Source organism: Saccoglossus kowalevskii, chromosome 15 (assembly GCF_978046115.1).
Source record: "Saccoglossus kowalevskii chromosome 15, keSacKowa6.1, whole genome shotgun sequence".
NCBI classification, from domain to species: domain Eukaryota; kingdom Metazoa; phylum Hemichordata; class Enteropneusta; family Harrimaniidae; genus Saccoglossus; species Saccoglossus kowalevskii.
The window spans coordinates 35,758,945-35,825,388 of record NC_140655.1 but is presented as its reverse complement, the minus strand read 5'-3'; the positions used below and the strand labels follow the sequence as shown (position 1 = coordinate 35,825,388).

At 36.6% G+C, this 66,444-nt stretch overlaps 2 protein-coding genes and 1 long non-coding RNA gene across 3 annotated transcripts; all 3 read left to right on the top strand.

The window, feature by feature from the left end:
- Window positions 1-21,443: 21,443 nt before the first annotated feature.
- LOC100367322 (nose resistant to fluoxetine protein 6-like) lies at window positions 21,444-35,048 on the top strand. The gene is made up of 10 exons (XM_085508588.1): window positions 21,444-21,799; window positions 24,596-24,756; window positions 25,262-25,331; window positions 25,416-25,506; window positions 25,939-26,069; window positions 28,933-29,100; window positions 30,491-30,584; window positions 31,091-31,361; window positions 32,638-32,772; window positions 34,887-35,048. Exons 1-10 carry the CDS (start codon window positions 21,454-21,456, stop codon window positions 35,046-35,048), a joined length of 1,629 nt encoding a protein of 542 aa, XP_085364714.1. The 5' UTR covers window positions 21,444-21,453.
- A 6,185-nt stretch (window positions 35,049-41,233) lies between these two features.
- Window positions 41,234-44,566, top strand: LOC144358563 (nose resistant to fluoxetine protein 6-like). Its single transcript, XM_085508587.1, has 6 exons — window positions 41,234-41,280; window positions 41,531-41,638; window positions 42,181-42,325; window positions 42,531-42,717; window positions 43,823-43,965; window positions 44,450-44,566. The coding sequence occupies exons 1-6, from the start codon at window positions 41,234-41,236 to the stop codon at window positions 44,564-44,566; spliced, it is 747 nt and encodes a 248-aa protein (XP_085364713.1).
- An 18,241-nt stretch (window positions 44,567-62,807) lies between these two features.
- Window positions 62,808-63,965, top strand: LOC146734343 (uncharacterized). Its single transcript, XR_014931735.1, has 2 exons — window positions 62,808-62,958; window positions 63,451-63,965. It is a non-coding gene; the product is annotated as an uncharacterized LOC146734343 (long non-coding RNA).
- Window positions 63,966-66,444: the final 2,479 nt, after the last annotated feature.

Sequence of the window (66,444 nt, the reverse complement as noted above, 5' to 3'; positions counted from 1 at the left end):
TGAGGGGAAAGTAGTTTCAAACTTTTAGCGAGTCATGTGTTACTTAGGTTCTATGGTTAAATATACACGTGTAATTCGCATGGAGTGATTAAGCATATCGGGAACTCAGATTCAAAACATCACAAGCTGATAACTTGGTTGGTAGGCCCCATAATATTGGTGTTGGATGCTTTCAGTTTCCAGAATATCCACTACATTAATAGTGACGTAGAAAGCAGTATTAGTTTGAATAACGAATGTTTGCAATAGTTAAATACTTATGAGGGTAATATCACGATTTGTGAGGGTAATATCACGATTTGTGAGAGTAATATCACGATTTGTGAGGGTAATATCACGATTTGTTGCCTGCCCAAGGGATGGTGGTCACCAACAGCCCAAGGGCAGACATTAAATCGTGTTATTGCCCGAATAACCATGTATTATTTATTTTATCACATCGAGCAGACATCCACCATGCACAACTCCATCTACCATACAGCACTCACGCCCGTTCTCCCACAAAATAACAACACTTATAATTGAAGTATGCAATATTTCATTTTATGTGAGTTTCACATTACTCAATAACATACAAACATTATTTGCTGAAAAAATGTGAAATACACTCAATCAATGTTATTTTCAGCCACGGATACGCTTTTTAGTAACCGTGTTTCAGCAGTGTGAATCACTCAATTTATCGAGAGTAACATTTTTGAAATGAATTGAAAAATTCTCAAACACGTAAGTTATTTTATCACTCTCCAGAGTCAGAGTGCCATGGAAGTGACTGAAATTACTTTCTCACCAACGTACCACACATTTTATTCAAAAGTCGCACAGCTTTAGAGCGTTTTCGGTTAGCATCGGCGTGGAACGAGTAGAAAATTCTCACAGCGTAGTACGGGTCGCAGCGACCCCGGCTGCGATGTTTCAGTGGCCGCGGCTATGCCGTACATTTTTGCTTCGCATAAAAAATACCCAAGATATCAAAACAGAATATCTTACTTGATACCCATTCTCACACGTTCGCTGTCTATATCGGATGGCTAATATCCCTTCAAACCCTTGAAAGCAAACCCGAAAGCAATAACGGCCGGGCAGTACCAGTGCAGCGAACGACAATTTGTTATGCGCAGTAGTTTCACGGACGTCATCCATGTAATATCCATTTGGCGGGCAATATACCATGAAATATCCAGTTTTATGAGTCTCAACCAATCACATAATGCGTAACAGCAGTGAGATGTAAGAGAACATTAATAACATGCACAAAGTGTATCACACCACGACGTTGGTGAATATGACACTACTGTCAAACTTGAAAGCTGATAGAATTAATATCACATAGCGGTGGATAGTTATCTGTAAAGTGTGATAATTCAATTTTACAGAATAATGATGAATTATAAGTGGAGGGAGGCGTTAACTTCGCAGGGCAATAGTGCATTCAGCGCACATGGTGATATTAAATGGATTTCACAAAGTAATGCAGCTGAAATAATTATACAGTGCAATAATGAGTTGTTAAATTAGCGAATTATTCTCACACGGTAGTATAGATATGTGGGTCTGCAAATACCAATTGTTCATGGCTATTATCGCTATTTGGGCTACATAACCATACATTTATAGATTCAGCATAGCCTTTTGGCTTCTGCGTTTCCGCCCTTGCCTGCCAACACACCGCAAATGTGCATGATTATATGTATCAAAACGTAGCTACCAATGTGTTAATTATATTAATGTATAAAGTGAGCAAATCGCAATTTTAGTCTCTAATTGGTTAATTAGTTTGTATTGCCAAATGTGTGAAGCCAGGGCATTATTAATCATGATCATTCAGGTCTCTTACACGATTCGATCACCATGCATATTTAAATCATTAATTTCATGCTGACGTGTTCTGGTTGATCATATAATGGTATTACTATGATTAGTAAAAAAAACGTGGCAAAGAAAAGAACAATATTTTGTAGTGTTAATTAATTAAATTGTTTCATATAATGTGACGAGTCGGACAATCAGTAGAATTATTGCAATACGTAGACATAAACATACAACATGGTTGTTCAAAAGCAAAAACAATCCATTCACATTAAGTACAATTTTTAGTATAATTACAATTCTTGCAGTTATTAGTATTTATATAGCGCACTACCCTGTGTCTGTATATATGACGTACCTATCGCAATATGATCAATGACGTAGAGATAGCGAATCGCTGAAAATAGACGAGTTAGTGATTACAAAGATATGCTGTTCAGTAAAGTTCAGCTTCATCTCAGAAAACATGGCGTTGCTGTACAAACTGGTGATATTGGTGTTGTAGCTTCCCAGCCACAGTGTCCATGTATCAGCGCGAGCTCGGCAAAATATTTGCACCATTTGCCGCCAAACTATCTCATTCCAGATATTGTCGGGACTGTAGATTCCAATGACTTCGAATACTTGTCATTAGTGTAAGACGTTTGGAGGGCAGTGACCTGCCTCCCCTGTGTACGGAACAGTGAGCCGAGTAACTTGATCCACAGCACAGCGCGGATGAATATATCTGAGCAATGTCGTTGTGATCTGAAAGAATATCACTGCGATCTTGAAGAATGTAAACTATACGCTTTACATAGTATGTATTTTTAAAAGTTCCATCGATATTTAATTTTGTTTTGCTGATTATGGTGAATTTACATTAGCGAGTTTTATTATGACATTAATTATGACGTAACATTTTTGTCATTTGTAATAACATTTGTATACGTCAACGAATGTACACGGCTAGGCAGGTACTAGTAAATGTTCGAGAATAATGTTCAAATTCCTATGAATTCAAGGTTATACATATTTGATAGTGTGCTCCTTTACAATACAAATATTAGTACAGATAGGTAAGTGTCAGCCGACCAGACTTCTAACAAATCGGGCGTAACGACACTGTCGTCTACAAAAAACTTCAATAACCCAGAATATAATTCTTAACTAAAGTTCTGTTAAGGAATTTTTTATGGGTAGTTTACAAGTTGTCGATTTGAATTGTTATTGCAATAAGTAAAACGCATTGTCATTAGGTCAGTTGCATATCATTCGAATCGCCGCACGCTTTATTGGTGCCGACTCCACCAACCCACGCGGGATCAGCCTGGGTGAACGCGTATTTTATGTTAAACAAATAGCCAAGTTAGATTGTATGCGCCTGTTTGAAATGCGCCCAATCAGACGCTGTGTAACATTGCGCGATAAGCTAAAGAATAAAATCTCGGAAATGGCGACGTGTAGCACGGTTACTTCAATTTTTTTAGTAATCGTGCGTGTAGAGTTTATTAAATACACACTGTAGTGGTTTCAATCTGCTAAGGGTTAGTTTGGAGGGATGACCCGTAACAAACGTTTATTGCTTGGCGAAGATGGTGGTTGCACTGTAAACTAGTATTTAAACTGAAGTTCTCAAACATGATATTATTGCCTAGCACAAGTTTGTCTTAGATTAACTGTCCAACAATAGACTCCAAATCAGTTTGGGTCAAGTAAGAAGAACGCTGTATTTTCATAGACCGCACCTCATACAAGGAAGGGCGATACATCACGTGATAGCTTATGTATTGTATATTCTGAAGTTGATATGTCATAGTATGGCATTTTATCATGCAACGTACACATTCAGGTGATTCGTTCTACGTCATGCACAATAAATACCGACCAAACGGGCCCTATGTGTGTCGGTGGGGTAGAATATTCACAAATGGCTGTCGGTGTGGGTGTATTTACAATGTATTTGTTGCCCATTTCAAACACCGCCATAGATCCATCTTCGCCAGCCAAGGTCCATTTATTCGACCGAAGCCTCGACTTTAACCCTAGGCAGATTTCACCACAATTTACTGTATTTCGCACGCTCTCAAGCGATTATAAGATTCACTCGGGCTCATTTGCATTACCCAATAAGAACTCATGATAGAAACCACACATACTTGGTAAATTTAAAATAGTGGAATATAGAAATCAACTAACGATGAACGAGCTTATTGACCACCAAAAGAAAGCCCTTAGTGCTGTATCCGATGTAAATTATGTTTTTGTTCGCAGTTGTTAGTTGTTAGTAACCGTGGTTTGTTGCAACGAAGACAGGATCGGGCAAGTCGATATGTTATCATTTTCGGCAGTTTTGTCAGTTTAATAATTTAAAATACGATTTGCACAAATATTTAGACATTCCATCGTCTTCATTCAATTGCCCACAAACAATGTTCAATAAAACATTTTGGTGTCAACGAATAAGACTTTTCTATTCTTGACTCGCAGTGAAATAGCGCAAAGACTGCATTCCGCCGCCAGACGTTCAAATTTATGATACAGCAACGCTGATTGATGGCGCCAGCTTCTTGGCGCGGCAAATCAAATGACTCAATTTAACTGGAGGGAAATACAGCTTTTCCTAACACGATCACGCACGGTTATGAATGGCCGGCTTTAGCGAAACTGTGCGATTCGGACGATGCCATAAATCTTGCTGAAGTTGAACATGAGTCAAAGACACAAAGCACTCAATACGCATGCGTACGACTGCAATAAACTAATTTGATACCCAGAAATCAAGAATTTAACCAAATTGCGTCAAAGTAGAAGAGCAATTACGATTTTTCATATGTTCAAGCCTGTGTCTTCCCGTATAGCGGTGTTAAGAGTATGCAGCCGACGAAGATTAAATCAAATATCGCCCACTGTGTCAACGCCGTGGATCCAGTGTCAGTATGTTGATTTTTTAGCTGATGTATTTTAATCTGATTATGATCGTAAGAAAATTGAGATGATTTTTTCGTTTTAGTCTCAGTGCTTCTTTTTTCACCTTAAATTCATGGGGTTCAACAAGGTGGATGTGATTTCTAGATTATTTCAAAAATAATTACGGTTGGGGACCGAGGATTGTAATAATTTGTCAATAACAAATAACATCATATAGGGCCAGATGTTACCAAAATCTCAGACCCATCATTTCCCTACGCGTATCATTATATTTTAATATAATACAGTGTTTCTATGAATGTATGGATTTTCGTTTTTGAAAATCTCCGGTCGGCGTTGTTGGAGCGTTTTAAAAAACTGTTCTTCCAGATTTATTTTGTTTTGTTTATCAAAGTATGCATTCTCATGTTTCAAAAGAGCGTTATTATAATGGATTTCATTTATGCATAGTGATATTTTTGGATTGTTATATGCTCATCTGACATCATCTTTAGCAGATGTCCCTGTGTACGCCTGTATTAGTGTTTCATGTACAAATCCATTTAAAATTGCGAATTTACAGAAAAACAAAGAAATTATTTTTGTACACTGCTGATTAATTAGCATAAAAGCACAGTTTCCTTTTCTCACGCTAACATTGTCATCTATTGCATCTTTATGGTCCGGTCGAACTTTTCCTGTTGCGAAATTGAAAATTTAGAAATTGAAAGAAAATTTTATTTCCAGGTTAAACACTTTGCGTTCAATTTATCATCATTCACCGTCATTAAATTTTCAGTGAGTTTTTATAAGTCTGTTCTGAAATCAAACAAACGAATGACCACCAGATGCATAACAAAAGTGTAAAATTATTGTTTTGTGGTAATAAATAAAACAGCAAAATGTTAGTGTTTTAGAAAACATTAAATATTTGGAATTCGAAAGTTTGTTTTAAACTCAAGTTCGTTGACGCATTATACAATATAATAAATGAACGACCACCATATGCCGCGGATTCCACCGTATAGCACGGATACCACCATATGCCACGGATTCTACCGTATAGCACGGATACCACCATACGCACGGATACCACTATATACCACGGATTCCACAATATGCCACGGATACATCTATATGCCACGAATTCCACAATATGTCACGAATTCCACAATATGTCACGTATACCACCATATGCCACGGATTCCACAATATGCCACAAATTCCACAATATGCCACGAATTTCACCATATGCCACGGATTCCACCATATGTCACGAATTCCACCATATGCCACGGATTCCACAATATGCCATGAATTCCACAATATGTCACGAATTCCACAATATGTCACGGATACCACTATATGCCACGAATTCCACCATATGCCACGGGTTCCACCATACACACGGATAACACCATACGCCACGGATTCCACCACATGCCACATATTCCACTATTTGTCACGGATTTCACCATATGCCACGAATTCCACCATATGCCACGGATTCTACCATATGTCACAGATACAACTATATGTCACGGATTCCACCATATGTCACGAATTCCACAATATGGCACGGATACCACTATATGCCACAAATTCCACCATATGCCACGGATTCCACCATATGCCACGGATTCTACCATATGTCACAGATACAACTATATGTCACGGATTCCACCATACACCCGGATAACACTATATACCACGGATTCCACAATATGCCACAGATTCCACAATATGCCACGGATTCCACCATACGCACGGATTCCACCATATGCCACGGATTCCACCATATGTCATGGATACCACTATATGTCAGGGATTCCACCATGCGCACGGATTCCACCATATGCCACGGATTCCACAATTTGTCACGGATTCCACCATATGCCACCAATTCTACCATATGCCACGGATTCTACCATATGTCACAGATACAACTATATGTCATGGATTCCACCATGCACCCGGATTCCACTATATGCCACGGAGTCCACCATATGTCACGGATACCACTATATGCCACGGATTCCACAATATGCCACGGATTCCACCATATGCCACGGATTCCACCATACGCACGGATTCCACTATATGCAAAGGATTCCACCATATGTCACGGATACCACTATATGCCACGGATTCCACCATACGTCACGGATTCCACTATTTGTCACGGATTCCACCATATGCCACGAATTCTACCATATGCCACGGATTCTACCATATGTCACAGATACAACTATATGTCATGGATTCCACCATGCACCCGGATTCAACTATATGCCACGGACTCCACCATATGTCACGGATACCACTATATGCCACGGATTCCACAATATGCCACGTATTCCACCATATGCCACGGATTCAACCATATGCCACGGATTGCACACTATGCCACGAATTCCACAATATGTCACGGATACCACTATATGCCACGGATTCCACCATATGTCACGGATACCAGTATATGTCACGGATTCCACCATACGCACGGATTCAACCATATGCACGGATTCAACCATATGCCACGGATTCCACACTATGCCACGGATTCCACCATATGTCACGGATTCCACTATACGTCACGGATTCCACCATACGCATGGATTCAACCATACGCACGGATTCCACCATATGCCACGAATTCCAGTATGTCACGGACACCACTATATGCCACGGATTCCACCATATGCCGCGGAATCTACCATATGTCACAGATACAACTATATGTCACGGATTCCACCATGTGTCACGGATACCACTATATGCCACGGATTCCACCATACGCACGGATTCTACCATATGTCAGGGATTCCACTAGTAGAAAGTATACATGTCAAAACGCACAAAGTACGTAACAAAATATACACATCGGTGCCGTTCCATGGCAAAGTTCAAGACTCTCAGATTTTTTTGAGAGACAAATCAGTTAAGGCAAGTCCACGAAAAGTATTAAAGCGAATTTGACATTCCCATATTATGTAAACTGTTTATTAATAATATTATTATTTATTAATTAGCATTAATCATTGTAATTATATACTACAATGATCAAACCGAAATTAAACAGGTACTAATAAGGAATAGAAATTGGATGTGTCGAAACAAAAATTATAAATAATTACAAAAAAATATTGTAAGCTGAAAGTTATTACATATAGTGTTGGTCAAGCTATTTGTGGTGTTGGAGTATTATGGTTGGTATTACATTTGTGGTTAAGAATTTATTACACTTTTGGTTGGTAATACATTATATTACATTTATGGATGATTCAGTTTCACTTCACCAAAACAGCAGTAATTTTTACAAGTTATACCCTTCCCTCAGATTGAAAGTGATACATGTGGATAGTGGATAGTCCAAGTTACAATCCCAATATTGTCACATTATTCTCGCTCTTTGTATAGTGAGGTAAATCGGAGCGAGATGCCTTTTTTCACCTAATGTAATAAGTTGTCAATAATAGAAAAAAATTAAGACCGATTCTGTAAATGATACTTTTTACTTGGAGAACATTCAATTTGCTACCGGTAATGTGTCACGTTTCGCAGTTGCTGGGTTAACATTCTCAGCAAAGTATGCTATGTTAATGTTGCTATATGTTTTTCTACATCGACTAACGTCTGATATGAGATACATATACATTAGGGCAAAATCGTATTACATGTATTTTGATAAGGACGCATTATACCAATTTTGAAAGATAACGTTCACACAAAACGTAACATTACCATTCTGAAATATAATGTGGATGCAATTTCTAAATATCATGAGGATATATATTAGTAATATTCGTGCTATTAAAGAAAAGCTGGACATATCATGCAATACTGAGATAACTGCCCGTGTTAGTAACGGATCAGATAGAATGGATAGTCAATATGATGGTTTGATTGTAAATTCGATAGCACCTGGCATTGAAGCTCATAACACAAATACTGTGATTCCAGTCAATTATGGTGATCGTATTGCTTATGTAAGCATGAATGACAATAACAGTACGAGTGGTGGTTATATAACACAACGCAGCCGTCGACAAAGACGAAGACGTCGTAGTTATGCCGAGGCGCTAGTTAATGGATCGACAAATGAGCTGGTGGCGTCCAAGCAAACAAAATCACACTGTACTCTGTTTATCATCAACATGACCATAATACGGACAGCAACCGTCGTCTTCACGTTGTTTATGGCACCTGCAAACTTCCTGGGAATATGTCTATTATTCATAAGCGTGCGAGCATTTTTATCAGTAGATTTGGTCCTGATAGTGCATCGGACATGATTGAAGCTTATGTTCAGGCAAACTTGAATGAAGTCAATGTTTAATGTGCAAAATTGGTTACTAAATATGAACCATACTCCTCATTCTGTTTATCTACTACAATAACTGACTGTATTAAACTTATGAACCTCGAATAGTGGCCGAGGTGGGCGATCGTGCGTAGACTGTATAACCGTCGTAACTAGCTCACTCTCCATGGCAGATCGCCTCAGAACTGTCACCTACAATTGTACATCTATTAAATCGAGTAGGTCAACTGTCAATAAGATGTGCGAGGATCATGATATCTCTCTTTTTCACACTGGCTGGTAAATGATAAATTGGATTATTTATCTTCGACTTTTATTCTCTCGCTTTATCAGTTGTTGACATAAAGACTGAAATTTGTGTTTGGCCACCATATGGAGGTGTATGAACTCGGTTATGGTTATAACGTAAAATGGTTCGATGTTGATTGGGGCTGAAATTAGGAATGATAATAGCGTGTTTTTTCTTCTATGTGTGTACTAGAAACTCATACGACAACTTAGAAGAATATATTAATTATCTCGGTAAAATTAACGTTATCGTCCAAGCTTTTGACACACCCAACGTTCGTATGTAGGGAACTGGAATGCTGACCATGCGATTCGTGTAAATACGGGTCTTATTATTTCGGACTCTGAGGTTATTAGTGAAAGCACAGATAGCATTTCGTATGTTAGTGAGTCACATTCCATTACCTCATGGTTAGACCATTGTATTTCTGTTGTACATCGCTTTATTACAGATAACCATAATATTTATGACTGTTGCATCCGATCATTTGCCAATGTCGATTGTGTCCAAAAGGTTGATTCACACCAACTGCCAATTCTCGAACCAGGCTCAACCACGTAACATACACATTAATTGGACTAAAGCAAAACCACACAATAAAATGATAAAATATACAAAGCATACTAAACTATACTTGAAAACCATTGCTATTCCAGAGGAAGCCATTTGCTGCTCATATATTATTTATGAAGCTAGTTGTAACTGTAGTGACATTAATCAGCTCCACAAAGATATTGTGATTGTACTGAAAAAGCAGAACATTTATCGTTTAAAGTTACATCCACGGTCAGTTTTGTTCCAGTTCCGGGCAGGTGTTATTAAAGACGCCCATGATTTCATTTACTATATGATGCAATCATCAAGATCAAAATTCAAGCCTGCACTTCGTAGTTGCAGTAAGAATGAAACACCAGAACCAGAAATTGTGGATATGTGCCAAGTGGCCGATCGTTTTGTAGCTATTTTGAATTCCGTGAAAAATAATCAATATAAAGCGAAAGTTCAAAATTATGTATCTAATGCAGATATTGTGAACATTACCGGTAAGCTACCAACTCAAATGTTACGTGGCTGATGGTCTGGGCGCCGAGAATCTTAAGTATGCTAACGCATGTGTTAATGTGCCTTTGTCTATATGCATCTCATCCATGTTTTTCCACGGATATATCCCTCCTAAGATGTCAAACGTTATCATTCTTCCTCTATTGAAAAATAAAAATGGAGATGTAACCAGCACGAACAACTGTCGTCCCATTGCTATTAGATGTGAACTGTATCTCTCAATCAATTTGGTTTTAACAATTTCAGTTTTTCGTTTGAAAAGAGCTTAATCGTCATAACTCTTTTGGTAGTAATGTCTTTGTTTTTCTTAATGCGTCAGAAGCTTTTGACCGAATAAACTACTGGACACTGTTTAGCAAACTAGTAGACCGTCTGGTTCCACCATACATCGTTCTATTTCTTGTGAACTGGTATTCCTCGCAATACTACTCGCGACTATTTTCTGTATTCAGTGTGTATGTGGATAACTTGAAAATCAAACTCAATAATACCATGTGCGGGTGCCTAGTTGCCAAAACCTTATTTATACAGATGACATGTGCGTGATCGCGCCCTCTATCAAGGGTTTGAGAAAACTTCTACATGTTTGTGAAATCTATGCGATCCATCATGATATTAAATATAATTATACCAAACAAAATGCACTCACTTTTCAGGATGTCTTAAACTTACCACGTTCCCTTTAATTACTATATACGGTCATGACATTAGCTTTGTTGAGAACTGTATTTATCTCGGTCACGTATTGACAACGTGTGTAAATGACAGAAGGGATATTGACAACCAGAGACGGTCGTTCTGCATAAGAGCTAATAGTCTTTTACGTGGATTCGCCAAATGCAGTTATCGTGTGAAATGTATTTTATTTAAAACTTTTTGTTCCAGATTTCATTGAAGCCAATTGTGGTGCACGTACCGTAAAGATAACATGAACGCTCTTAAAGTATGTTATATATGCGCTCTGCAGACGGTTTGGTTATCCAAGTGACTGTAGCGCTAGTACTATGTTCGTCACAAAGCGAATTAATTTGTTTTTGTGTATTTATCGTAACCTCATTTTGAGTCTGTATATTTCTGACATACTGTGGAAGTCAGCATTTTTCTAACACTGGACAAATCAGCTGTAGTAACTTTCACAATTGCTTTTTTTAATCCTGTTCTGCTATGGATCTTATGATTTGAATTAAAGCAATAATAATATATTCAACAGCATTTTCAAAAGTTAAGATCAAGTACGGTCCGAGCGATTTTTTTTCACATACTAAACAGTTCTTTTCCGATGACCGTTTATCGTATGACTATCGTTCGTGAAGCGTCCCAAATGGACGTTTTTTTTTCCATTACCGTAGATGCCTCTATTGAACGGGCCCGCAGCTACACTAAGTTACAGACGTAAAAGCAAAAAAATAGCTTCTATTTTGTTCACTGTTTTCTGCAAATGGAGTTACCTTTAGACTTCATGGTTACGGGAAACACCAAATCACTTGGAACGTTCAGTCAGTGTGAAGCAGTCAAGGATACCCCTACTGAGTCGTCGTTTGATGCGAATTACTGCCTAGTTACTGTTTATGCATTGATACTACCAGTAAGAAAACTGTGCTTTCATATATGCATATGTACAACAAGATAAATCAATCTTTTCACATACATTTCATCGACAAACGACCACAGATCAAAACAATATTGACGTCTCCAACGGCATTCCAGAATACCATACGTATAATTAAAAGGACTAAACAAATACAAATATAATAATTGTGCACGAATACACATGTTCTGTCAAAGACGGAAAGGAAACGATTTACGCTAAACCCTCTCTATATTAACTATATAATCTTAGACACTAAACTTGGCATAGTCAATTTGGTTTCAAATAATTGTTACATGCGTGTTATCAATTATGTCAATATTATTATTAATGTAGTCAATTATAAAAGCCTTTAAATTTACAGCGTTAATATGAATGGAGAAATTCAAATTTTCAGTCAATACACTTACAGTAATTCACTGTTTATGGTACAAATAAATTATTAGTAAAACTTTTGGCCATAAACTGCTTTATTTTATTATTCATAATTTAATTTCAATGCACTACACCATGTCTCAACTAATTAAGGTTGTCTTAGTCGTTTAAATTAGGATATTGTGTTCCTAAGTCATGTGGAAACGAAGATGTTGTCACAATAGTGGAAACACACAATTATAGAAGAAAATAACAACGATTATGATCTGGATGCGGGGGCCATAGTTACAATGTAGGTACAGGTCCAAGGTTTTGTCGTTTTATATCAGAAAAACTACAGTCTTAATTATTTACCTGTAGAATTTGAAATAACCGTATCTTGAAATAAAAATTGTCATAGTTGTAATTTGGCAATAAAAGACAGGTCATAAAGTATGCTAGTGTCCGGGGATACATTAGTGTTGCATCATTATCAAATCCGTTGTTCACAATCTTTTGAATTTGAAATCATGGCATAATTACAATGACACTTCCAAAGCACTACAAGGAACGGACACACTTCCTGTTCCCGGTTGCACGTGACCAGTTACTGACAATAATGTAGGCGGGACATCACTTGAATCATTCTACCGATAGACTTGCTGGTTTTCCATTTGACAACACGATCTCTCGCGTATTGTTTTATTCCAGATGTTTCTGTGTCATATTTTGTGTTTTGGTTTTCGTCGGTACAATATATGATATATACATAAAAATTAAACGGTGTAATCATGAAAAAGAGTCTTTTCGCAGTAATGCTGGCGACAGAACTATACATCAAGGTAGGTTTTGAACTGGGACGATATATGCAAACATCATGATCAGAATAATTTGTATAATGTAGAAATAATGATCCATGGATTCTATGATTTGATAAGCACATATATTACTAATCTTCTTCTGGTGTGCTTTTTATAAGGGTATATCCATCAGTTCATCGTGGCGTGTTCGTTCCTGGAAAATGGTCGTAAGATTCTGTCAGCCAGTATAACCTCTCCATATCTGCTGTGTTTGTACGGAATACGTGTACTCAGTTTTTCATGGGTGTTCATTGGTCACGTGTTTATAGGACTGCTGATTGTTACTGGTACTTGACATTACGTTTTGTTGTTTTCATTACTCTTTGGCTGAACTAGAAATTGAAGGAACAGACAATTATTTCATTGGAAATTCCTAAATTACCGCATGTTATTTTTGTAATAGAATTTTAACAGTATGAAACCAGACAAGTTTTTTTTTATGTTGCAAGTTCGCACACAGCTAAATTTACACATTGAAACTAATTGAAACTGATTTGACTATGTAAACATAGAATGTAAATGCACGGATCTGTTTGTACAGAATGCCAGTTCATCCCTCATTATTTATGTGGACCATGTTAAAAAGATCTCAAACCATTATGAGGCCAAAGAAAACAAATACGGTGTTTCCAGTATTAGAGTAGTTAGGCAAGGATTTTATTATTATTTTAGATTTGTTCCCAACATGTTCAGTCTACATCAAATACAATCATTTTGAACAATTGGTTTTTGACATGATGATATTAATATCAACTTTTGTTCATTTCCATAAAAATAAAATTTGGCCTTAATAACAACACAACACAGGTCATTGTTTCAGGTGGAGGTAAGTGACAAGAACTGTTGATCGGTGGCACCATTTCAAGAATGGCAGCTAGCGACAGCAACATTTTCACTGATGTATATGTGTATGTAGACATCAGCACAAAGAATTGCACGAATCAGTTTCTGCCTAATAAATTACAGTTAAGTGCATTCCTGCTGTGCCCATTTATCTACAATAGCAACATCACAAGCATGATAAGAGAATTTATGTTGTACACATTGCAGCCCTTGATGTTTCTTGCATGTGACACAAATCAACCTAAATAACACAAAAAATGTAGTGGGCCGAACAATGGCCATAAAAAAGTAAGAATGGGTACAGCCAGCCATACCAATTCATGTGGTGAATGAAATGCAATTTCTTGCAGGACTTTCTGCTCAATACTACACAGTGTGTGGTAGCCTATGCCGAATAATCAATGGCGTGGCCACAAATGAAATCATGAAAATCAATCATGATCACATACTTCATAGACACTATAACATTACATTAATAAATCATATCCATGCCCCATGCTACATCCAAGGTCATCATTTCGCCAATGCCATTCCTGCAATTTCATTATTGGTGGCTGCATAGGCCAGACTATTAATATACACATATCGTATTTACACATTACAAGTAATATACACATAAGTATTTACACATATCGGCCCTAATTTGTGGTTTTAGATGCTAAATTGATCGATGCATCGTGACAACGGTGGCCGTGCAGGACCGGTAGGTTAGGCAATTGTAACTAGTCGCACCGTGCATGTGCACATCACACAAATCATATGAGTTCACAGGCCATAGGCCTAGTAAATCGCTGTCATCATTTTATGTACGATTCAATGGCAACGACATGCTTCCGCGGTTGCAATGGGACGTCACGTTTATTTTTGGCCAATAGATTCCCTGATTCATGACATCATGTGCCAATAAATCATGAAAATCGGCTTTGTTAAGCGATGAAGGCGTTTAGTTCAAAACACTGAATAATCATAGCATGGTATGCGGAGTTTTATAGGTAAAGCAACTGTTAAGAATATATTTAAATTTGTGTACCTATAGTACTCTGTATGGCGTCCTCGGTTGGCTGGCAAAATAATCTACGTCATCGAAATGTGCGTGTACGTGTACTGTAGACAATTTCCATGACGCTGCATTGCATGCGTGGAATCGAAGTCACGATTTTTGCGTGTTAAATTATCTCCGCGTGTTTCAACAAATAATTCACTTTTTTCCCGTGAAAACGTCGTCAATCTTATTTTATTAATCTGAACTTTGTTATAACAGCGCACATTACACCCAAATACGCGTCTTTGTTTGATTTCCGACACCCACTATTGATTCTCGATTCAGTACTAATTACGCGTTCAAGAATGACCTGGTGATCCTAAATTGACCTCGTATGAAAATACTGCCGCCTACCGCCTGCGTCTAGGAGCTCTGTGGACAAAATGCACTATGCAGTTTGCACAGTTTGAACTACGACTTTGGTAGGTAATCTGCACAGTCCAGCCCAAGAATTCGGTTGGCAACTTGCACTATTCCTTCTAGGAGTTCGGTGGGCAGGAGTTCTAGTTTTAATTTTTAAATTTTCAAGAATTTAGTTCTTCTTGCAACACAATGAATGTCACTCATGATTACGTAGAAATACAATATGACAACTGCAGACATTATCTCCATAAACGTCACTAAACGTCATGCACAACAAAGTACTTAGTATTCAATTTTATTTACAGTTGCGGTAACTATTTCAAGTGGTGTTCTCTCTGAAACAAGTTAAAAAACATTTTACTCGTTTTGAATCACTAATCACTGTAATTCAACAAATTAGTAAGGGTGATGAACAATAATGAACAACACTTGTTTCATGTACTGAACACAAATTTCGCATACATTTAGGAATTATGTTCAAATAAAAGTAAAATTAGGTTGAACCATAAATATAGGTGAATTCCGATGGTAATAAAATAATTCAATGCGTTACGGATGTGTAGACTGTATTATTTTATGTAGCACGATTTGTAATACTTGGGATACCTGTTTCATGAATAAAAATGTTTGCGGCCACGTAACATTTTTTAGACATAAACACTGAATAATCTTCTTCTTCAGAACCACAGAACACATTGATATGTTCAATAGGAAGTATTGTTTTTACAAATGCAACATTTAGCTGATTATTTTGAAATTGTCTATATTGCATCTTTATACCAAACTCCTTCAACTCGCTATTTTGCTGCTGTAAATTCGTAATCTCCGGCAACTAATATTTAAAATAATCACGTGATTTTATCATTCAGGTCTTCTGTCATGGAAGATTTGGATACCATTGTCACGACTCACATTCAGTGCATACATGATACATCTTCCTGTCATTGCTATGGGATACCTGAGCCGTGATAGGTTTTTATTCTATGACGTATACAATGTGGTGAGTAAACATGTGGTACAGGTTGATATGCTGTGGCGTATACATACACATTTTCTATGACGTATGCAATATTGAGTCAATTTACACTGAGAATTTGAATTGAGATATAAATTCCAATTCGCTACAGCTAATACCTGCTGATACATTGTGAAAGCAAGTAGAATTATGAAAATTCGTTCTCTTTAAGTAAAATTGTTTCATTTGCCAAGGGAACCATTGTATTTTAAACAAAGGTTATATTTATTTTGCTTACTGGGTTCTGTTTAATAGTGAATTTAATCTAGATAGTAGTTGGTCATGTTAATGTGTTATCTAGCATAGCACACTTCTAAACTTAATTTATTGAACGAGAATGAACCAAATTTGTTATATTTTCATTATATGTTTGTGCCCAAATACCATAATATTAAAGTAAATATATTGAGAATCATCACCTTGAAATTGAAGCCATATTTTCAAATCATTGTATGAAAACCCCACTCTGCCCTTCAGTCTTATTATTGAGTTCGTCCCTAGAGGTGTCATTTCTTTCTTCATTCATCAATGGCAAACAAACAACAACATATACACTTTTTGATTTTCATTTGCAGGTTTATTTGATACTTGGGGGAATTATCCTAACTCTTGCTGTGGCGTTTACCATATCCGTATTTTTAGAAAGCCCAACCATTGGCTGGGAGAAAATAGTACTGAAGAGAAAGAAGTGAACACTGAGAATCGTAACACCTGTGTTACAGTGCAAAGAAGAGCAGTAATCTCAGCTTCCACGCAATAATTTGTTCTGTGTTTTGAATACCTGACGTTTTCTCCAAAAAGTATGTCACATGTCAGAGAAAGTGATATGTTAGATCAGAACGGGAACTTGCACCGTACGCCTAATTCATACTAAACATGTAAACTAAGAAGAAATTTGTGTGGCCGCTATTTTTGAATCACTTGATTTTGGGATAAAGTGATAATTCACAAAATCAAATATGACGTATCTTGGAAAAAGAAAATTATTGTGACATGAAATTATAAAATATATGTGATATATGACAATATATAAAATATATGACAATGAAAGTTAGACATGCTTTGATAATTAGATCATAAGTTTATTCTCTAGAGTGCAACCAATCACTTTTCTGTTGTAGTGAGAATAACGTTACTCGAATTACATGCATTGAACTTAGCGTCTTATTTTAAATTGGTAGCGCTCCAAAAATGAGTACCAAAAGAAAAAAAATCAACAACAAAAATCGAGCGCCTCAGACCTGCCCCTGGAACTAATTAAACATGTATGAGAGCTATTCAGTATGTTCATCATAATGATGAAGTTTCAGTCAAATATGTTACGTGATAATAAATACAAATTGGTAATAATATGCATGGTTTTCACCTCTAAAATAATACGATATGTATATTATTATAAAAGCAATATATCATTATTCATTAAAATTTGTGGCACTGGAGATATTATTCAAATTAAGTAATTAATAATCTCAAAATCAGACACGCGGTGCTCGATTGAACAGACATACATTCTAAACGTTCTAAACAGTGTTTTAAGAACTTTTAAACCAAGAGTTTTGTCGGAGCGATTGGCTTTGTGAACATTTTAAAAGTTTTTTTTTGGCAGATATAATGATCTTGTGGTTAAATACAATAACACCATTAAAAATATAATCGCCGTGTTATCAATATAACTTGGTTGATGACATCAGCGTCCATACAAAAACACTCGATTGGGACTCAGAATGATATATTGTTTGTGCCACGTGTGGGGCAGATATGTGCACTCACTCGACATTACTCTATATATACTATGGAATCCTTATGCTATTCTTTTACTTATTTGACAATAAAATGTACTGCACTTGTCAGTTGTTTTGTTCCCGTGAATTGTTTTTATCAAACAGTCTTTTGTTTTTGTGTTCTTAGACTTTTGTTTTAATGATCTACGACTGAGTATGTTATTTATATTTACATTGTGTACTACGCACATGGAAGTCAAATATAGTTTGTACTGAATGAATAGCAGCTTGACTCAATCATTTAACAGTAATATCCGTCTGTTCCATAGTAGGACATAGATGATCTTGGAATATGTACATACCTGATGAGTGTTTGGTGAAAATGTGTGCATATTAACTACCTAATTCAAATTCAAGCATTTTCACTTTTTTTCACAGATTCATCTAGTAATGTGCATCTAATCACTCTAAGTGCGCATACATGACGCGTAATTTGGAGCCGTCGTTTTGCAGTTTGTTACTGTGGCTAAGTGAGGCCCGCGTTTGTGTGCAGTGAAAAGAGACATGAGTTCAAGTCTACATCTTATGTGTTCGTAATATGCCTGTAATTTATACTAGTTCTAGTGACCAAATGACAAATCTTGGCTTGTTATGTTCAATTTAGTTCATTTTGTAATTCCATCAGTTAAGGATTCGTTATGTTGTACAAAAGTATTAATATTAAGCTTACATATTAGATTACATGACAAATTGTCAGACGGACTTAATCCAATATGGTCAAAAGGAAATTTACGAATCCAAAACACAAAATAAGACAACCAATAAGGCTTTTAGGTACATAGTTACATCAGTACCTAACATAAATCTTCCATGAAGTGCTGCATAGAACACATTTACACTTTACCTCAAAATTGTTTAAATTTTAAATACTGTGGGGTTTCAATCTAAAACGCAGTAATGTTCCAAAAAGTTTCGAACAATTTTGTATTCGATATTTGATGGCATACCCATATCAACAATCAATATTGCGGAATGTATAGAGCTTATTTTTGAGATAGCATTGGGTTGAGTAAGAGGTGCCAGCACACGTATCAGCAAAACTCTTGCGCAATTTGTAAAATAATAGTAGCTATAAATTTATAGATTTTCAATAAACAGTTTTATATATATTCATAGTAGTTACTGAATTGCAACCTATTTGTAGAATAAGAAACTGTAGAAAATGCATTCTGCTTATGAATACGAATGTTGCTAAAAACAAAAACATGTGTGGACCAACGGTCAGAACAATGGATCACATGACCAAATTTATTAATGATAAACCATAGTTGATTTACTCTGCAGTATGAATCAATTCACCAGTAAATTATTTCTTGTTCCTATAGCATCAGTAATTCTCTAATGGGTGTGTTCAGTTATGTGTGATCATTTACTAACTTCACATCTTTTAAATACATGTTTCCATGTCGTCATGGAGGTCAGCATCATCCGTTATCAGCATCATCAATTTCATTCGAATTGCAAAGGAAAAGTCTCATATTCTGGTGTAAAATCGCATAGAACCTATAGTATAGGTATAGTGAAATTGGACACTACAAGACATACATTTTGTTGTGTGATGGTTGTCTGAAGGGTCCACCAATGCCAGTAAATGCTAGTTGTTCTGTGTCTCCGTGCTGAATGGGGGGGGGGGGGGGTATTTAGACCCACGCAGGTTCCAAGCATTACTAATTTCCGGAGGTTGGCATGTCAACCAGATTCCGACTGTGTGGTCACCACAACACTGGTAGCTGGGCAGTCCGCAGTACAGTTTTCAATGAACTAGTATATTCAAGCGTTCGAATATCAGGTGGTTTCCACGGTTATGTTGATACTCGTGATCGATAGCCAGTGTCTAATTACACAAATACCTAGTTGCTCTATTCTCCAAAATTTCAGAATTTCAAATTTGTCCACGCAAGTAACAGTTCTGTCAAATTCAACTGCACTAAGCTTTGCTCCTACTATTAAGGGTTTCTGTCCCTTTTCATTGTATTGTATGTAACCTGCATCAATGAATCTCTCTGAGTAGGGTAATAAATACCATAAAAAGAGACAGTTATTATACAAACAAAAATCTCTTTATTTAACACTACAACATGTCTGAAAATAAATGACTCATGCCATTGACGCTGCAGGTCAGCGTCCTCTCATTCATTTCAATGATTTTTTACTAAACTATACTAGCCCTAACAATTGCATACTCAGCAATCAGTTTATACTGATAATGCCTTGAATGAAATGCGTAGTTTTGCGAAAAAACACCGGCGGCAAAGCGCCATTTTAGCCAAAATTGACTAGTAAAGCGTCATATGACATAGGTCTGTGCTACGACAGCGCGTTCTTTTACGACACAACTAATTCTGTACTTTGTTTAAAACAGTACTTTGACCTACGCTGACTACGGTGCGACCTTTACCCCAAGTTCTCTATCACACAGAGCTCAAATGTTACTTTTTCATAGGCCAAAAATTAATTTTCATTCCATCACATTATATTATCGGAAGGTTTGGACTATGCAATCATAGGAAATGTAGTAATTGCAAACAGGAAATCCGACTTATTACAATCTTATTCCTCTGAGTTTCATTAAGAATTAAATTATTGCTTTTATTAAGAATGAAAAAACATTTTAAAAAAATGTCATCCCAGTTTGGTACAAAATTGCAACTTAATATGCAATCATTTCAAACTAAATAATCTACATATATTTAATGCCTCTGTTTAATTGGCATTGATGCGTGTAAGCTATTTATGACCTAGAAATGAACATTGTCTGAATGCACTAATCATGACGTAATTGTTCATCGCGCACCAACAATTAAGAAACCAATAGTCAACAGTATGAGTGGCTTAAATAACACGATAATTTAGATACAATATGGGAACAGACTTCGTGAACTGCGTTGGTACTTTTACGTGGTTACCAATAGACAATTTATGTAATCTGATGTTGTTTTGGAATGTGGTCGATATCTCGGATTTTGTATTTTTTGTAGTGCATACCTTGATTCATGGCGTGTTATTTATCAATACTTGTGTCTTGATGGTGTCGTCTATATAGATACACAGTAAAGTAATGAATAGATAATTCAAATATGGCGGAATAGTGACTCATTATTGATAAATATTCATGATGTACACACACCTTTTGTGAACTATGACCAATGACGTAGAGATGACTTGAATTGAAGTTGTGATTATCAAATCAAGCTGTTCAGTTGAGACGTTAAGTACAGTTTTATTTCAGAAAACATGGAACTGCTGTACAAACTGGTGATATTGATGTTACTTCCAAGCCACTGTTCCCATGTATCAGCGCACGCTCTCAGCAAATGTTTTGCACCATTTGCCGCCAAACTCTCTGTTTCTGAATCGCTCTTTCCAGATATTGTTGAGACTGTAAATTCTAATGACTTTAAATATTTGTCATTAGTGGAAGACGTTTGGAAAGCAGCGTCCCGCCTCCCATGTGTACGGAACAATGGGTCGAGTAACTTGGTCCACAGCACAGCACGGATGAATATATCTGAGCAATGTCGTCGTGATCTGGAAGAATATTACTGCGATCTTGAAGAATCTAAACTATACGCTTTACAGAGTATGTATTTTTATCCATCGCTTTTATTCTCATATAACTGTTTTTACGTCAAGGAATCCACATTTGTGTTTGCCCTAAAACTTAATAGTTGCCTTATTGTTCAAGGTTAAGACAATATTTGATCACTGGCATACAATAAATACAGGTAAAGGTCAATGTCAGCGGGTGTAACGACGCTGTTATGTACAAAATATCCACGACAACCCAGAATGTACGAAATAACTGAATTATGTGTTGTTGGTTTGATATTAAATGTACGAAATAACAGAATTCTGTGTTTTTGGCGAGTTGCTGGTTTGATATTAATGTATTGTCAATGTACTAGCTGTTCTCAAGTATCACATAATATTCTACGTACATGGTGAGCACAATCGACGTGCATTAACATTTCGTCATAGCAAATTAGTTAATTTGATATGTCACATGACATACTCATAACGTCGGATACTGACAATCATGTTTCACTCTAAATGCTTGAAAGTTGGGGTTCTATTTGATATTATTCGTACTGATCCCGGATGGTCCGAATTTTGACCCCACAATTTTGGTAATTTCTTACCAAAAAAATGTCCCACGTCGATGTCTTTGAGTCAATTGGCTGCAGAGCATTTCTACCCAAAATGAAGGTACATACCTCTCTGTGACCGCACTACAAGTGCAGCAATTAAACGTGTTATTAAATAGAACAAGATGGTCCGAGATTAACTGCTTAGCAACAGAATCACACTTAAAAAGGTCGACCTGAGTTTACCTAGAACAATGCTGGCGTGTTTCTATAGACCGCACATTTATGATGTATATTCTGAAGTAGATGTGTCATGTGCATCATGGAATACTACGTAGTTGATCATACGATAAGATGTGCAATGTTTACAGACAATTCAGGCTATCACTTTACTACACCTTTACGTAGAAGACTTTGATGAAGGCAGTTCGAGCATTTCTTGTCACATTGTTTACAATTTTTTTGTTTATCCCGATTTACTCGTTGTACAGTTTCCTAGTACTATAGTTTTATTTATTTTTAGTTTTATCGTTATTGATAATCACGTACAATTATCAAGATTTTCGAAGTTATAAGCACATTCCAGGCATTTTTCCCATTTTACAGAAACACTGGGCTAAGCTGTGTTTCACTCCATATAGGGATCGGGAAATGTTAGAATCATTAATACCTGTCGAACAGTACACCCTCATTATCAGATGATAGACTCCTTGACATATGGGGTGCGTTCAAGGGTGGAGTTACCCCGACTAAAGATAATAGCTTAACTTGCAAGTTTGAATTATTCAACAGATAGTTCCCAGTTTTTTGGGACAGCTCTGTGGGAAGCAGTTGCATTCCTGCTTAAAACAGGATTTGGCTGGGATGTAGTTCTCATATTCGGAGAGCTTATGATAAGAGGAAAATCGGATCGGAATCGACGTTTCCAGCTGTATTTCAAGATTTCCTATGCAACGGGAGTGGGTGAATCTCAGCCTGAACTTTTGGTGACTCTGTGGTGACATCAGTTCTCATTCGTCAAAAAAACAGCTGACTGGTGACATCTGATGGCAGCTGTAACCAAGCTGATATAGGGTACAATAATTCTACCACTCAACTTTCTACTTTCAAACTGTCTGCTGAATAACACTTGTACTGTGAGTTGGGATTGGTAGTCAAGTTGTGTCCCACTATACAACTATTTCTGAATTATGACGATTGAATATGAACTTTTGATAACATTTTATTGCACAGCACCCTCAGCGCTGTACCTGGGTAATCCTTGTACACACCCAGGCCACGCCCGTTCTTGTTGAACAGCGCCCTCAACTATGTACCTGGATAATCTGCGGACACACCCAGGCCACGCCCGTTCATGTCGAACAGCGCCCTCAACGATGTGTCTGGGTAATCTGCTGACACACCCAGGCCACGCCCGATTTCGTCGAGCAGCGCCCTCAACGATGGATTGTGTCAAGTCTCAGGAACTGCACACAGAAGCTGAATGTGATTGAACTGTGACCTGATGTGAACATTGATGCTGAACTGTTGATGTATTCCTGCGTTTGTTCGTTATTCACACCTGTGTTTTTTGATTGATTCATGATTATTGTTCATTTATTGTTGATAAGGCCAGACTTTTATTATCCCTTGTTTCGCGAACCCGGCGAATGAACAGGAGCCGAAAATGAAATAAAAAAAGCATTGGTTTTGTTAGGAACAAATTAGATGATTCTATTATTCATTGAGGGACCGATTAGCACATTTAAACTCTAACTAGCTAAGATTAGGTTTTCTTTTTTTGATATATTTTTGGAATATCCTACCTCACATATTTATATGCATATGCTAATTTTTGTACCTTTGTTTATTTTACTGAAATACATTACATTAAGTATTGTGAAGTTAAAGTGCCTGTGTGTGCTGCCTGGTTTTGTTGCCCCTGCTTCCGGTCTTGGTGTTTATATCGATGAACCACATGTATCTTTCCTGTGCAGAGCCCCAAAATTTATCTTTCCCGTACACATTTGTCCCACTGAATCAATGATCTGTGAGGCTTTGTGAACGGAGTGTTATATTTATACCTTCATACTATTGCAGTTTATGCTTTCTGTGATGCACATATTTCGACAACATTTACGAAATCAGAGTGATGTTTTCACATGCCCTAGTGATTTATTTTGCGATGACCTTTTATCATATATTTGCAGTAATATTACACCGATGTATGTACACTAGCGTACACACTATTTTGGTGACGTAAAAATCAACTTAGTGATAACAAATATTTTATTCGCCTATTTTGTTCACAGTGTTTCATGCAAATGGCGAGTTGCCTTTAGATTTCATGGTTACAGGAAACACCAAATCACTTGGAACGTTCAGTCAGTGTGAAGCAGTCAAGGATACCCCTACTGAGTCGTCGTTTGATGCGAATTACTGTTTAGTTACTGTTGATGCATTAATACTACCAGTAAGGAAAGTTTTCTTACATTTAAGCGTATGTACCACACATTTAACAACATAATATGTTTCCAACAAATCCTGCCCTCTATGAATGAATGAATGAATGGCTTTCGTGGCGTTAAAATATGTAATCAGAGTATACAACGCTGTTAAGATAGATATCAATGCAAGTTTTATTAACGAGCGACAGAGTAAACCAATATCGACACTGTAAAAACCGACCCTTACATCTACGCATTACTCAAATGAACAACGGGCTAATTAAAAAACTGACAAATAAAAATCATATTTAACTATGAAAAGAAACATGCCTTGTAAACGTTTGTAAAATTAAAGGTTAAAAACATTAAAATAATGTTGTATGAATAATTTCGTAATTAAGATTACAAAGTAGAAAAGTAAGTATGTAGTGAAAATATTAGCCACAAACTTTTTTTAAATGTTATCATATACAATTTTACTTTCTTTCAATGCACTAAACCATATTTTTTAACTAAATAAACCTCTCTTAGTCGTTTACATTAGGATACTGTGTTCCAAAGTCATGTGGAAACGAAGATGTTGTCACAATAGTGGAAACCGGTAAGTATGATTTATTTTATGATAATGAGATAATGACGTGTTTTGTGTTTGCATGTTAAAAGTAAATAATTTTTTGATTTTCAGTGACCAGTATTCTTCCTCCCCATCTACGGATGAGTTCGACGTCTACGTGTAACAAGGATTATGATCTGGATGCTGGTGCCATAGCAACAATGTAAGTACAGAACTCAATTGAAAAGTATGTGACTAAAATAATCACTGTCATTATTATTCAGATGTAATAATAACCACATCTTCAAATAAAAACTCGCATAGTCAGAAAGTGAATATCCAAATGCCTTTCGTGGGCATTTAGACACACAGCAAACGGACAACAACATGGTAGAAAAGGAAAGACTTTGGTAATAGTACTGCATCTTTATTTAAACCACAGTTAGAAAATCTGTAATCTAATAACTTTGGCCTAATTACAATGATACTCACATGGCAAGCTTCGAATGGGTACGTTTTCTTCTGGTCGATGTTGTACGTGACTAAACGACAATTGACAGTAAAGCGGGCATGCCATCGGATAAATCATTTTACTAATAGCTGGTAGTTGTCTAGTAGGATTACTGGCTGTTATTCATTTATTCATTTATTCCAGATGTTTCTGTGTCATATTTGGTGCCTTGGTTGTCATCGGTACAATATATGATATATACATTAAAATCAGTCGACCTACTCACAAAAAGGTTTCAGTAAACAGTAACGCTGACGGCAGAGCCACACATAAAGGTACTTTAACATACAGTATTTTTTTAAATGTCATGACTAAGCTCAAAACCAATAATAGGACCATTTTGATGCTGCATGATATATCAGACAGGTGTCCATAGACTTCATTTGAATAATCTGTGACCATGGTTTCGTAAATAGCGTCCTCTGCTATAAAGAAACTGGTCACAGCTATAGAGAGCCAAAAAAAACATTACGAGAGGCGTATTATTGAAAACAATGTCTGTGTCAAGAGGTCTATATATATATATATTTGTATTAAATCTGCAATAATTCATGCAAAGCGAATGGGAATGCCAAACAGTGATTCGTATAACTTAAACTATATAAGATCACACTTGTTGTGGGTTCTTTTCACGGGCCATAAAGGCATTGGAAATCATTAAGATGGTTATCGTTACAAGACGACAATGATCTCAGGCCAATAACAATTGGACATCTAAGAACCATAGAGAATTTATAAATAAGGGAACGAACACGTTCATCATACACGCACAGCACTAAATGACACCAAATTTGAATTAACTGCAATGTGCGTACGCACACTTTAATACAAGAGCAAAAGTTTGACAGTAAATACACAAATAGCTTCACAAAATCGGCTAATTAAATATTACTGCATTGCCTAAATATTTTAGACGGTTCTGATAAACGTAACCGCGGTCGAAATATGCAGGTAAGGCAAGGGGAAACTGAAACCTGGCTGTTTGTGCGTGTAACGATGTCGAACTGCAGCAACAAACGTGGCGACAAACTTCAGACGGCTTGGTTTCCAGGGGTGGCTCACCTCACGAGGACGCTGTGCAGTACTATAGCTGACACCAGGACGACCAGAGAGTGAATTCTCAATCCGGAGTTCAATGGTGACGTTATCTGTGTTATACCGTACTTCTGGTGGATCGTCCAACACGCCAACCAAGGCACGCTTTCTTGTTCAATTTATTGTGGACCATATGTAAATCAAGATGACACCCCTTTGTTTACACTGCTCATTTCTAATTGGTCGAAACCAGAAGAATTGCGAGAAACTACCACATCAGGTGCGACAGGAATGTTATGCAAACTGACAGAAATGCAAAACCGAGTTTGTTGACCCAGCTAACCAAATTCACCAAAGTTTATTAACCTCAAATTCATCCTGATTCTCGGGAATCAAGTCTTCGGTACCATAGTATTTGGAGACAAATCTCACCCCAGGTAAATTCTTTGTCGTCCAATCAGGCTGCTCCCCTTGCGAAGAATGTAACAATTCGTGCATGCAATATATGTATTAAGTATTTCTTTATTTCTCCACCTATAACAAGTCACAAAGTATTCCCCTTTCTATGTAAATCATGTATGCATTTAAAAGCTTATAAGCCTAACAGGGAGGGCGTAATACTTGGAAATAAATTAAACTTTGGATACCTGACAGTCTGATACATATAATTTGTATTATGTATCATATATGAATGTCGACGTCTGCACAATGACTGATTACTCACGTTCTCGAATAGTGTTATATTATCGAAACATAACAGCTACATTTTCAAAACACTAGACATTTAATAATAACTACTATCAGCACGAACGCAATCAGTAAAAATTGCAAGTTTGATTCAAAACTTATCAACATTACTGTACTATCCAATCATTGTGTTTCACCCAATTTTTAATCCAGAGGTATGAATCCTACTCAACCCTATAATAGGGCACCTCATTGTATATTTCTTCAGTTGCAAAAGTTTTTTTTCAGTTTGTTGTAACATTGTAATAATAAACAGTGTATTAATTAGATGTACATTGCGCTGCCTTTATTAGGCTGTACAATCAAATGCATGTAGCTTGAACCTGATTGAATGTGAGCGAATATATTCCACAAGCTATTCTATTGAAAACAATTTATTTGAGTATATCTAAGTGTAGCAGAGTATCACCAATCTGATGTGGTACCCGCATACACGTATGACATGACAATTGCATTCAATTGTCTATGTCAATACGTGTTAACTTTCCCATGCTTATTACTTTAATGTTCACATTCCTACACCTATATGTAATATCTAATGTATTGTTTAAAGCCTAGACCATATTAACACTTTTATACACGCCGTGTCAAACGTCACCATGACTGTCTAGCACTCCTTATTTGGCATGTTAGTAAGTTCTAACCAATCACGTTGACTTGTGCTAGGCGTCGTAGTGACGTCACGATATCACGTGGTTTCACTTATAAATAGGGGGACTGATGAGAGCGGAGCTTATACGGGAGCGGAGGTTATACGGGGGCGGAGGTTATACGGGAGGTTATACGGGAGGTCTGTCTGTAAAGCCATCGCCTGGAAACCAAGTTTACACTTCACTGTATTATCACTGTATCTGATGTCTCCACGAATAAATATCCTGATTGTATCACCACTACCCTCAACAGTTCAAAATATAAGTCTGTTACAAGAGGGCATTGCTTTGCTTTATATTGGCTGGGTACTGTATAGTGTGAGGGTTGACTGCGTTGCAATATCAAGAACTATTAGCTTTTATAATTGTTTACCCTGTCTGGTTGGACTGGTACGATTTGTAGAGATATGTGTGTTGTTTCCAATAATGTGTTTTCAATGGGAGAGCTAGCTTATACAAAATTGTCCAGCCATGCATGCGGGCAGGTAATTACTTGAAAATATGTTTTTCAGAATAATCAGAATTCATAATAAAGTATCGTTCAAGTTATTCGTGTATTTTTGATGTCGTCGAATGTATCAATCTGCTGTGTACTAGAACGATATATGCAAATACCTTAATTAGCATGATTATGTATAAATATCATCGGGATGGACTTTCAAAAACCACTATATAACTATTCATCTTCTGGTGTGCTTTTCATAAGGGTATACCCATCAGTTCATCTTGGCGTGTTCGTTCTTGGAAAATGGTCGCAAGATTCTGTCAGCCAGAATAACCACTCCATATCTGCTGTGTTTGAACGGAATACGTGTACTTAGTTTTTCATGGGTGTTCATTGGTCACGTGTTTTCAGGACTGGTTCTTGTTACCGGTACGTATGAATTTATGTTTAGTTTTTTTCTGTTTTGTTTTTCTATTACTATGCTGTTTAGCTGAATTATTAATCAAAGAAGAGACAAACAACACTTTGAAAGAGAAAAAAAGTTGTTGTTTTTTGCTTCATCTATACATCAAAAGATAATATCAGCATGTGTAATGTGTAATGTTGGCAATATAACGCAAAATTTGGTAACCGATTCCAAAAAGTCATAATACAATGTACTGCTCTATTACTTATACTGATCCAAATTAATCAAACAATTGATAAATTGATATTTAATAGATATTTCTATTTTGTTTTCAAGAAAATTATTAGGAATCACTGTTTTGTATACGCGTTGGCAACAAATATCATATATGAAAAATAAGCGTTGTGGTTTTATCGATGTAAAATTTAATAGATCAGTATTTAATCTTTAGTACATAAATCAACAAAAAATTAAATTAATGATAACAAATTTCAATATAAAAGAAAGCCACGTTTGTTTGGAGAACGTACACATCCCATCAAACAAATACTGTTTTGTTTCCAAACTAAATTTTCTGATCTACAATATTCGATTGTTCCTTTAATGGCCAAGACATCTGAGTTTAGTGACAACTATTCTCAGTAGCTGCATTCAACGCGCCTGATCAAAGTTAGCGGGCCAAGACATCTGAGTTTAGTGACAACTATTCTCAGTAGCTGCATACAACGCGCCTGATCAAAGTTAGCGACACGATATTGTGCATAGGGCGAGATCTTCTCATCATCCCTAGTGCCGAAGGCGCGAATGGTCGCGCCGAAGGTCAAACTTTACAAGGGGGTTCCGGGGCATGCTTCCCCGGAAATTTTGGAATCTAGACTCTCTGAATTTTGCTGACATACATAACATAACATAATACAAAGTGTTTCAAATTGATTTGGGGGAGAGGCGATGACCCCAAAAATGTGTTTTCGGTAGGGCGACCGCAATATAACACATCATATCACCAAAATGTGTGAAATATTGCTTGACCAGTATATTAAACTACAAAGCATTCCACAAATGTCAGGAGTATAATTTCTACTCTTCAATCTTGACTGAGAATCTGAAACCAGAAATATTTGCTCATAAATAATGCATTTTTTTCCGGGAAAAAATATTTGTATTCAGCATTTTGTTTTTATAACAAAAACACTTCACATATAAGTTCAGATCCTGACCATTTTTTACTATAACCATAATAAGCCAGTTCGATTATACTACGTGAGTCTATTTTGTTACATATTCATCTTTATAGTAACAACTTCGATCTTTTTCCGTCATGCAATACGCGAAACATAGAGAAAAAGTTTCAAATATGGCGCAGTTATTATATTCTGCGAAGTTGAATGATCTTCGATTTTTATTTTTATACAGAGAATTTCAAGTATTTTCTCAACTGTTTCAAAGGATTTTGGTATCAAGCGATATGGAATGCAACGTATTCTGTGGACTCCTTCTTTTATTTAAGGTTGGTAAATTGTGTATCTTTATATCGAATCAGATGTAGAAAACGGGTCTGCATGATGAATAATATATAATATAAAGATTTGGCATTCGTGCTAACAAATAAAAATGGATTAAGCACACACGTAAGACAGACGCGCCAATTGTTGTAATACGTCAACGAATCAATTGCGGCAAATAAACCGTGGTTTACGACAATGAAATCAAGGCAATGTCTTCATGGCAACCAGATCCAGTCGATTGGTCTCGAGGGCAACCCCTTTCAAAGGTTGTCTGACAATTATTCACGACTTTTGGGGATTTAGCAATAGTGTGAAAAATTTTCTTAGACATTCGTCGAGTTATCCTACTTGAAAGGCGGTGGTCGTCGCGCATTGCGTGCTTGAATTTCGTGTATAAAAAATGTATTTAACACATGTTGTATACGCTATGTATGTATAGCCTTCTCGTCAATTTGTGAACATTTTCACCTTATAACGTGTGTAACTGTGTGATATTTTCTGTTTGCAGTGGTTTGTTAGTGACATACCTATCAATGAAACAGTTGGCAAGAAACAATGGTAAAATGAACTGGCTTGTGTATTACATTCATCGATATTGGAGAATAACATGGGTGTTGTTGTTTGTAATGTTGTTTTATACATACCTTACTCTACACATATTTGACGGGCCGATGTATCAATTGACATATGAAGGAGTGGCTGAGAGCTGCAAGGAGTATTGGTGGACGAATATTCTGTATATAAACAACTTGTATCCGTTTCCCGGCGTTATCGGTCCTGTAAGTATAACGTATATTTAGTAATGACAGTTGCAGTCGCAGCAACATAATAAAATATTGTTAAAATATTGAATATATTAAATTATTATCCTACCCTGACTTCGTAGCAAGAGAAAATGTTTATTATTTAAAATAAATCGTAGTAAAGTAAAAAAAATTTACTGACAAGGCTAATTGACATGCCGTGTAACTTCACTATGAACATTCAGTACATAAAATACATTGTCAAGTTGAAATAATTATTCTGCAACATCATATTTCTAACGTTACAACGAATCCTAATGTAAAATCGCGCTCAGCAGCCTAACATTAGAAACAATAACTGTTGTTAATTCTTCAAATGGCAACGATGTGATCTAATATAGAGTAGTTATGACGTGATACAGCACAAATCAAATATACATATCACTAAGTTTGACGTCGCGAATTATTATTCAGACTTCTATTTTTAAAATGTCTATGTTCTGTTCTGTTCTGGGGTGACTTTTCCACGTGACATATATAAATACATACTTGACCAAGTCTGCAGGCCCTGGCTGTAAAAGATACATTGACCGCAAAATGTGGTAAGGTCTCGCTAGTCCCATGGGAAACATTTGTGCAAATTACTATGACACTGACTATGTTTCACAGGTAGTCCAATCCTATATTTTAATCCAAGTTTAAAGAATTAAAAATGCAACAAAACATTTGTTTGTGTAGCTTCGGGTTAGTAAAGTGGATGATAGAGTTATATTAAATTTAATATAAATGGAACCATATCTTACCTCTTTACTAAGCAACGCAACCTTAAGTTAAATTTAATTACATTAATATAAATTATGATTGATATAAAAGTAATGGTCATCACTTGGTCCAGTTGATAGTTCGGTTGCCAAACCCCAGTTTCTATACCTCTGAGGTCTGCACTTAAGAATATGGATGATGCCACTCTGTCAACCTTAGGCATTCCGCACAATATGCAAATTAAGGTGGCTATTATTTTGTTTTGTCAATATCTCATTAACTACACATGGTATCAAAATAATGTGGGTGTTTATCCCCATGTTTTACGGGGTAAAGGAATATTTCAAGCCATAATCAGTAAAGTTTACACAACTATTGTGTGCTGAATAGGCATGCAATATGCAAATTGGGGCAGTCATTACGGAAAATCTTGTTTGTGTCAATATCCCATTAACTACACATAGAATCAAAACAATTCTGGTCTCTATCTTCCTGTGCTTTCTGGATCAAGTCCTGACATGTCAGATCTATGACCTGTATTTTATTCAAGGTTACTGTACGGACAATCTTCAGAGGTGGCAATGGAGTATGTAACTGCAGTCTGTGCATTCGGCTCGCTTCATCGCCAGCTCAAACTGCGCGTTCCTTTTTTAATGCTAAAGTCGAAGTAGTAATCAAAGACCAGGTATGTGTCTTGGTTGGTAACTCTTTTCATCACTTTCCTCGTGAAGACGTTGACAAAATCTGCTACAGTTCCTTGATTAGACCAGTTTATAACGCAATGATCAGCACCGCCATCCAATATTTCTACCTCTGATTTCTCAACCAAGCGCTGTGACACAGTCACCTGCAGCTTCTTCTTCAGTGCGGATTTCGTAGTTGCGATTCTCATATTGCCCTAATCATCAAACATGGTGGTTCATGCACAAGAATAGTTTTTATATTAATGCCTCGAGACTGTTGCAACCCTAGTACCTGAGAGTAGATTGGATTTGTGTCATTCACTTTACTGTTCCCAACCTTTACTGCTTTCCTCTTCACTGCCATGGTCACCACAAGCTTGGACAAGGACTCATTAAATCCGCCAGGCCAGCTCTTTTCAAATGACAAGTTGACCACTCCCAATATCCACTGCATCATGTGCGTTCAATCGTTTTAGGTGCAATCTGTCCAGTAACGACATTGATCAAACCAGCAGTTATGTGTGATGGCTTATCGTCTTTACAAGTCGTCATCTCTTTCTTTCCACTGTCATCCGACATATCCGCAATATCCTGAACAATCATGCTGCAAAAGTGCATACTGTATGCCCATCGTTTCAGAGTTTCAGGCTGCAGAGTTATGCCTATGATTCCATTTGGACTATGCTCATAATGCATGAAGGTCGTCTCCAACCATATGTCAGACTAGATCCCATTGTGGAGTCCCGGCTTGTGGCGCATGGCGTGTACTGCAGGTGATAGTTGCTTCTGCGTTATCATCAGGTAGTACAACCTGTATCTCGCGTAGTTTAAATGAGCAGAAGCAAAACAGTATGGCATCATTTGTGATGGAGTGGCTAGTCAGCCTATTGTTCTGTCCGCACAGAGACCATCATGATGAAGTAAGGTTTTATCATGTTCTGAACCCACAGGCGATTTGTTATGCTTCTTAAGGAGAGAATTTCAAACGCTTTAAGCATTTCCACATGACTTTCACATCCTTCCAGGTGTGGACGCAACAGTTCTTTGGTCACTAACCGAAGAAAGATTTTCAGTAATGGCAAATTTTAAGTAATGGGGCCTTGATATGCCTGATAAATCTCTCCGTTTTTGAAAAAAATCACAATACACCCCCTCTGTCACCCTCCCCCGCACAGGCATGTTGTGTAACTAGGTACAGGAAGATTGTTGGATAGGTAATCAGACACGAAAACAAACATATGGCAGAAACATTATTCACCTACCACTAGCTATCATACATAAGTTCTGTTTCTTTTTGACAACAAACCACAGCTTATTTGCATGCAAAACAAGTGGAGAAAGGCCAAGCGGTAATACACACACATAGTGAAGAGTAACCCAAATTGGTGGACTGATTTTTCCTTATAAGCCTTCTGATTAATACCCATACTGTAAACCACTTCTCAAAATAACCACCCTCAAGTGCGTTAGAATAGGTCTGGTTTAATCAACAAACGGTGAAACTACAGAACGAAAGTGTGAAAAGTACACTGTCATCAAACATGGCGACCTGCATATATTTGTACAGCGTTTAATGTGAGCAATTGAAATACATCGAAAACGACAGTAAATTCGATATATATTCGAAAATAACGAGTCCTAGAGATGGTTGAAACATCAAATAAACATCGAGAATGAAATTAAACTTACATCGCGGAATCTACAATGCGTTTTGACAGGTTGACAAAAATGTGTTGAAATCTGCTTGTCGTCTGAAACTTTCCTAAACCTCTGACCCTAGCTAAAACAAAAGAACTGGGGGCGCTTTCACAAAATCGAGAAACTAGTGTACAGCACACTCCCCGCCTAAAAACAAGCGAAATGCTAAGCTTATACTATACTATGCTATTATAACTCTAACTTATCTACAATATCTACTAATCACTATTGACCACTTTAACACTTTCAATCAGAATAAGTTCAGTGATGAGTCTCTGGTAAATGTGCTGGACATTGTCTCTGAGAACCATTACATCGGTTTTCCTGACCTTGTCGTCTTTACTATAATATACTTTCACCATGCGAGCGAGTGGCCAGTTGTTGCGGTGTTGTTGCAGTGTTATTCTTTGTCTTGCAGCAGAACAACATCTCCTTCTTCGATATTCGCAGTGATTTTGTTCCACTTGCATCTGGGCTGGTAGACTTTGCAAGTATTCGTTCTTCCAGCGAATCCAGAACTGGTCAACCGAATATTGCACACGACACCAGCGTTTTCTGCTGTATAGGTCATGCTGAGTGAATACTCCAGGTGGTGGGGGGCACCGATTGGGTATTCATGGCTAGCGGCATATTAGGACTAAGTGCTTGTGGGTCGTTACCATCAGCTGGTATTAAATTTATAGGCCTAGAATTGACTATTGCACAGACCTCAGCCATCAATGTTGTCAATAGATCATGTGTGAATTGTGGCTTGCCGAGTTGGACATACATGGCTTCCAAAACTCGCCTGACTGTGAGGATTTGTCTTTCCCGTATGCCTGAAGCTTGTGGTGGGTTGAAGGCCCACTCACAGGTATGATTTGTTAAGAACTTCCCTTCCGGTTTTGAGTTCATTCTTAGCGCCAATTAAAATTAGTGCCTTGGACACATCTGAGTTTCTTGACTGGACCGCGTATAGCTATGAACTGACAAAGGGAATTGATAAATGCTGATGTGTCCATAGAGTCGATGACTTCAATGTATATAGCGGTAGTGTAAAGACACACATTATTACATCTCATCGTCTTTCTGGTTGCTACACTGCATGGTCCAAAAACATCCATACCAACATTTGTGAATGGCGGAGTGTTCTCCACTCTGTCTGCTGGGAGATCAGCTTTTAACTGGGTTATCGGTTTTGCTCTTAGTCTTCTGCAGGTTTTGCACTGATGAAGTATGCTTCTCACCAAGTTGTGTAAGCCATGTATCCAGTAGCCCTTGGTGAGGTGTGGTGACGGCCTTGTGCTGTACCTCTTTGTGTACATGTTCAATGATTAGCTTAGAAATATGGTTGTTCTTTGGAAGTACAATTGGATGGCGGCCAAAAAGTTGAATGTCTGCATGACGTAGTCTTCCACCAACACGCATGAGTCCTTCCTCATCCAAAAATGGGTATAACCGGTAAAGGGGACTTTTCTTTGGCAGTTTACCATTACCATTCTCTGACTTTCTGGTTGACAGAATCTTCAATTTCTCTGAAAAGGTTTCTTGCTGGACAGCATGCAGTATAGTTATTTCTGCACATGCTAATGTATCTATATTGAGTGGTATAATGTCATTGTGTTTACAATGTAGTATTCTAGTTATAATCTGTGCCACTGCACCATTGACACCAGCCCAAGATGTGAATTTTTGGAATCTCTCTGATCCAAGGTGGTTGGTTTTGTGTGGTGTTTCATCTTTTTGCTGATTGATGTTTTAAGCTAATAATAGATAGATAGATAGATAGATAACAAGGACAATTGCACTGTCTGTATGAAATGTGACACTGATGAATGATACACCGACTTCATCACTGTGATTAACCAAGTATGCGACTGCGCCTATTGCTTTATCACTGGCATCAGAAAAGATATGACACTCTCTGTTCTCGGACTGTCCAAAAGCGATTGGACAGTAACCACGTTATATGTGAATATTTTCGACGTGTGAAAGACTGTTGCACCAATGAGTCCAATAGTGATGATACTCTTCGGAAAGTGGGTCATCCCATCCAGCTCAGCTTGACTTATGTTCTCTGTCTGTGTCAGTCTGCGTAAAATGTGTTTTCCCTCTATCGTCACTGGAAACAATATTCTCATTAGATCATCTATTGAATTCACTGTTGCTAGTACTCCCCGCTGTGAGAAAGGTTTTTCCCATATGCTGACTTTGAATGTGAAGGTGTCTGCTTGCAGTGACCACAGTGACTGCAGTTGCAGTATCTGGTTGAGAGGTCAGTCCATAATCGACGTAGAAACCAGAATCTATGAATTCTTTAACATCTGCTCCAGATGAGCTTGGTTTTCCTCTGTGATCATCCTCAAATCGAATGTGGCAATGGCAGGTTAGGACACACTGCTGAGTAGTTGTACATTCATGCAATACTCGATTACTGGTTTCTATTTGTCATTGTTTTTGAGTCAGAAGAAACGTAGATAGTATTTATGTTCTCTGTTAACATGGAAGCTGTGAAACATTTGTTCTATGTCTCCCATTACGGCAACAGACTCACATCGAAATCATATCAGGACCCTGAGGCGACTGTTCATTTGGTCAGGTCCCTGCAATAGTGCTTCATTGAGCGATACTTCTTTATGTTTTGCGCTAGAGTCAAATACAACTCGTATCTGTGGGTTTTTTGGGTGATATATCGCAAAGTGCGGTAGATACCATACGTTGTTGGTGTCAATCTCAGTTGTAGGTACTGGACTAGCATGATGACGATCGATAGTTTCCCCCATGAACTCTAAATATTGTTTCCTCTTCTCTGGTTTGCGACGGAACTGATTTAACAAATTGTCAAATCGATTGCTTGCTGACTGACGGTTATTTTCATTAAATCTGATGGGTATTGTCTGAAGGAAAGAGGGAATTCTAAGTTGCCATCTTGATTCACATGAGCGTTCTGCTTCATGATGCTCAAGAACTGTTTGTCTTCTAAGGAGAGCGTCTTTGTCTCATCCTCCAGTGTTTCTTCAAATATGTTTGTACATACTTTGATGGGTTGCAGTACTGCTCGATCTCTGATATGTGTGTGGTTATTACACCTGAGAGGTTGTGTCATCGGTTGAGTTTTGCATATATCATTGTAGCATGTGATCACGGTGGTACGGTATGTAGAAGCTCTAAATACACCTCTTATTGTTTCTAGACAGAGTTCACCTGAATCAGTACACCCAAGATCAGTGTGTTGAGCCAAGTGTGAATTGACTGGTCCATTTCTGGTTTCTCTAACTTTCAAGGGTTCTGGGCAGTTTTTACCTATCAGATGGTCTATGCCAATGTCTTCCCGTACTGTTGGGAGTTTATCTGCTATGGGTTCTAAATGTCTGAATGATTTACATATTTTTGGAATGGGTATCTCATTCTTGTCATTGGGTATGTCATCATTTTCATGTAGAACTGGCAAAGGAAATGCTTTCTTGCCATCTATAGACTCAATAATGACGTGGTTACCACGTCTTTCTGTTTTGAGTTCTCCTCTGCTACTGCATGTTGAGAGTTCATACTCAGGACCCTGTATTTTCAGTGCATCGACAAGTTGGGTGGTCCCCATACAGGCATTGAATTGGTCATCAAGGACAGCGTATGTTGCTATGGCGTTTGCTGGTTCACCTTGTTTGTATACCTTAGCGATAACTATTTTCCCACAGGAGCAAGTTATGTACACTTAATTGTTTCCTCCTGTGTTTCATCATTTTCCGCCAATTCTGTTGGCTGTTGTTTCTTGGACTCTCCATATGTATGATGGAGGCACGTTATGTGTTTGGTGCTCTGATATGTTGTACATTTCACATGTGTGTGCAGTCCCTTGCTAGATGGTTTTGTGTACATTTGAAACACAAACCTTTCTTTCTACAAAGTTCCATTTTTTCTCGTATTGGTAGCTTGATGAAAGCTTTGCATTCAGTTATATGTTGACCTGAGGTATATATGGTATGCACACTGTTTTGTGTCACTAGAAGTTGTTGTGACATTGACATGTGCTACAGTTCTTGTCCGTCGACTGGGTTTCACCTTGTGTGATGAGGTGATCATTTTGTGTTCTAGCGACAGTTTTGATGAACTCGGCAAAAAAGCTAAATGGTGGGAATATGCCATGTCTTTGTTTGTATGATGATACTTGTTCTCTCCATTTGTTGAGTATGAATGCTGGCAGTTTCTCTCTGATTGGATTTAATCCATGTGGAGTTGAGGAGTTCTCCCATGTGTGCTACTCTATCAGCACACAGATCAGAAAATCCTGGTAGACGTTTGTTGTCATTCTCTCTTAATTCAGGGAAAGAGTTCAGTTTTCTGATGATAACACTTCTAATCACAGCTGGGTTGCCAAAGCTCTCCTGTAATTTTTTCCAGGCTTCTTGATATGCAATTTCAACGTTGCTTACATATCTGAGGCGGTACCTATCAACCAAAGTCTTGGGTTCTCCAATAGTGTTTGGGCTAAGAAATGTCAGTTTCTCGGATGTTGGAATGCATGCAGTTTGTACCATTGATTCGAATGCTCGTTTCCAGAGCAAGAACATGATGGGACTTACTCCATAAATCTCAGGCTCTTGCACTGGCAGATGCTGACGCTAACGAGCTAATATTCTAGCGTATTCATTGGTCCGTGGTCCATAATTAATAGGACTGTCTGATGTACACGGAACTTGTTGTGGGATACTTGGTTGTGTCATCGTTGTCTCTAATGGTGTTTGTTCAGCTTGGTTTAATGTGTCATCAATGTCATTGGTGTGTACAAGGCGTGTGCATATGCCCTTGCAATTGTCACTTTCTTTTTAGCTTTCAGTATTCTTATGTTAGCTTTAAAGTCAGCTTCTTGTACAGCCTGCACTGCTTCAAGTTTTGCTATGTGTTTTTTTTTTCAAATCCAACTGCCTCTGCTGCTGCAGCGGCTTCAGCAAGGGCAAGTTTCGATGATGTTCTGGATGTATAAGAACCAGAGACCGACAGTGAGCTCAAGAGTCCAAGTACTCTGTCTGACTATATTTCCTGCTAACTCTAAATCAATGATCTGTTTGTTTCTGAGAAATTTTGACTCCATGTATGATGCATCATTTTTGCCTCATCTGATTTGTCAAGAGAGTACAGTCTCATCACTTCTCTGAATGCAGTATCATATTGTTCAGTGAGTTTTCTGATTTCATTGTTGTCAACTGGGACTAATGATAATTGTGCATTGGACAATGTCGTTTTTATCTTTGACCAGATTGTTGTCAGTGTTCTCTGCATCAGTTATTGCATTCATGAGGGCTTTAGCAGTCATAGTTCTCTGCTTTTGAGGGCGCTCTTTTCGTGTGTCAACACCCTTATCATCGTCTTATGTCACATTGGATTCAGTGCTTTCAGGTAACTCATGGTCTACTTCATAATGTGCCATGTTGGTTCAATAGTATTCACATTCAAGTGGAGGTTGTTCCTTGAGATTCAAAATTTCTATCTACCAGCCTGTATCTGGATATTTTCATACGATTGTTACTGTTCCGGGCTGCATTAATACCCGCACTGTGTCAACCACTTCTCGAAATAACCACCCTCAAGTGCGTTAGAATATGTCTGGTTTAATCAACAGGCGGTGAAACTACTAAGGAATGTGTAAAAAGTACACTGTCAATAAACATGGCGACCTGCATACATTTGTACAGCGTTAAATGTGAGCAATTGAAATACATAAAAAACGACAGTAAATTCAATACAAATTCGACAATAACTAGTCCTAGAGATGGTTGAAACATCAAATAATATCGAGAATGAAAATAAACTTACATCGCTGAGTCTACAATGCGTTTCGACAGGTTGACAAAAATGTGTTGAAATCTGCTTGTTGTCTTCCAAGTAGTATGACCTCTGACCCTAGTTAAAACAAATAAACTTAGGGCGCTATAACGAAATCGAGAAACAAGTGTACAGCACACCATGGGTATTAACGCAAACAAGGTTTTCCATAATGACTTGCCTTAATTTCCAAATTATATGTCTATTATACACTTTACTGAAATAGGTTCATCTGATTCTTTACCCCTCAAAACAGGAATAAACACCAACATTATTTTGATACCGTGTGAAGTTAACGAGATATTGACAAAAAACAAAATTTGCATACTGTGCGGCTTGCCCAAGGGTGACAGAGAGGCATCATCCAGATTTTTAAAGAGCACACCTCAAAGATATGGAACTATGACGTCATTTGGTGTATCTGTTATTCAAAGTCGTCTAGACATTGATTCCACACTCCACTCACACTCCACACACGCCACACCCATCCCCACAAATACCCCATCCTACCCCACACACACGCAAATATATTTAAATGAAATATGCAACAACAATCTGAAAGCATTTGTTACGCAGTGCGCTTGTCCTTCAATTTTGTAGTTATTGGTTTGTAAAATATTGACTTAAGCAAGATCTCCATAATAAACAACGTATGAATATTTATGATCCAACATCAATGACCAGATATCCGGATGGACGTCGACTTGGCAAATCTGGGGTTTAACCAATGCCAGCCTTCTATTTAGCACATCAAGAGCGTTGACTTGATGAAGTGAACATGAGATTAAGTGCGTGAAAAGTTCAGCAAAATCATATCTCAACATTGAAGATAAAAACAAATATGTTAAATATAGTTTCTATGACCGATAATGAAATAATGATCAGTAACGTGTAGACTTGTGAAGATTTACAATAACATTCTTTGTCACGTAGTGTATTGGATGGGTGTGGTATCTGGCATGTGATATGCAGTTTTATTGGCTCAGTCCACCAATACTGATTCTGCTTCACAGGTAAGTCATTTGGATAATCTTCATATTTTTTCAGAATAATCTGGTCAAATGTTGTTTTAAACAAGCTAACAATATAAACAGAGAAAAAAAGAAACATTCTATTTGCAGTAAAAAAACAAGCCTGAATAAATAACTTTGAACTATTTGACAGCTATCTGATAACTCGATGATGTAAGAATGTTTATCTAATATGGATGTGTTGGGTACTTGTTATACAAGTACTAAGCATTCATGTCCGTTTATGTTATAGGTCTTGGAAATGGGGCATGGGGTTAATCGCATCGCTATGTGTGGCGTGTTGGTGTGTCGTCGCTCTTATTGCTACATATTTTGGAGAAGTTGCTTCAATGTTCCATGAGTAAAGATTTTTATACTATTTCATTGTATTGCACTGAAAATCTAATCTGTTCACCAAAATGACGTTAGAAATTAGATTGCCATAATGCTGAGGAAACTTGCATATAGCTGCATGGTTAATGTAAAAATAAATTTAGTCTGCCATCATGTCACGAGTGAAGCATATTACTAAAACACTGGGATACATATGACGAGTTAGGTTAAAATGTGTTAGTTTCTTACAGAAACAGATAAGCGAGTGGAAACTGAAATAACTCTTAGAATATAGGTGCATTTGATTTAGAATATCTACACTCTATATGCACTCTATCTAGGTGTTTTGATGGTAAATTTTGTTCTCATAATGAAAACAAACTTGGTTTAATTATGTGGCAAACACCATATAATATAATATATCATAATATAAGTAGATTCTGGCATTTCTTTTTAAACCAAATTATTTATGTACAGCCTTGCATATTATCTGGTAGTGCGTTAACAATGGATGCATTTTCCTGTAATTTGAGTGTTTTAAGTATGTTCATGGTTGCATCCTTTCCCAAGGAGGTACAATGATAACATCGATGATGCTAACGGTGTTGACGTTATATATGGGAAATCATACACACGGTGGCCTGTGTACATGGTTGGCATGGTTACAGGATATATACTCTATAGATTGGAGGGGAAAAAATTCAAAATGAGAGTGGTAAGTAATGACAGTATTGAGAGGTAAAAAACTGCGTGACAAAAATGCATAGTTACATATGATTAACACGGATTTAGTTATGAAACATTAATCAGCTGTATCTAAAATGGATTTCACATGGTTTGCAAAACTACGATGTTAACTTAGTGAAATGTATCTTCATCACGGACTATGATAGTTCTCATTTCTATTCTCCGAATGGAAGGCATATGTAGTTAGTGGTTGGTGTGCTGCCATTGCTACAGGATTGGCTATAATCTATGGTCTATGGTACACAGTAGAAGGACACTATATGCCACAATGGTTAGCCGTGTTATATATCACACTTAGTCGTCCAGCATGGGCTGCAGCATTGGGTTGGATGACAATAGCATGTGTCACAGGATATGGAGGTAATAGTTAAATTCATCATCACATATGCCAGACAAACATTATATAACTATTGACTGGCCATGAGAGCAACACCACCCAGAAAACAATGTTTTTCTTCAGTTGATAGATTTTGTGTGCACCCAAAGGCTCAGAGGAACATCGCGCCACATTTATGCACTGCATCATTCAGAAAACTAAATTTTAGCCTAGAAGTTTGGTTGGTTGCACATCCACTGTTTTGACCAAATGTTTTATTCAGTGTTCGACCTAGGAGCTCTGTGGGCAAAATGCATTGTACATTTTGCACAGTTTGGCCTTTGACTTTGGTAGGTAATCTGCACAGTTCAGTCCAGGAATTTGGTTGGCAACTTGCACTATTCGTTCTAGGAGTTCGGTGGACAGGAGTTCTAGTTTTATTTGCGACCAATATTCAAGACTTTAGTTCTTCTTGCAACACAATGAATGTCACTCATGATTACGTAGAAATAGAATGTGACAAATGCTGACATTTTCTCCATAAACGTCATTAAACGTCATGCACAGCAAAGTACTTAGTATTCAATATTTTGAGTGACGATCTTTCTGGAACAAGTTCAAAACTGTTTTACTCGTTTTGAATCATTAATCAGTGTAATTCAACAAATTAGTAAGGGTGATGAACAATAATGAACACTTGTATCATGTCCTGAATAAAAACTAATTTGGCATGAATTTAGGGAGTTTACAGATACGTTCAAATAAAAATAAAATTAGTTAAACCATAAACATAGGTGAATCCCATTGGTAATAAAATAATTCAATGTGTTACGGACGTCTAGACTTTCTTATTTTATGCAGCACCATTATTTAGTACTTGGAATATCTGTTTTCTGTTTCACAAATAAAACGTTTGCGGCCACGTAACATTTTTAGACATAAACCCTCAATACTCTTTTTCTTCAGAACCACAGAACACATTGATATGTTCAAAAAGAAGTATTTATGTTTACAAATGCAACATTTAGCTGATTATTTTGAAGTTTTCTATATTGCATTTTTATACCAAACTCTTTCAAATTTTTATTTTGCTGCTGCGACATCTCCGGCAACTAATATTTAAAATAATCACGTGATTTTATCCTCCAGGTCCAGTCAACACTATTCTGTCATGGAAGATTTGGATACCATTGTCACGACTCACGTTCAGTGCGTACATGATACATCTTCCTGTCATTGCCATGGGATACATGAGCCGTGATAGGTTGTTATTCTATGACGTATACAATGTGGTGAGTTGATATTCTGTTGCGTGTGCAATATTGATTCAATTTACACTGAGAATTTGAACCGAGATATGAATTATAATTCGCTAATACCTGCTGACACATTCTGAAAGCAGGTAGAATTATGACAATTCATTCAAAATTGATTCATATGCCAAGGGAAGCAATGTATTTTGAACAAAAGTTATATTTGCAAAAATATTTCATTCGCTTATTGGCTTCTGTTTAATAGTGAGTATAATCTAGATAGTAGTTGGCCATTTTACTGGGTTATCTAGCACAGCACACTTCTAAAACGTATTCAGATTTGTTATATATTCATTATATGTTTGTGCCCTTGTAATTGAGGCCATACTTTCAAATCATAATGTGAAAACCCCACTCCGCCCTTCAGTCTTGTTACTGAGTTCGTCCCTAGAGGTGTTATTTCTTTCGTCGTTCATCAATGGCAAACTAAAACACATAAACACTTTTTGATTTTCATTTGCAGGTTTATTTGATACTTGGGGGAATTGTCTTGACTTTTGCTGTGGCGTTTACCATATCCGTATTTTTAGAAAGCCCAACCATTGGCTGGGAGAAAATAGTATTGAAGAGAAAGAAATGAACACTGAGAATAGTTGCACATGTGTTAAAATGCAAAGAAGTGCAATAATTTCAGTTAATGTGGATTTCCATATTCATGCAATAATTTGTTCCGTGCTTTTTAGTTTCCGTTCGGACGGTAGTCCGAAACGGGAAGTAGTGTTTTGTTGTTCCTCGTGTGCGTGCGTGTGTGTGTGTGTGCAGTCATATTTCAGACATGCTTTGATGGATTCTTTTCAAATTTGGTACACATACGTGTCATGAAGGTATACATACATATACATATGCACATGAATTTGTATTGTGATTAGATCAATTATGACCATTTGGCAGGGCTGTTAGACCCCAAAATATGCAGATTCTTATTAAGATTACATGCATCTAATACAAAGTTGTTTTTATGTTGTTAAAGTAATGTCAATAAATTATGTTAGTTTGTCAGAATGTTACCTTCATTTGTATTTTGTTTGATATCTTGATTTGAAAATGATTGCAATAAAGATTATCATTACTTTTACCACGTACCTGGACCCTGCCTTTCCCCTACATTGTCTTCTCGTTCAGGCAATGTGTTCCAGTGTTGCATCTTGGGAGAAGATTCGCTTAAATGAGGTAAATGGTAAATAGATGCCTGTTGTCACTTCGCGATAATTAAGACTAAATAGTCTGAAGGTCACTAAATTATTTGGTAAGTACAGTAGAGTAATTTGTTTTTTATCTACTGAGTGTGGGTTTTTACGTTATTTAATTAATGCTTCCTGCAATAATATGTTTGCATGTTCATTCATCATTCAAGCTCCTTCAATTTGTGTTGGCTGAAATAATATGTTCTTGCGTTTAACTGAAATATGTAGCCCTACGTATAATGCTATGTTGATCGGAGAAAACTAATGGACAATGCCCCTTCGCACTGCCCTACGCATGCAGTCACGGTTGTTTTGTATTCGATCGTCACAATAGAGAGCATGCATTGGAAAATGACTGTTTTTGGACGTAATCGTTCTGGTTTGATTACTACCTTATACTAAAATATGTTTGGATATTTAGAGTACTAAGAAATTGACACTCCTGGTCCGGTTAGACTTAAAATACACCACGGATATTCACTTTTGAGATATAATTTTTGGTATGTGTTGGTTCTTGGATGTTTCATCTTCGTCGTCCTGTACTTCGTTTAGTAATTCGAACTTCCCTGTTTGCATAAAAAGAGTTTCGCGATTTCAACATCGAAAATGCCTTCATTATTTGCTGAGGGATGGCGTTTAGGTATGTGCTCTGTAACTTGCAGCAAATGAACCTAAAAATGTTAGGTAATCAAACAAAAATGACGTTGTACAAGTCCAAAAAGTATGTTCAATGTCTGCATTTTTTCATAGCATTAAGACGATTTACTCTCTTGCTTATTGTGACACCCCAAAATCACCTGATTCTCATTCCCATCAAGAGTCAAAATGGTATGCGCCTCCATTTTACACCACGACTTGAAAAAGTCGTGCTTGATTTGCCTTTAATTGCGTTTCAGTGGCTGTCACAATCGTATTCTGAGTCTTGCCGATAAAATTTTGGTTCAAATTCATGTAGATATCACCGAGAAAACTCAAATTTTCAACTAAAGCTAATTTGCATAACAATGTTTTTCCCTTGGTTGCCATATTGGACACCACATACAATTAGTTATTTAAGTCTTAAGTACAGATATGACCTTGGTAGTACTTATTAAGCTTAAGTGTACATATTCAAAGTCATTATATGCAATGACAGGAAGTTGTAATTGATACCATCTGTTTTAATTGAGCAAGTGATCAGATGCTAGGCAGACTCCAGTGAACTAACATCCTGTAACAGCACTGTAACATTTTTTTGGTCCAGGATTATTGAAGGAACCCGTTTTTGACTGAGCTGCTTTCATGTTTTGACGCCTGATTGACACCTGCAACACATATTCATTCTATTTTTTTCCAAATTTCGTATTTTGAACTTTGTTCCATTTTGAAGTTAGTCATTTGTGAACTAAACGGTTTGCTATTAGCATTCAACAATTTTCAAAATAACTTTTCATCAGTGGAGTAGAGCTTTGAGTGCCAATCACAATGTCAAAAATAACAATGGATAAACTGCAACAGTTCAGTTTACACATGGCAATACATGGATACAGTTTATTAACGGGACAAGCTGGAACTGGCAAGACTAAAACTGAACTGTGGTTTGGATCAAACGATTTCTTTTGTTTCCAATTCGTTGTACGCCTAGAAACATGGCAACATTGTTTTTGGTGAATATATAGCATGTTCTGTTCCAATAAAGGATTTTGATATGCATAACAATTCCTTACTGAAACAATTCCTGTACTCTAAATTTCAACAATGCCACTAGCCAAAGATGGACTTCCTGTTCAACACATTGTTGAATGTTTGCATCACTGTACGTAAAACCACACTCTCGAACTTGACAATTTTAAAGTTCAGACCATTAAAAGCAAATAAATGGAAATACCAGTTGCATAAATCATGAAGATTGATGATTTGATTGCTGATCAGGATAGCTGCAATATGCAATATGAAATCATATGGATGCTGTGGGCAGCGAAGGGTGACAGATTGTTTTGGTTCAACGGCTCTCAAGCCACAGGCAACTGACATTTCCTGACTTTTTTTTTACTATGACGTGTTTTGGGCTGTATATAACAGTCAGACACTAACAAGTAAGTAAGTACTAGTAAACAATCCGGGACATAGTCAATACAAGCCGGTAGGTTGGGTTGGCTATCCGCTCCACTCAGAAAACAAGCAACATGTTTTTGGCTGTTTCAATGGTAGGACAAGAACTTGAAGCTAACGTCAGTTTATAAATAAATGGGCCCTGTATACGAAGTTCGAAAAAAACACTCAGTCTTTAGAAGTCACTTAGTTTATTACTAGGATTACTCTGCTGTTACATTTATTATTTCCAACTATTTTGCGATAGTATTTTCTACAATGAAGGCAGCATTTACAGTTCATTCAAAGTTCAAAGTTGCATTAGGATTACGTTGATACAGTGTAACAACGTCGGCGTCGGTGATCTCTTACCAGTGCGCAATTAGTTGTATTGCAATGCATTAGTAATAATGTAAATATGTATATATACATTTTTTTATTTCATTGTTGAGACTGAGTTATATATTTGTTACGTACTATCATTTATCTATATTGGAATATTTCTTGGTTTTTGAAACTATGGGCATTATCAGAGCAACTGCAAAATCATAAGGGCAAATAGCTTCTGTCACAAGGCTTGTTTTCAGTTAATTAATAATGGTAGCCAAATGAGGACCATAAGACCTTGCCTTGTGTTGTGGGTTCTTTACCCATTATTGGGGTGACCAGGTTTGGAAATGTACACAAATTCGACACACACGCTTGCAATGACAACACGAAGATATATAAACTTTCAACTCAATATTTAAGAACACAACTATAAATAAAGGGGGAATAATACAAAGCGGGCATATACGGAACAACTGATATATACACACGGCTCCAAGCTCCAGTCACGAGTGACAAGTGACTTGAGTATGTGGAGCTAAAAGTAAGAAAAATATGTAAAATTTAACAAAACTATTTGGTGTTTTAACTAAGTGAACCGTTCATACCACAGTTGGCAAAAGTATGAAACCCAACAAAGCATTGAACAAAATAACACATTACGACTCTAAAATAATTCTGAAATAATCATTATGCATACCATGTCGACAGTACAGTTCATGTGGAAGCGTAGACCTGCTGTGCACGCTGTCGAAGTGGAGATGGACACGCCCTATCCCAGCTGGCAACGGAGCATTGAACTGGTTACACTCGACGAACCAAAGGCTTCTTGGCAATGTGGTTTAGAGTAATGCGTCAGTTCCTAGGAAATGTACTCAGCTCGCAGAACCATTGGTGACATCCACTAGAAGACTGCATCCATGGCGATTTCTTAAAGGATAAAAGAGCCGGGCCTTTCGACGCACGAATGATGTGCACACTCAGCAACTGCGTGGCAGGAAAGACGTTGACAATAGATTTTCCATTCATTAAATACCATGCATGAATTAGCATAACAGACAATTAGCATGTAGATCCTTTTCAGTAAGCAATTAGTTGGTTCGTTGACATTGGTGGCGTCCTTATTACTCCACTTAAAATTAGCAGACGTACGTGCATTTCACCTTGAGTGGGGAATCGACGTCCCACGTACTCAACACAATTCGTTGCTGGGATTATTCTGCCCAGGTTATATTTATCATTGCAAATTTGCATGCTTCATGGAATTAATTTTATAATAATTACATTACTATGATCTGAAATTACATATGTATTTTGGAACCTTGTGACAGCTTCTAAGGATAGTATTCCCAGATTAGCGCAAGTTGTTAAAGAAACATAAAACTTTAATTCTCAACAATGATTAAAAGACCAGTTACTGCGACAAAGCGAAGCTACTAGTTATTACAATAAAAAAAATCATTGATCCAACAGTATCACGTGAATACGATTTTGAGTGCCATTATGAGAGAAAACTGAATAACTTCATTCAAAATGCCCTGTCTGAGGAGGTACGTCCGTCATTTTGAGAGATTGGCCAGATATGTACGTCATCAGTAGTGTAGAATGTCATTTGTAAACGAAAAATAGCTACGAGACAACATGGAATAGTCATTTAAACGGTAAAATAGAAGTTTATGTCGATTGATCCCAGTCTTTTTATTGTGAAGACGCTAAAAGTTAATTTTTGCTATCCACTCCAAAATGACTGCAGAGTCGGTCGATCGTCGGTCCGTGTTATGATACTACCCCCCCCCCGATACAGTCCGTGTAATAATAATAATAATAATAATAATAACATTATTGCATCCTTAGAAATACAATGTTTCTATCAGTTAATAGCAATAAAGATTAGTTGTGATAACTACTACTACAAAAAGAAAGTTAGTTGTTAAAAAAAAAAAAGATGAAGCAAGTGTTACATATCAAATGGCATTTTTATTTCTTGATTGAAATGCATTATGAATATAGTTGCCAATCTTTTTTATTATTATATCATCTTTTGAAGTCATCAAGAAATTAAATTTCTGGAGATCATCCTGGGTTTCTTGTGGAAATATAATGTCTTGTATGATTTGTTGGCATATTACTTTATATTGTGGACATTTCATAACAAAGTGCAGTTCATCTTCTATTTCATTCTGTGAACATTGTTTGCAAATTCTATTTTCAGTAGGTATTTTTGGTTGCATATGTCTCCCTTTTTCTATTGCTAAATTGTGATTACTAGTTCGAAATTTTGTCATTGAAATTCTTTGTTTCAAATTTAGCACATCTAAGTATTTTTCAAAATTATAAGAGTATGCAGGACTAAAATATAAGATGATATATTTGTAAGCAACGATATATGAAATTTCTGGAATTGTACCGTTGCAAATCTACGAAGGTAATTTGTTTGATGCCCGTAACCAGTTGGTCAGTGGTCTGCACCGTCTATTAGTGCAATTGTATTTGATCACTGGCGCTCTCGTTTGTATCTATTTTACCAGTTATCATTTACATAAATAATAATTTTGTGCAACTCTGTGTTTATCTAGCTGCATTTTTTAAATGACGTGAACTAGCTACGTTAATATCGTGACGATCTTTTATAATTTGCGACCAAACACGGCGGGCCGCCATCTTTCAATATATAGTAGGACACCTTGTCACAGCGCCATCTACGTTCAAGGTCACTTGTTTGAATCTATTTGTTTAAGGTGGAGATGCATGTTCGTGGGCACTTGGAAGTGATTTTTTTTTTTTGCTTTTTATTATCCAAACAGTCTTGGCTATAGACTGTTAAAATTTTGTAGAATTGTGAATAGTGGAACATACTCAAAAACAATTTTAAAATATAGATAACAGGTGCAAACATTATCTCTTTTGAATGCTTAGCAAGATTTAGCAAGGCTGCACATAAATATTAAAAAAGAAACATGGTGAAAAAAATTACGGGATCTCCATATTATACACTATATTTAACTTTTAACAAAACGATAATACATTTAAATTTGGAACTGTTACAGCCATTTTAATTGTGAGCATTAGCAAACTTCTTACTGAGTGCATTGTTATGCACATTAGCAATTATTTCAGCTTCTGTTTAGTGCACATCCCAGAACTTTAAAAATATAGCTCCTAGACGCTTTGACCTTTTGTTTATCTTCAAACGCCGCCGGGGCATTGTTTTTGGTTGAACAGTGTTACAACAATCGTACAGACAACAAGCCTGGGTGTTAATTTATGCATAAACTTGAAGTAGTGAAATTTGAGCTGCTGCCCTGCAAAATTGACAACTGGTAGACAGTTTTCAAGACGGCACTTTCTTCAGAGTAAACAGATGTACCCATAAACCAATTTTGACAGGAAACAGAAGCATGGTTTAGAAGCAATTTTTTTTCAAATCACTTTTGACCAAAAAAGCACATTTTTGTGCATATTTAAAACTACATAAATAAAAAATACTATCAAAATTATAAAACTCATACAATAAGCTTTCCGAAAATATAGTTTTTTGGGCAAGAGAAGTCATCTTGGTTTCCTAATAAATTAATTAAAATACCTGTCAGGTAAACTGCATCTCTACCTTAAATGTGCATTTGAGAGAACTGAATTATTGTTGCAAGGTTTCGGTGGATTTATGTGAACTGTATATTGTTTGTAAAAAAATTGTATTATTTTCACAGGATCTGGATTTGACAATTTTGATGGCTTATATCATGCAACAATACCACATAGTTCTGCAATATACACAAATCTATTACAGAAGATTTGCTGACTTCAATTAAAAATCTTCATTTATGACACGTTTATTTTATTATAAAAATGTATTTAACTTCGAATTTTTCATTGTACACCAAATGAAGTTGGTACTAAAAACAACTTTTTGTCTGTGAGAATTTATGCAACTTTATTTGTACAGTAAGAGAATGATTATGTTGCTAAGTGATGATATAGATGGCAGTGCTGGTCCGTCCTACTTCAAACTGTGAAATATCGGGTCAAGATAAATTAGTGATTGCAGGTTATGCTCATTAAAGTTCACTAAAATATTCAGGTATCACCTGTGGAGTCTTATAACCTTGGTATATTCAATGATTATGGATACTGCTAATGTCAGTACTGCTAACAGTGTGGCTATTGATAACATACTAGATATGGGACATATTGTATTTAATACTTATCTTAAGTCATTCCAGTATGTATTTACAGGTTGCTTGCTGATTTAAATAGCTGCATTTCATTCGGACCAAATCAATCTGGGTGCCTTTCTGACTTTGACTTCGACCTTGTCTCTGCATTTCAGACATTGGACACTGCATTGAAAAATGTTGTAAGCCATTTTCTTTTGTTTTTTCTTATTTGTCATACTCAGTATGTACACTGTTTTGGTATTTCACCACGTAAATATATTTCTTGAATATTGTCAAGACCAAGTTTGGTACATGAGGATTAATTTGAACATTTGAACAGGAACCGTGTCATTTTCAATGACTTGTTAGTTTTAGTTTATGTTATCAGAACGGGAACTTATACCGTGCGCCTCATTCATACTAAACATGTAAACTAAAAAGAAATTTGTGTGTAGATGCTGGCCGCCATTTTGGAATCACAACACAACAGTATCACGTGCTAATTCACATACATGGTCTCTGTTGATTGTGTTATAGAGCTATTTAGTATGTTCATCATACTGACGAAGTTTCAGTAACAAATGTTACGTGGATCTAGGATTCTGGAATAGGGGGGGGGGGGCGATAAGTTGGCCGAAGGCCAAGTTCGCGAGCGCCGATGGCACGAAGCACTGTTGGTTGTTAGAAATAGGGGCCGGCCCCCTCTAAATCCGCTCATATACATACATATATACACTTATGCAGACTTTCTAAACAGAAAAGTGTTTTAGGAAATTTTAAACCAAGAGTTTTAAAGGAGCGATCGGCTTTTTGAACATGGTGAGCTTGTGGTTAAATACAATAACACCATTACAAATATGATCGCAGATGTTATCAATACAACTTGGTTGGTGACATCAGATTCTATACAAAAACACTCGATTGTGAATCAGAAATATATTGTTTGTGCCACGTGTGGGGCAGATATGTGCACTCACTCGACATTACTCAATGTATATTATGGAATCCTTATGCTATTCCTTTACTTATTTGACAATAAAATGTACTGTACTTGTCAGTTGTTTTGTTCTGGTGAATTGTTTTTTTATCAAACAGTCCTTTGTTTTGTGTTCTTAGACTTTTGTTTTAATGATCTACGGCTGAGTATTGTATTTATATTTACATTTACAATGTGTACTACACATATGGAGGTCAAATATAGTTTGTACTGAATGAATGGCAGTCTAACTCAATCATTTAACACACTGAAAACTGATTCTTGACTACAGTGACTTATAAGTGGAAATGGTTGCTGTTGATTTCTAATGGGAGACTCATATTGTACCAAGGCTATAACATAACAGTATTAATTAGATGACACTCCCAGAAGTGGTATAGATTATGAAAATCCTCAGTGTGACAAAATAGTAGGAAGGCTACTGTCATGAATTTGTTTTTGCGTATCTGTTAACCGACTTAATTAACTGATTATTAGCTGAATTGCTGTGTTATGTCTGTCATCGTTTAGGTCTATTTGAAGTTTTGGACGGAACTTGGCTCAGTGATTTGGAACTAATTACCAGATAACCACCGCTTTTTAGACTACTCATTCTGACAGTTGGTATTCCATAGTTATTAATGTAGTGAACGATTAATCAAAAGATATGACGTATTCAGTACTTAGTGTGATTGGCTTTATGATTGAAGGTTACGCCCTATAGTCTTTTACTGTTTTGTAATTGGTTAGAGTTTTGAAAATGAATAAAGAGAGTTTGAGTTGGTCTTGGCGAATACTCTACGATAGACGCAGTCTGAGAGTCGAGAGTCCAGTCCAGGGGCGAGCCTTGAGGCAGTCCAGTCTTGGGCGAGTCTTGGTTCAGCCTTATGAGATTCTTGGGGACTTTTCCCCAGGGCGCTGTGTCTTATAGAGTGCTCCAAAAGATCGACTAAGACGAGAGTTGAAACGTATTTCGTTGTGTGTGTCTTATTTGACTGTAAAGTTAAAGTGACTTTCCCGATCCCGTACCTCAAGGGGACGAGATAGAGAGACGAGACGAGATTTCCCCTTGACACGTGTGGAGAATCCAGAGAAAGATTTTCCCCCTGATACTACTCCCGGAGACTGTCTTCGTGATTTATTATAATAATCGTTCTATGTGTGTTCCCCTGCATGATTCCCACTCATGGCAACAGAGTAGCTGAAGAAAAGTGAATATATTTTATGTCATATTAAATGCCCCCACACAACCCGTTAGTAATCGGTCGATAAGACCAGCTCTATCAATGTTTATTGACTCCCGTGTGCGAGTCTTTGCAGTTGGTCTGTGTTTGGTAGTATCCGTCTGTTCCACAGATGTCTAAAAGCCACTAATTTGATTTCAATGAAACGTATTCCTAGTATATAGATGATCTAGGACTATGTACATACTGGATGAGTTTTTAGTGAAAATATGTGCATATTAACTACCCAATTCAAATTCAAGCAATCTCACTTTTTTACAGATTCATCTAGTCACGTGCATCTAAACACTAAGTGCGCATATATAACGCGTAATTTGGAACCGTCATTTTGCAGTTGGTTACTGTGGTTAAGTGAGGCCCGCGTTTGTGTGAAAAAGGGTAGAGACATGGTCGTGATCATGGTTTCAATCTATTCTTTTATGTCTATATGTTCCTAATATGCATGTAATTTATACTAGTTCTGGTGACCTTAAATAGACTTTAACAAATGACCTTAACAAATATTGGCTTGTTATGTTCAATTTAGTTCATTTTGTAATTTCACCAGTTAAGGATTCGTTATGTTGTACAAAAGTATTAATATTAGGCTTACATATTAGATTACATGACAAATTGTCAGAAGGACTTTATCCAATAAATAAATTTACGAATCCAAATCACAAAATAAATAACAGAGAATCAATAAGGCCTTTAGGTACACAGTCACGTCAGTAACCAAACATGAATCTTCCATAAAGTGCTGTATAGAACACATTTACACTTTACCTCAAAACTGTTCAAATTTGAAATACTTCAAATGTGGTGTTTCAACCTAAAACGCATTAATGTTCCAAATAGTTTCGAACAATTTTGTATTCGGTATTTGATGCCATACCCATTGTAGCAATTAATATGTGGAATGTATTTGAGCTTATTTATTAGATAAGATTGGGTTGCGTGATAGGTGCCAGCACACGTAACTCGTGCGCAATTTGTAAAATAATAGTAGCTATAAATTTATAGATTTTAGTATTTTCAATAAGCAATTTTATATATATTTATAGTAGTTACTGAATTTCAAATTATATGGTTTAGCATATGAATAAAACTATGGGAAATACACTCTGCGTATGAATACGAATGTGGCTTAAAACAAAGACATGTGTGGATTCAGTAAACCAACGGTCAGAACAATGGGTCACATAGCCGAAAGTATTAGTTAATGATAAACTAAAGTAGGGTAATAAATGTCATAAAAAGAGACAGTTATTATACAAACAACATTCTCTTTATTTAACACTACGTCATGTCTGAAAATAGATGACTCATGCCATTGACGCTGCAGGTCAGCGTCCTCTCATTCATTTCTGCTATTTCTTTACTAAACTATACTAGCCCTAACAATTGCATACTCAGCAATCAGTTTATACTGATAATGCCTTGAATGAAATGCGTAGTTTCACGAATAAACACCAGCGGCAAAGCGCTATTTTAGCCAAAATTGACTAGTAAAGCATTATATGACATAGGTCTGTCCTACGACAGCGCGTCCTTTGACGACACAACTAACTCTGTACTTTGTTTAAAACAGTACTTTGATCTACGCTGACTACGATGTGACCTTTACCCCCAAGTTCTCTATCACACAGAGCTCAAATGTTACTTTTTCATAGGCCAAAAAATAATTTTCATTCCATCACATTATATTATCGGAAGGTTTTGGACTATGCAATCAAAGGAAATGTAGTAATTGCAAACAGGAAATCCGACTTATTACAATCTTATTCCCCTGAGTTTCATTAAGAATTAAATTATTGCTTTTATTAAGAATGAAAAACATTTTAAAAAATGTCATCCCAGTTTGGTACAAAATTGCAACTTAATGTGCAAATATTTCAAACTAAATAATCTGCATATATTGAATGCCTCTGTTTAATTGGCATTGATGCGTGTAAGCTATTTATGACTTAGAAATGAACATTGTCTGAATGCACTAGTCATGACGTAATTGTTCATCGCGCACCAACACTTAAAAAAACAATGGTCAACAGTATGAGTGGCTTAAATAACACGATAATTAAGATACATTTTGGGAACAGACTACATGAACTGTGTTGGTACTTTTACGTGGTTAGCAATAGACAATCTATTTAATCTGATGTTGTTTTGAAATGTGGTCGATATCTTGAATTTTGTAATTGTTTGTAGCGCATACCTTGATTCATGACGTGTTATTTGTCAATACTTGTGTCATAATGGAGGCGTCTGTATGGATACACAGCAAAGTAATGAATATATAATTCAAATATGGCGGATTAGTGACTCATCTTTGATAAATATTCATGATGTGCACACACCTTTTGTGAAATATGACCAATGACGTAGAGATAATGAATCGCTGAATAGACAAGGATTTTTTGATTATCTGAGCAAGCTGTTCAGTTGATGTTAAGTTCAGCCTCGTCTCAGAAAACATGGCACTGCTGTACACACTGGTGATATTGGTGCTGTTGCTTCCAAGCCACTGTTCCCATGTATCAGCGCACGCGCTCAGCAAAGGTTTTGCACCATTTGCCGCCAAACTATCTGTTTCTGAATCGCTCTTTCCAGATATTGTTGGGACTGTAGATTCCAATGACTTTAAACACTTGTTATTAGTGGAAGACGTTTGGAAATCAGTGTCCCGCCTCCCATGTGTGCGGAACAATGGATCGAGTAACTTGGTCCACACCACAGCACGGATGAATATATCTGAGCAATGTCGTCGTGATCTGGAAGAATATTACTGCGATCTTGAAGAATCTGAACCATACGCTTTACAGAGTATGTATTTTTATCCATCGCTTTTATTGTCACCTAACTGTTTTTGTACGTCAAAGAATCCCCATTTGTGTTTGCCCTAGAACTTAATAGTTGCCTTATTGTTCAAGGTTAAGGCAACATATATTCATTTAACGACGCTGTTATGTACAAAATAACCCCAACAACCCACAATGTACGAAATAACAGAATTCTTTGTTGTTAGTGTGTTGTTGGTTTAATATTAATGCATTGTCAATGTACTAGCTGTACTCAAGCATCAATATTCTACCGACATAGTGAGCACAATCGACGTCCATTGTCACGTGACTAACATTTCGTCATAGCATATTAATTTGATATGTCACATGACATACTCATAACGTCGGATACTAACAATCATGTTTCACTCTGAATGCTTGAAAGTTGGGGTTCTATTTAATATCATTCGTACTGTACTTCATGGGAAGGGGTACATCCATAGTATATGGCTTTACGCAGCTGTTTTGATCCCGGACGGTTTGAATTTTGACCCCAAATTTTAAGATTTCCGGCCACAATTTTGTCAATTTCTTAGATGTCTTTGAGTCAATTGGCTGCAGAGCATTCCTACCCAAAATCAAGGTAAATATCTCCCTGGGACCGCTCTACAAATGCAGCTATTAAACGTGTTATTATTAAATACAACAAGATGGTCTGAGATTAACTGCTTAGCAACAGAATCACACTTGAAAAGGTCGACCGGAGTTTACCTAGAACAATGCTGGCGTGTTTCCATACACAGCACATTTATGATGTATATTCTGAAGTAGATGTGTCATATGCATCATGCAATACTACGTAGTTGATCATACGATAAGATGATCAATGTTCGCTGGCAATCATGGCATGTATAGTTTTATCAGGCTGTACGTTGTACTAAGGTTCATGCAGAATTGTATTGAGTTGTTGAACCTGTTAACTTGTAGGTGTATTTATCAAACAGAACTTTTCATACACCTATAGTTATTGTTGTGTTTCCGCTACGTGTATATTTCAAGTTGGACATTGTGTATTTCGCTATTGAGTCCTACAACTTTAGTAATTATTATGGTAAATATTGCTGTTAATTCATCTAACCGGAAATAATTATTATTGTGCGTATTACTGCTAATTCATGTAATTGTAGTGCTTATTATCATATTATTGTTAGTTTATACTCCAGTTAGCGAGGTGCCAATTATTGTGCTGTGTACGAATAATTATATGTGCCCACTGTGGACCTTGATTCCCCCTTATGAAATACTGAATAGGCGTTGTTGTTTATTAAGAAATCCAACTTACGGGTATGACAATATTATAAATTATTAATTAGCATTAATCATTGTAATTATATTCTACAATGATCAAACCGAATAAACAAGTACTAATAAGGAATAGAAATTGCATGTGTCGAAACCAAAAGTTATAAATAATTACAAAAATTGTAATATAATAAGCTGTCAATAATAGAAAAAAATAAGACACAAATGCAGATCGATTCTGTAAATGATACTTTTTAGTTGGTGAACATTCAATTTGCTACCGGTAATGTCACGTTTCACAGTTGCTGGGTTAACATTCTCAGCAAAGTATGCTATGTTAATGTTGCTATATGTTTTTCTACATCGACTAACGTCCGATATGAGATACTGAACAAACATTGTACATTTCGGGCAAAATCGTATTGTTCTGATCAGGACGCATTATATCAATTTTGATCATGCTATTGAAGGATAATGTTCACACAAAACGTGACATTACCATTCTGAAAAATACCGGATCAGATAGAATAGATAGTCAACAGAATGGTTTGATTGTAAATTCGATAGCACCTGCCAGAAACGAAACGAAACGTGAAAAAAAACGAAATGAAATTAAACCAAATTTTGAACGACTCCAAACATCGTCACGTCACAAAAATAAATTTGTCGAGAATATTTACTTTCCACCTCTTTTCCGCCTACTTTGCAGCTCGATTCATTTGTGCTGACTTGACGTGACAGCCCTTTTGGAATAGTTGAACACTGATGGCGCTATTCATTTCGTGTTTCGAAGTGCTAAATTTAGGGTTAAGGTTTCGTTTCGTTTCGTGGAAAAGACTAAGCCCATCTGCCAGTAAAGCTCATGACAACAATACTGTGATTCCAGTCAAGACATCGTAGTTATGCCGAGGCGCTAATTAACGGATCGACAAAATGGGCAAACGCCGAACGAAATCACACTGTACTCTGTTGATCATCAAAATGACCATAATACGGACAGCAACCGTCGTCTTCATGTTGTTTATGGCAACAGCAAACTTCTTGCTGGGAATATGTCTATTATTCATAAGCGTGCGAGCATTTTAATCAGTAGATTTTGTCCTGATAGTGCAGCGGACATGATTGAAGCTTATGTTCAGGCAAACTTGAATGTAGTCAATGTTAAATGTGAAAAATTGGTTACTAAATATGAACCATACTCCTCATTCAGTTTATCTTCTACAATAACTGACTTTACTAAAAACCTGTGAACCTCGAATAGTGGTCGAGGTGGGCGATCGTGCGTAGACTGTATAACCGTCGTAACTAACTCACTCTCTATAGCAGATCGCCTCAGAATTGGCACCTACAACTGAGGATCTTTTAAATCGAGTAGTTCAACTGTCAATAAGCCGTGCGAGGATCATGATATCTCTCTTCTTCACACTGACTGGTAAATGACTGTTCTATTCACAACGACTTTTATTCTCCCGCTTTATCAGTTGTTGACACAAAGACTGAAATTTGTGTTTGGCCACCATATGGAGGTGTATGAACTCGGTTATGGTTATAACGTAAAATGGTCCGATGTTGATTGGGGCTGAAATTAGGAACGATAATAGCGTGTTGTTTCTTCTATGTGTGTACCTCCCTGGAAACTTATACGACAACTTAGAAGAATATAATAATTACCTCGGTAAAATTAACGTTATCGTTCAAGCTTGTGACACACCCAACGTTTGTATGTAATGCTGACCTCAAATCGCTTTTCGGTAAGGAAGTCCATGAGATCTGTATAAATACGGGTCTTATAATTTCGGACTCTGAGGTTATTAGTGAAAGCACAGATAGCATTTCGTATGTTAGTGAGTCACATTCCATTACCTCATGGTTAGACCATTGTATTTCTGTTGTACATCGCTTTATTACAGATAACCATAATATTTATGACTGTTGCATCCGATCATTTGCCAAAGTCTATTGTGTGCGAGTCCCAAAAGTTGATTCACACCAACTGCCAATTCTCGAACCAGGCTAAACCACGTGACATGCACATTAATTGGACTAAAGCAAAACCACACGATAAAATGATACAATATACAAAGCACACTGAATATACTGAACTATACTTTAAAACCAGAGTAAGCCATTTGCTGCTCAGATATTAATTGTGAAGATAGTTGTAACTGTAGTGACATTTATCCACGGTCAGTTTTGTTTCAGTTCCGGGCTGGAATGATGTTATTAAAGTCGCCGATGATACGGCTCGTGAAAGTTTTCTAGCGTGGCGAGATGCTGGCACCCGGACAAGGTTTCATTTACTATATGATGCAATCACCAAGATCAAAATTCAAGTTTGCACTACGTAGTTGCAGTAAGAATGAAACACCAGAACCAGAAATTGTGGATATGTGCCAAGTTACAAGCCGATCGTTTTGTAGCTATTTTGAATTCCGTGAAAAATTATCAATATAAAGCAAAATTATATATCTGCCTGTGATAATAACGGTAATTATGTATATAGTGCAGATATTGTGAACATTATCGGTAAGCTACCAACTCAAATGTCACGTGGCTGATGGTCTGAGCGCCGAGAATCTTAAGTATGCTAACGTCAAATCGTCTGCTTTTAAGTCTGTATATTTGTGACATACGGTGGAAGTCAGAACTTTTCCAACACTGGAAAAATCAACTGTAGTAATTTTCACAATTGTTTTTTTTTTAATCCTGTTCTGCTATGGAGCTTATGATTTGAATTAAAGTAATAATAATATATTCAAACAGTATTTCCAAAAGTTATGATTAAGTATGGTCCGAGCGATTTTTTCACATATCGAACTTGCCCGCAGCTACACTATTTTACAGACGTAAAAGCAAAATAATATCTTCTATTTTGTTCACAGTGTTTTCTGCAAATGGAGAGTTTCCTTTGGACTTCATGGTTACGGGAAACACCAAATCACTTGGAACGTTCAGTCAGTGCGAAGCAGTCAAGGATACCCCAACTGAGTCGTCGTTTGATGCGAATTACTGCCTAGTTACTGTTGATTCAATAATAATAAGAGTAAGAAAACTGTCTTTCATTTATGCATATGAACCACAAGATAAAAAAAACCTTATGTCTTTTCACCAACATGTTATCGACAAACGATCACATACCAACACAATGTCGACGTCACCAACGGCGTGTGTTACACAATTACATCACTCTGATGAATAATAAACGAAAAAGTTGTCGAAGGATATGAATAACAACTATAATTCAACTAAGTAAAATAATATATAGGTTATATAGAAAAAGATGCGGAATTGTGGGAAGGTAATTAAGTGAGTACAAAGTATACGATACGTATAATTAAACGGACTAAACTCTTGTTGAAAACAGTGATGGCACGTAACAAATATAAATACAATAATTGTGTAACGAATACACATGTTCTGTCAAAGAAGGGAGAGAAACAATGTACGATAAACCCTCTCTATATTAACTATATAATCGTAGACACTAAACTTGGCATAGTCAATTTGGTTTCAAATAATTGTTACATGCGTGTTCTCAATTATGTCAATATTATTAATAATGTAGTCAATTATAAAAGCCTTTAAATTTAGAGCGTTAATATGAATGGAGAAATTCAAATTGTCAGTCAATACACTTACAGTAATTCACTGTTTATGGTTCAAATAAATTATTAGTAAAATTTTTGGCCATAAACTGCCTTATTTTATTATTCACAATTTAATTTCAATGCACTACACCATGTCTCAACTAATTAAGGTTGTCTTAGTCGTTTAAATTAGGATATTGTGTTCCTAAGTCATGTGGGAACGAAGATGTTGTCACAATAGTGGAAACAGGTAAGTTTGATACATTTTTCACAATTATTGAAGATAATAATTTCGAAATTACAAAATAATGTGTTTTGTTTTCGCATGCTTACAGTAAATTCTGTTTGACTTTCAGTTACCAGTATTCTTCCTCCCCATCTACGGATGAGTTCTACGTCTTCGTGTAACAACGATTATGATCTGGATGCGGGTGCCATAGCAACAATGTAGGTACAGATCCAAAGTTGTGTCGTTTCATACCAGAACAACTACCGTCTTAATTATTTACCTGTAGAATTAGAAATAACCATATCTTGAAATATAAATTTTCATAGTCGTAATTTGGATTCAAATGCCCTGGACACCAGACACATCACAATAAAAGGCAGGTCATAAAGTATGCTAGTGTCCGGGGATACATTAGTGTTGCATCATTATCAAATCCGTTGTTCACAATCTTTTGAATTTGAAATCATGGCATAATTACAATGACACTTCCAAAGCACTACAAGGAACGGACACACTTTCTGTCCCCGGTTGCACGTGACCAGTTACTGACAATAATGTTGGCGGTACATCACCTGAATCATTCAACCGATAGACATGCTGGTTTTCCATTTGACAACACGATATCTCACGTATTGTTTTATTCCAGATGTTTCTGTGTCATATTTTGTGTTTTGGTTTTCGTCGGTACAATATATGATATATACATAAAAATTAAACGGCGTAATCATAAAGAAGAGTCTTCTCGCAATAATGCTGGCGACAGAACTATACATCAAGGTAGGTTTTGAACTGGGACGATATCAATCTGATTAAAATCTGATGTAGTGTACGGGCTTTAATTATTTTGGCTATAAACTTATTTTAATTTTATTTTTTATTACTTTTGTTATTAATGCCTTTTTATTTTATTATTTTACTTTGATTTTGATTTTTTGTAATTCCGCCCTACATACATCTGAGCCGATGCCTATGTAACGAGATTTCAACGAGACCCACTGTCAACGATTTTAGTCAACGAATCACAGACCTTCTTCTATAGCGCACATGATGACGTCACCGGGCAGAGTCAGGTGGCAAACACACTCAAATAAAATGGCGGATTATACCGACGTTAGCGACCGAGAAGAACACGGCTTTTCGGTAAGTTTATCATTGTCAAATGCAACGAAAGTCATTTTTTTATGTTTATATTGTGGCTCGAATGGTTCGAGTTTAGATCGTTATTTTGCGTAGTTATTCTGGGAGTGACGATTTTGTTTCCACCGGTTCGACCGAACACCGGTGTCTTTTTCCAGTCGCTTGCCCTGGAGACGGGTGATGTTTTGTTGACGATCGGTTCAAAACCGTCTACGGTATTGAAGCCGTAGCTGTAAATATTCATCAAAATGTATCAACATTTTGTACATTATACAATAACTCTTTATTAAAGTAATTGAGCTGATTTGGACTGGAATAAAATATTTTTTATTTGGAACACATCGCAATTGATCAGGAAATATTTGTTTGCTCCAATTTTCTGCGTCGATGCCGTGGGCCGGTGACCATTATACAATTTAAAATTTGCATTGTTTACTATAGCTGTTTACAGTGTTCTAATCATTACGATTTACTTATTTTTTGCTTCCATTCTAGATAATTATGCTCAGTGATGTAAAATTGAAGCGATGACTGAATAAACGAACCTTGGCTGACGAAGATGTATCAGGAAGTGTACTTGCTGCAGTTTAGCAGCTCTTATTGGCCGCTTAAGCTATTTTGATATTACGTTGCGGCCCGCAACGTATACCACGACCAAGAGAGCTGCATAAACTGCAGCAAGAAGTGTACACATTTGTTGGAAGTGAACAAAATATTCAATGTAATGACAAAAATTGTAAAATGCTGTGGAATTTCTTATGTAAATAAAAATATACTAGCAATTTTCTATTAATGGTTTATTCAAGTGGGCAAAATATAATGTACAGAAAAATTGCCCGTAGAGTATCGCTACACTGAAAAGTAAGCAACCGACAGCCTGTATAAAAGGGGGCCTGTGATTGGCTGTTACTTACGCGAGATTTGAACGGGACTTACGTAGGCGTCGGATCAGATGTATGTAGGGCGGAATTACAAAAAATCAAAATCAAAGTAAAATAATAAAATAAAAAGGCATTAATAACAAAAGTAATAAAAAATAAAATTAAAATAAGTTTATAGCCAAAATAATTAAAGCCCGTACACTACATCAGATTTTAATCAGATTGGGACGATATATGCAAACATCATGATCAGAATAATTTTATATAATGTAGAAATAATGATCCATGGATTCCATGATTGGATAGCCACATGAATTACTAATCTTTTTCTGGTGTGCTTTTTATAAGGGTATATCCATCAGTTCATCTTGGCGTGTTCGTTTCTGGAAAATGGTCGTAAGATTCTGTCAGCCAGGGTAACCTCTCCATATCTGCTGTGTTTGAACGGAATACGTGTACTCAGTTTTTCATGGGTGTTCATTGGTCACGTGTTTATAGGACTGCTGATTGTTACTGGTACTTGTCAATACATTTTGTTTTGTTACTTTCATTACTCTTTGGAAATGCATTGGAAATTTCTGAATTAGTACATGTTACTTTTGTGATTGAATTTTAACAGTATGAAACCAGACTGTCTAAGTTTTGTTTATACGCACACAGCTAAATTTACACATTGAAATTAATGGAAACTGATTTGACTATGTAGTGTTGGGTGGTGTGTTTTGTTCTAAGGTTGATCAAAGATCTAGACAAAACAAAAACATGACTACTATCAAGTAAGCTCCTACTTTCACTGTTTGACATCTCAACGACTCACATATACAAGTGACATACACTAAACTATTCTATTCTTATAATAATACATTTGATATAGAGAATTTGAAGTATTTTCTTCACTGCTTCAAAGGATTTTGGTATCAATCGATATGGAACGCAACATTTTCCGTTGATTCATTCTTCTATTTAAGGTACGTAAGATTTCCTATATGATAAGAGTGAATAGTGTATAACTGGTAAATCAATCTGCACGAGAAATATAGAATTTATTTTCACACTGTGCTGCACACGCTCTGGTGACAAATCGTATTTAAATGCTTATAATTTTTGTCTAGGAGTTGAATATTTATGAGTAGAAATAATGACAATATTGCCCAAGAAATTAGCATGTAAGCCGTATCTAACTCAAATAAAATATATAATCACAACAATAATCTCAATTGCAACAAGTGTCAATACAACATGAGACAATCCCAAATGTTCCCTCAATATAGTAAAATTAATACAACTCTGCTCCAGCTAAACTAAGTGAATGAATCGTCCAAATTACTGTTACATACTTATACAATAACTGATGGAATGCTGCACCAAAGGGCTAGAACATTAAATGAAACGATGAGCATTAGTGCAAACTAAAAAATACCATACTACGACAAACCACGAACGTTCTTAAAATACACGTAAAATATTTCACTGGTCAAATACATTTATATTAAATCACATTTTCGTTACACCCTGCAGAAGAGATCCTCGTAGTCGACTTGCATAAAAAGTTACAAAAAAAAACATAGAACGATTATATATTTTGTATATGGTCACTTAAAATGCCAGTGGTACAAGCCGCTTGAACTGGATATTCCGATTCATAAATTCGAAAGCTGTAAAAATACAATAAAACCCGAATTCATCACGCATTGTTTGTGGTATCTATGATACGCTGAGTTATGGGCATGTTTAACATGAACAATAATTAAACGTTCAATTGTGTGTTAACATCAAACCACACTATCTTGGCATGAATAGATAACAAATATTGTAATTGGGATATGATTATTAAATTTAGAATTTTAGCTGCTTTATTCCTTTTGATCTGAGCTAATTTATTTCACACGAATAAAGAGATAAATCAGCATAAACTTTGTTGAAATACATATCCTCCTAACCATAAATACTCAATGGAAATGCCCAGTAAATATAATGATTACTGCATAAATATTCATAATAAATATATATAAATATAGATAACTATTTTTACAACCAACATAACATTATTGGAACGGAAATGACTCTTGTTTTTGTGTGAACAGAGCATATTGACCGTTGTATATTTTGAAATGTATGTGAGGTACTCTCTATTTGCAGTGGTTTGTTAGTGACATACCTATCAATGAAACAGATGGCTAGAAACAATGGTAAAATTAACTGGTTGGTGTATTACATTCATCGATATTGGAGAATAACATGGGTGTTGTTGTTTGTAATGTTGTTTTATACATACCTTATTCTACACATATTTGACGGACCGATGTATCAGAATCCCCATAAATTTGGAAGAAAGAACTGCAAAGACTATTGGTGGACGAATATCTTGTATATAAACAACTTGTACCCTTTTCCCGGTATTGAGGGCCCTGTAAGTAGGACGTATACACATAAATAGTCACCCTAAAAGACCACGTTTTTACAGAACATACAAATACCGATAAGTGGTTAATCAATTTCCTTGGGCAATTTAACAAATTCGACCTTTAGTACGGTTTTGATTCACGGATCGTCTGTACAATAGTAAAATATTCATAATGCGGTCTGACTAATTAAAAAAAAATACTAA

What these genes read in the sequence shown, in the direction of transcription:
- LOC100367322 (XM_085508588.1), top strand. Translation starts at nt 21,454, where the DNA reads ATGGAACTGCTGTACAAACTGGTGATATTGATGTTACTTCCAAGCCAC. An exon ending in TAAACTATACGCTTTACAGA is followed by an intron (nt 21,800 to 24,595) that starts GTATGTATTTTT and finishes TTTTGTTCACAG; the next exon opens with TGTTTCATGCAAATGGCGAG. An exon ending in TTGATGCATTAATACTACCA is followed by an intron (nt 24,757 to 25,261) that starts GTAAGGAAAGTT and finishes AACCTCTCTTAG; the next exon opens with TCGTTTACATTAGGATACTG.
- LOC144358563 (XM_085508587.1), top strand. Translation starts at nt 41,234, where the DNA reads ATGCAGTTTTATTGGCTCAGTCCACCAATACTGATTCTGCTTCACAG. An exon ending in ATACTGATTCTGCTTCACAG is followed by an intron (nt 41,281 to 41,530) that starts GTAAGTCATTTG and finishes TTTATGTTATAG; the next exon opens with GTCTTGGAAATGGGGCATGG. An exon ending in AAAAATTCAAAATGAGAGTG is followed by an intron (nt 42,326 to 42,530) that starts GTAAGTAATGAC and finishes TCCGAATGGAAG; the next exon opens with GCATATGTAGTTAGTGGTTG.